We start from the raw sequence: 71,439 nt of genomic DNA on the forward strand, positions 1-71,439 counted from the left end.
CTGCTGAAGCTGCGCCCACAGCCACCCCTTCGCCTAGGTGTTTTGTCCCAGAGAGATGGGAGTTTTATCTATAAGCCCCTGAGTGGGGCTGCTGCCTTTCTTTCAAAGATGCCTTGCCCAGAGAGGAGGAATCTAGAGAGGAAGTCTAGCTACACTGGCTTTGCCATGCTGCAGTGGACTCCGCCCAGTTCGAACTTCCTAGAGGCTTTGTTTACACTGTGAGGGGAAAACATGCCTACTCAAGCCTCAGTAATGGTGGATGCCCCTCCCCCCACCAGGCTTGAGCATCCCAGGTCCACTTCAGGCTGCTGTGCTGGCAGCAAGAATTTCAAGCCAGAGAATCTTAGCTTGCTGGGCTCCTTGAGGTGGGATCCGCTGAGCTAGACCACTTGGCTCCCTGGCCACAGCCCGCTTTCCAGAGGAGTGAATGGTTCTGTCTCACTGGTGTTCCAGGTGCCACTGGGGTATGAAAAAAACTCCTGCAGCTAGCTTTTTGTGTGCCTAGATGGTAGCCCAGTTTTGTGCTTGAAAAACCCAGGGCCCTGGTGATGTAGGCACCTGAGGGAATCTCCTGGTCTGCAGGTCGCGAAGACTGTGGGAAAAGCATAGTATCTGGGCTGGAATGCACCATTCCTTACGGTACAGTCCATCACAGCTTCCCTTGGCTAGGGGAGGGAGTTCCCTGACCTCTTGCACTTCCTGGGTGAGGCGACACCCCACCCTGCTTCAGCTTGCCTTGCATAGGCTGCATCCACTGTCTAACCAGTCCCAATGAGATGAGCCAGGTACCTCAGTTGGAAATGCAGAAATCACCCATCTTCTGTGTTGATCTCACTGGGAGCTGCAGGCTAGAGCTCTTCCTATTCGGCCATCTTGCCAACCATCTCTGATCTCATTCTTTTTTACGGCTGCATAAAATTCCATGGTATGTATGTACCACATTTACTTTATTCAGTCTACCATTGATGGGCATTTAGGTTGATTCCATGACTTTGCTCTTATTTATAATACTGAAGTGAATGTATAAGTACATGTGTCTTTACGATAAAATGATTTGTATTCCTTTGGGGATATACCAAATAATGGGATTGCTGGGTCAAATGGTATTTATATTTTAAGTTTTTTGAGAAATCGCCACACCACTTTCCACAATGGTTGAACTAATTTACATTCCCAGTGGTATATAAGCATTCCCTTTCTCTGCAACCTCACCAGCAGCTGTTATTTTTTGACTTTTTAGTAATAGCCATTCTGACTGTTGTGAGGTGGTATCTCATTGTGGTTTTGATTTGCATTTCTCTAATGATCAGTGATGTTGAGCTTTCTTTCATATGCTCATTGGCTGCATGTATGTCTTTTGAAAAGTGTCTGTTCATGTCCTTTGCCCACCTGTTAATGGGGCTGTTTGTTTTTTTCTTGTAAATTTATTTAAGTTCCTTATAGATGCTGGATATTAGATCTTTGTCAGATGCTTAGTTTGCAAAAATTTTCTCCCATTCTGTAGGTTGTCTGTTTACACTGTTTATAGTTTCTTTTGCTGTGCTCTTTAGTTTAATTAGATCCTATTTGTCAATTTTTGCTTTTGTTGTAGTTGCTTTTGTCGTCTTTGTTATGAAATCCTTGCTTATTCCTTATTCCTATGTCCAGAATGGTGTTGCCTAGGTTGTCTTCCAGGGTTTTATAGTTTTGGGTTTAATATTTAAGTCTTTAATCCATCTTGACTTAATTTTTGTAAGAAACTTCTTTTTCTTAAGGTTTTAGATCTAATGTGGTTTTAGACCACATTTTCTTTATCTACTCATTGATTGATGGACATTTGAATTGGTTCCATGATTTTGCAATTGTGAATTGTGCTGCTATAAACATGCGTGTGCAAGTGTCTTTTTCAAATAATGACTTCTTTTCCTCAGGGTAGATACTCAGTAGTGGGATTGCTGGATCAAATGGTAGTTCTACTCTTGGTTCTTTAAGGAATCTCCACACTGTTTTCCATAGTGGCTATATTAGTTTACATTACTACCAGCAGTGTAGAAGTGTACCTTTTTCACTGCATCCATGCCAACATCTACTATTTTTTGATTATGGCCATCCTTGCATGAGTAAGATGGTATCACATTGTGGTTTTGATTTGCATTTCCCTTATTAGTGATGTTGAGCATTTTTTCATATGATTATTGGCCATTTGTATACCTTATTTTGAGAATTGTCTATTCATGTCCTTAGCCCACTTTTTGATGAGATTGTTTGTTTTTTTTCTTACTGATTTGTTTGAGTTCGTTGTAGGAAAAACCCTTCTAGACATTGGCTTAGGCAAGGATTTCTTGACCAAGAACCCAAAAGCAAATGCAATAAAAACAAAGATAAATAGCTTGGACCTAATTAAACTAAAGAGCTTTTGCACAGCAAAAGGAACAGTCAGCAGAGTAAACAGACAACCCACAGAGTGGGACAAAATCTTCACAATATACACATCTGACAAAGAACTAATATCCAGAATCTAGACAACAAGTGCCCTATTCCTGAGTGGTAGAATTATATCTGAGATGGTTTTAGATCTAAACCTTAACTTGTAGGTGTGAATTGGGTAATACATATGTTATTTGGTCTTTCCTGTTATGTTTCTCTTTTTACCTACAGTATTCCCCCAGGCCCCCTGACACTTATCTGTAATACCTTGTAGTTTAATATTTAGGTAGTTGCTAGGCCTAGCTGTCTCCATCTTGAGTTAATTTTTGTAAGAAACTTCTTGGTAATAAAGAGAAAACATGTATCACTAACGTTTTTCAACAGATGGATAAACCAACACCCAAAGAATGCATGGGCATTCTCAAAAGCACCTTGATAATTAGGATTCGACACTATTTTGTCGCTGACACAACAAGGGTAGGTTTGTGAGTGTGCTAGTTATTGCAAGTAACTAACTGCAGCAGTTTATCCAGTATTTCTTTCTTTCCTTTTTTTCTTTTTTACAGTTCAGAAGTCTTGAAAAAGCCTACTGTACTGTGACTTGCATAGAATTCACTGTGTAGGATACCTTCTTTCTTGAATTTAGTTTACTTTGTCATTGGAAGAGTGAAGTTTGCTTATAGAAGTTATGGCTTCTTGCCTGGAAATAGTCTCTTGGTAAAATGAAAAATTTACAGGCGGGAGGTTTCCAAGCTTCACTACCTAGCCCCTCCAAGCTACCTCAAGAATATGTTTAGTGGAACAATGGCAGATGAGAAATGTGCTTGACTAAGAATGGCCCCAGTGTGGGAGGCACTCCAGAGCCTGAAGTCTTTCCCTCATTAGTGTAAAGCAATGGACTGAAGGCATAGTCCCCCATGGGTTCTCCATCTAGCTGAGCTTATCCCGGCCAGGAGAAAGTGGCCTACTTATTATGGTAGTTGACAGAATCAAAGCAAGAGAGAGAGAGAATGTAGGACAATTTCTCTCCATAACAAATCTCTCTGAAAGTGGAAAATGGACAGCAGGTGATGCCATCAAAACAGGCTTTGGCTTTCAAAGCTAGCCCTTCATCTCCTGGCCCAGTATCTCCTTTTTTCCCTTCTGTCATGCTTCCCTTGATATTTTCACTAGGAGCAGAACAAGGTATGCCTCTGTAGGATCCCAATTACCCTTGCCTGTAGCTTGAATATAGGCAGGCTGAGTTTGGGACAGGGAAGTTCAAGGGTCTGAGAGCTTTGATAAAAATTTTTAATAGAGTCAAAGCTCTAATATTAATCCTAGTAATTTCAAATTTGCCATAATTCAGAGGGCTGACCTAAAAGTTACCTTTGTTCAGAAAAGGTCTTCAAAAAGAACTATTAGAGAAACAGTTAAACATACACAGAAATAGAATAGTATAATGAACCTCCATACACCCATCATCCAGCTTCAACATTTATTACCATTTTGCCAATATTAGCAAAGCTTTTCTTCATTGGAATTTTAATCTTGGTCTCCCATAGGATTGTTTGGTGCCTTTACATTTTTAAACTATTTTAGTTTAGAAGCTCCCCTTCAATTTGTAATTGACTTACCAATTACAAATAATTCCAATTATTCATTAAATAGGTCTCTTAGGGACATTCTGGGACAATACTTCCTTAAAGCATTTTGAGTCCAGTTTGAGTTATTTTTATTTGAGAGTAATAAAACTTGTTTCTTTTAAATTGTCTTATGATTTGGATTTTTCCTTGGTTGACACTGACCTCATCTTTACCATCTTCTCTAGGTAATATCAATTATCAAAGAGAGCTGATAAATTCAGGAAGAAAAGGTGTGTAGGCCTGAGTTTTGCATAATAGCTGAATTCTTCCCACTGAGGCACAATTACTTAAGGCCAGTATTTCAGGCTGCATCCCAGGAAACCATTGGCCTGTTTTGTTCATGCAGAATCAGAGAAGAGTATGAATGGGGCCTAAATGAGATGGTGATTGTCTATTAGCCCTCCAAGAAAGAACTGAGTCGTACTGTCCAAAGGGCATTAAATCAATCTGGATTGTCGGAGTAGATGATTCACCTCTAAGCTGCTTGGATTAACAACATTATTATTTCTCTACCATCAACCAGGCTTATTATGCTTTGTGTAAAGCAGAACAAATGTGCTTGAAAGCACTTGAGAGTGCTTATAGCTTTCCAGGCTCCTAAAAATGGATACACAACCTTGTGTAAGTGGTCTATCTGAGCCTATCCCTGGTGCTTCAAAGTCATTAACTTCTAGCCTGTAGAAAAGAAAATATGACCTCCCATCTTTTGTTTCATTAGCATACTGGCATAAATAAGCTCAAACAGTAAAGCATTTTATCAAGTCATTTGACTTTTCTAGAATTCCACTCACTTTCGTGTAAGTAAGGCTGTGGTATCACATTTCTAATAGCCTTTAAGCCTGAATAAGGATGAGAGTATTGTGATGTCCTTCATCTGTATTGAAAAAAGAATTTTGGGTTAATCATAACACTTGACTGTGAAGCCCATCTACCAATCTCAGGGGAAAGTTTGCTTCCTGCGGGCCCTGGGTATCATGGAATATATAATTGGAGTCTTTGGGGGTCTGAGTTGATGTGGCTGCAAATCAATTAAGCTTAGCACTTTCAAAATAATTTCTCTCATCTAGGTGAAAAAGAATCCCAAGTGCAATTTGAGTTTCAAGGCAAAAGCATCTGTGTAAATTGTGTCCTAAAGGGTCCTATAAGACCTTGGTTTTGTGGAGACAAATTATTCTCTCATTGCTCCCTACCCTCTCATCTTTTCCCTTGTTTGATACTAGCTGAATTTGGAAGTAGAACAGGGGTATCAATAAGAGACCTGTAATTCTTCTGGTTGAATGGATAACTCTTGAGATAAGAGCAATACTCAACTGGGATTCTTGCAAAGTTTTTTTAGAAGAGTTTGGCTAGTGATAACTGTTGGTTTTAAAGCCATGTTTGACAGAATTTATCTGTTTAGATTTCTCTGGGGCTCCATCATTTCAATGTGGCAATTGTTCCGTGTCTTAGAAATATAATTCTAGGTATCTAGGCCTAGGCATTTTTTATTTCAGGGACTGAAAAGGGAAAGAGGAGAAATATTGATGCAATGGTCGTGCACTTTCATTTTTCAGGTCTGAAATTGTCCTCTGGTTTCTTCTCTCCATTTTCTGACAACTTCCAAAGAGTGGCTGGGGCTGACAGGAGGAGGATCAGGCTATTCCTCATCACTGCACTATTTTGTTTGCCCACTGCAAGAGCTGTCTGTTGCCCACAGGGTGCCGTCTACTTCTCTCCCACTGCTGTCCCTGATGAGTCAACATTTCCCTATTCATTCCATTGTGAGATACTGCCTCTCTGAAGTAAGAGAAGCACTTGGGAATTGTATTTGTTAATTCCTCTGGAGGAACTCAGTGCATCAGTGTGCATTTGCTGCTGTATGGGCAATACAGCCAGGAGGATATTCCTAAAAGAAAGACTGCTTCTCTTAACTTTAGGGCCGCTCTCATTCCTTATATGCCATGCTATAGTGTAAGTAAATAGGGTTACTCTCAAAGAGAGCAATCCAATGTCGTTGTTTTGTTTTTCCTCCAAGCTGGAGGTATTGGTGGTTGTTAATTTGAGAGGGAGTGGGAGTGGGGTGGAAGGGAAAAGATGAAGGAGGAATGTAAGGAAATCTGAAAGTTCCTTTAATGAAATCTAACCCATTTATTTTTCAGAGTTAGCAATGGAGGGAGGATTTCCATGTGGGGTGGGAGAGCCAGCTTTGATCTTAGAGCTCTCAATTTTCTTTCTCTTAGTATATCTTTTATGCTCTTAATGGGCCTGCTACTCCTATACTGGCGTGATTACTATGTTTTCAAAAGTAGTTGAGAAGCCTGTAATACAGTTCCAATCCTCTCACTGAGAACCTGTCGGGTCTTGAGCGGTTCCCTGTTCTTTACTTTGCTCATCTGTAAAATTAAGGAGTTGGCATAAATTATAGATTTCTAAGACTCCTTCAAGCTCTCTGGCTCTCCGGCTTTCTGGATCTAAATTCATGAGTCTTCTTCATGTCCAGTGGAAGGCATCATTGAGTCCCCCAGAGACTAGTCCAACAGGTATTTGGTACCTGTATTGACACAAACAATGAGTCTTTTTGAGCTTTTTTTTGCCTATGAGCTGTAAGATACAGTAAACAGAACTAATTATTTTAGACCCCTAACCATAAACTTGGTTTGCTAAATGAAGAACAGATAACCCAGTTTTGAAGGAAAAGGAAAAAGCATTTGGAGCTTAATGGTGTGGATTAGATTCCTTAGGGAATGGCATTCCAAGGGGAATGTCTAAGTCCAGCACCATTGAGATGAACAGGAACTCAGAAGTCACTGCGGTTTCCTTCTGAGACTGAATAACATCATCTCTAGGAAGTCTTGGGAAGAGGGAGCCCTCATCCTGGGCATGTTGAGGCATTGCCACGTGATGCTGCTTGTTCTGTTGTAGTTGTAGTGTAAATGGAGTCGAGTTAGGAGAGATAGGCTGGGCGACATTCAGAGACAGCAGCTTCCTTTGTGCTCCTATAGCACATATTCTGTTTAGCACATTTCCCACTGCCTTAGGGTTATTGGGTGGATGTGTGTCTCTCTCGTGTCCTCCATAAGCTCTTAGAGAGTTTCTAGAATAGGAGCAAGTGTCTCAGGCATCTCTGTTAACTCCAGCATCTAGCACAGGGCCTGACAAACAGTGGGTGTTCAATGAATCTCTTCAAAAAACCTATTCTGAGTTTCCAAACTGGGTTGGGGTCTTTCTTCTCTACTCCCATAGCACCCAACATTTCCTTTCATCAATCACAGTACAGAGTACTGATTACACTGTATTCTACCTGCCAAGTGACTTGTATCTCTGCTGTAACACCCTTAAGGGTAGGGACTGTATGGATGTTTTCTGATGCAGTGACCACACAAAGGAAGTACAAAATAAATATTTGCTTGATGGATGTATGGAAGACTTTATTGTTGCAAAGATTCAAATATTATGTCACAATCTCCTACCTACGGCCTTGTGGGGCACCTTAGAAATGTACTTCCCCCAGCATTTGGATAAATATTTTGTCTTTGTCATACTTTCCATCTCTATTATTTGAGAACCTAATATATGCCTACACTATACAGAGATAAATTGGACAGATCCTTCCTTGTCAGAAAAGCTTTTGTTGATGAGGAACCTTCAGAACTAAAACAATGTCACTATGAAACGAGAGCAAAATCTTAGAGCATATATGGGAACTTCAATTCTAAATCAGATAGTTTAATGCTACACACTTGAGATTTTCCTCTTCTCCATTCTTTTTTCCATGTACCCCATTCCTGACTGTTTTTATATATCTGGCTATCTTCTGTGTGTCTTCAGCCTTCATATTAAAGGCTACAGTGTTGCAGCCTCTAGGTACTTTAAAAAAATTTATATTTCCGTAGGTTATTGGGGAGCAGGTGGCGTTTGATTACATGAGTAAGTTCTTTAGTGGTGATTTGTGAGATTTTGGTGCACCCATCACCTGAGCAGTATACACTGCACCCTATTTGCAGTCTTTTATTCCCCACTCCCTTCCCGTCATTTCTGCCTGAGTCCCCAAAGTCCATTGTGTCATTCTTATGCCTTTGCATCCTCATAGCTTAGCTCCCACTTACGAGTGAGAACATACAATGTTTGGTTTTCCATTCCAGAGTTACTGCACTTAAAATAATAACTCCAATCTTATCTAGGTTGCTGCGAATGCCATTAACTCATTCCTTTTTATGGATGAGTAGTATTCTGTTGTACATAGCACAGTTTCTTCTTTTTTTTTTTTATGGTGTTAGACAGCAACTTTTATGAAGTAGCAGTGTACAGCAGCAGCAGAGGTACTGCTCCTCGCAGAGCAGGGCTAACCCATAGGTAGTGTGCCCAGATTAGCAACTCGGGGGCAGTTCTGCATTCATATTTATACCCACTTTTATTTTATTTATTATTTATTTATTTTAAGACGGGGTTTCACCATGTTGGCCAGGCTGGTATCAAACTCCTGACCTCAAGTGATCTGCCCACCTCAGCCTCCCACAGTGCTGAGATTATAGATGTGAGACATTGCACCTTCCCCTTGACTTTTAATTACATGCAAGTTAAGGGGCATGTAATTTCTAATTCTCTAACTTCTAAATTTCTAATTTTCTAGAAATTTAGAAATTTCTAGAAAAGGGGTGGTAACTTCTGGGTGTTGCCACAGCGATGGTAAAGTGTCATGGCATTGGTGGGCATGTCTGTTGTCTGTGTTTTTTTATTATTATACTTTAAGTTCTGGGATACATGTGCAGAAAGATCACAGCTTTTTTATCCATTTGTTGATTGATGGGCATTTGGGTTGGTTCCACTTTTTGCAATTGTGAATTGTGCTGCTATAAACATGCGTGTGCAAGTGTCTTCTTCACGTAATGACTCCTTTTCCTTTGGGTAGATACCCAGTAGCGGCATTGCTGGATCAAATGGTAGTTCTAATTTTAGTTCTCTAAGGAATCTCCACATTGTTTTCCATAGTGGTTGTACTAGTTTACATTTCTACCAGCAGTGTAGAAGTGTTCCCTGTTCACCACATCCACAGCAACATCTACTGTTTTTTGATTTTTTGATTTTTTGATTATGGGCATTCTTGCAGGAGTAAGGTGGTATCACACTGTGGTTTTGATTTGCATTTCCCTGATCATTAGTGATGTTGAGCATTTTTTCATATGATTATTGGTCATTTGCATATCTTCTTCTGAGAATTGTCTATTCATGTCCTTAGCCTACTTTTTGATGGGATTGTTTGTTTTTTTTCCTGCTAATTTATTTGAGTTCCTTGTAGATTCTGGATATTAGTCCTTTGTCAGATGTATAGATTGTGTACATTGTCTCCCACTCAGTGGGTTGTCTGTTTACTCTGCTGATTGTTCCTTTTGCTGTGCAAAAGTTCTTTAGTTTAATTAAGTCCTAGCAATTTATCTTTGTTTTTATTGCATTTGCTTTTGGGTTCTTGGCCATGAAATCCTAACCTAAGCCAATGTCTAGAAAGGTTTTTCCAATGTTATCTTCCAGAATTTTTAGTTTCAGGTCTCAGATTTAAGTCCTTGATCCATCTTGAGTTGATTTTTTTTTTCTTTTTTGTGACAGACTCTCGGTTTGTCACCCAGACTGGACTGCAGTGGCACATTCTTGGCTCAATGCAACCTCCTCCCAGGCTCAAGCAATCCTCCTGCCTCAGCCTCCCAAGTAGCTGGGATTACAGGTGTCTGCCACTGCACCTGGCTAATTTTTGTATTTTTAGTAGAGACAGGGTTTCACCATGTTGGCCAGTCTGGTCTTGAACTCCTGACCTCAGGTGATCCACCCCCCTTGGCCTCCCAAAGTGCTGGGATTACAGGCGTGAGACACCAGAGTTGATTTTTGTGTAAGGTGAGAGATGAGGAATTATCCCAGCACCATTTGTTGAAAAGCGTGTCCTTTCCCCTCTTTATGTTTTTGTTTGCTTTGCTGAAGATCAGTTGGCTGTAAGTATTTGGGTTTATTTCTGGGTTCTCTATTCTGTTCCATTGGTCTATGCGCCTTTTTTTTTTTTTTTTTTTTTAATAGCAGTACCATGCTGTTTTGGTGACTATGGCCTTATAGTATAGTTTGAAATCAGGTAATGTGATGCCTCCAGATTTGTTCTTTTTGCTTAGTCTTGCTTTGGCTATACAGGCTCTTTTTTGGTTCCATATGAATTTTAGAATTGTTTTTTCTAATTCTTTGAAGAATGATAGTGGTATTTTGATGAGAATTGCATTGAATTTGTAGATTGCTTTTGACACTATGGTCATTTTTCACAATGTCGATTCTACCTATGCATGAGCATGGGATGTGTTTCCATTTGTTTGTGTCATCTATGATTTCTTTCAGCAGTATTTTGTAGTTTTCCTTGGAGAGGTCTTTCACCTCCTTGATTAGGTATATTGCTAAGTATTTTATTTTATTTTTTGCAGCTATTGTAGAAGGGGTTGCGTTCTTGATGTGATTCTTAGCTTGGTCTCTGTTGGTGTATGGAAGAGCTACTGATTTGTGTACATTAATTTTGTGTCTGGAAACTTTGCTGAATTCTTTTTATCAGTTCTGGGAGCTTTCTGCAGGAGTCTTTAGGGTTTTCTTGGGAAATGATCATACCATCAGCAAACAGTGACAGTATGACTTGCTCTTTACCAATTTGGATGCCCTTTATTTCTTTCTCTTGTCTGATTGGTCTGACTAGGACTTCCAGTACTATGTTGAAGAGGAGTGGTGAGAGTGGGAATCCTTGTCTTTTTCCAGTTGTCAGAAGAAATCCTTTCAGTTTTTCCCCATTCAGTATTATGTTGGCTGTGAGTTTGTCATAGATGGCTTTTATTATTTTGAGGTATGTCCCTCGTATGCTGATTTTGTTGAGAGTTTTAATCATAATGGGATGGGGATTTTGTTGAATGCTTTTTCTGCATCTATTGGGATCATCATGTGATTTTTGTTTTTAATTCTGTTTATGTGGTATATCACATTTATTGATTTGTGTATGTTAAACCATCCCTGCATCCCTGGTATGAAACCCACTTGATCATGTTGTATTGTCTTTTTGATATGTTGTTGGATTCAGTTAGCTAGTATTTTGTTAAGGATTTTAGCATCTATGTTCATCAGGGTTATTGGTCTGTAGTTTTCTTTTTTGGTTATGTCCTTCCCTGGTTTTAATATTAGCATTATACTGGCTTCACAGAATGATTTAGGTAGGGTTCACTCTTTCTCTATCTTTTGAAATAGTGTCAGTAGGATTGGTTCCAATTCTTATTTGAATGTCTAGTAGAATTCTGCTGTGAATCTGTCTGGCCCGGACTTTTTAAATGATAATTTTTAATTTACCATTTCAATCTTGCTGCTTGTTATTGGTCTGTTCATGGTATCTAATTCTTCCTGATTTAATCTAGGAGGGTTGTATATTTCCAGGAATGTATCCATCTCTTTGAGGTTTTCTAGTTTATGTATGTAAAGGTGTTCATAGTCACCTTGAATGATCTTTTGTATTTCTGTGGTGTCAGTTGTATATCTTCCATGTTGTTTCTTATTTGGATTTTCTCTCTTCTTTTCTTGGTTAATCTTGCTCATGGTCTATCAATTTTATTTATCTTTCCTAAGAACCAGCTTTTTGTTTCATTTATCTTTTGTATTTTTTTGTTTTAATTTCGTTTAGTTCTGCTTGATCTTTGTTGTTTCCTTTATTCTGCTGGGTTTGGGTTTGCTTTGTTCTTGTTTCTCTAGTTCCTTGAGATGTGACCTTAGATTGTCTGTTTGTGCTCTTTCAGACTTTTTGATGTAGGCATTTCGGGTTATGAACTTTCCATTTAGCACCAGCTTTGCTATATCCCAGAGGTTTAGATAGGTTGTGTCACTATTATTGTTCAGTTCCAAAAAATTCTTAATTTTCATCTTGATTTCATTTTTTTTTTGTTTTACTTTCTTTTTTTTATTATTATACTTTAAGTTCTAGGGTACACGTACACAATATGCAGGTTTGTTACATAGGTATGCATATACCGTATTGGTGTGCTGCACCCATCAACTCCTCATTTACATTAGGTATTTCTCCTAATGCTATCCCTCCCCCAGTGTGTGATGTTCCCCGCCCCGTGTCCATGTGTTCTCATTGTTCAACTCCCACCTATGAGTGAGAACATGTGGTGTTTGGCTTTTGGTCCTTGTGATAGTTTGCATAGAATGATGGTTTCCAGCTTCAATAGCAAAGACTTGGAACCAAACTAAATCTCCATCAACGATAGACTGGATTAAGAAAATGTGGCACATATACACCGTGTAATACTATGCAACCATAAAAAAGGATGAATTCATGTACTTGGCAGGGACATGGATGAAGTTGATTTCATTTTTTACCCAATTATTCAGGAGCAGGTTATTTAATTTCCAGGTTATATGAATTTGCATGGTTTTGAAGGTTCCTTTTGGAGTTTGATTTCTAGTTATATTCCACTGTGGTCTGAGAGATTGCTTGATCTAATTTCGATTTTCTTAAATTTATTGAGGGTTGTTTTGTGGCCTATCATATATTCTTTCTTGGAGAAAGCTCCATGCACTGTTGAATAGAATGTATATTCTGCAGTTGTTGGATGGAATGTTCTGTATGTATCTGTTAAGTCCATTTGTTCCAGGGTATAGTTTAAATCCATTGTTTCTTTATTGACGTTCTCTCTTGATTATCTGTCTAGTGCTGTCAGTGGAGTATTGAAATCCCCCACTATTATTGTGTTGCTGTCTGTCTCATTTTTTAGGTCTATTAGTAATTGTTTTATAAATTTGGGAGCTCCAGTGTTAGGTGCACATATATTTAGAATTGTGATATTTTCCTGATGAAATAGTCCTTTTATCATTATATAATGTCCCTCTTTGTTTTGTGTTTTAACTGCTGTTGCTTTAAAGTTTGTTTTGTCTGATATAAGAATGGCTACTTCTGCTTGCTTTTGGTATCTATTTGCCTGAAATGCCTTTTTCCACCCCTGTACCTTAAGTTTGTGTGAGTCCTTATGTGTTAGGTGAGTCTCTTGAAGGAAGCAGATAGTTGGTTGGTGAATTCTTATCCATTCTGCAATTCTGTATCCTTTTTCTTTTGAGATGGAGTCTCGCTCTCTTGCCCAGGCTGGAGTGCACTGGCACGATCTTGGCTCACTGCAACCTCCGCCTCCCAGGTTCAAGCAATTCTCCTGCCTCAGCCTCCTGAGTAGCTGGGACTACAGGTGCATGCTGCCATGCCTGGCTAATTTTTGTATTTTTAGTAGAGAGGGGATTTCACCACGTTGGCAAGGATGGTCTTGATTTCCTGACCTAGTGATCCGCCTGCCTCGGCCTCCCAAAGTGCTGAGATTACAGGAGTGAGCCACCATGCCCAGCCATTTCTGCATCTTTTGAGTGGAGCATTTAGGCCATTTACCTTTAATGTTAGCGTTGAGATGTGAGGTACCATTCCATTCATCGTGCAATTTGTTGCCTGTATACCTTGTTTTTTTTGTTTCAGGTTTTTGTTCTTTGAATTGCATTTTTGTTTTATAGGTCCTATGATATTTATGCTTTAAAGAGGTTCTGTTTTGATGTATTTCCAGAATTTCTTTCAAGATTTAGATCTCCTTTTAGCAGTTCTTGCAGTGGTAACTTGGTAGTGGCAAATTCTCTTGGCATTTGTATGTCTGAAAAAGACTTTCCTTTGTATATGAAGCTTAGTTTCACTGGATACAAAATTCTTGGCTGATAATTGTTTCATTTGAGGAGGCTGAAGATATCCCTTCTAGCTTGTAGGGTTTCTGCTGATAAATCTGCTGTAAATCTGATAGGTTTTCCTTTATAGGTTGCCCAGTGCTTTTGTCTCACAGCTCTTAAGATTCTTTCCTTCATCATAATTTTAGGTAACCTGATGACAATGTTCATAGGAGATGATCTTTTTGCAATGAATTTCCCAGGTGTTGGTGTTCTTTGTGCTTTTTGTATTTGGATGTCTAGGTCTCTAGCAAGGCCAGGAACGTTTCCTCAATTATTCCCCCCAAATATGTTTTCCAGACTTTTAGATTTCTCTTCTTCCTCAGGAACACTGATTATTCTTAGGTTTGATCATTTAACATAATCCCAGATTTCTCAGAAGCTTTGTTCCTATTTTCTTATTCTTTTTCCTTTGTCTTCATCGGGTTCAGTTAATTTGAAGACCTTGTCTTCGAGCTCTGGATTTCTTTCTTCTACTTGTTCAATTCTATTGCTGAGACTTTCCAGAGCATTTTGCCTTTCTATAAGTGTGCCCATTGTTTCCTGAAATTTTGATGGTTTTTTATTTATGCTTTCTATTTCCTTGAATATTTCTCCCTTCATTTCTTGTATCATTTTTTGGATTTCCTTACATTGGGCTCTGCCTTTCTCTGGTGCCTCCCTGATTAGCTTAATAACTAACCCCTGAATTCTTTTTCAGGTAAATCAGGGATTTCTTCTTGGTTTGGGTCCATTGCTGGTGAGCCAGTATGATTTTTTGGGAGTGTTAAAGAGCCTTGTTTTGTCATATTACCAGAGTTGGTTTTCTGGTTCCTTCTCATTTGGGGAGGCTCGGTCAGAGGAAAGGTCTAGGGCTAAAGGCTGTTATTCAGATTCTTTTGTCCCATGGGGTGTTCCCTTAATGTTGTAATCTCCCCCTTTTCCTATGGTTGTGGCTTTCTGAGAGCTGAGCTGTAGTGATTATTATCTCTCTTCTGGATTTAGCCACCCAGCAAGTCTACCAGGCTCCAGGCTGGTACTAAGGGTTGTCTGCACAGAGTCCTGTGGTCTCTCAGCCATGGATACCAGCACCTGTTTCGGTGGAGGTGGCAGGGGTGTGAAATGGACTCTGTGAGGATTCTTAGCTTTGGTGATTTAATGCACTATTTTTGTGCTGGTTGACCTCCTGCCAAGAGGTGGTGCTTTCCAGAGAGCATGAGCTGTGGTAGTATGGGAAGGAACAGGTGGTAGGCCCTATAACTCCCAAGAGTATATGTCTTTTTTCTTCAGTTACCAGGGTGGGTAGGGAAGGACCACTGGGTTGGGGCAGTGCTAGGTGTTGTCTGAGCTCAGACTCTCCTTGGGCGGATCTTGCTGTGGCTGCTGTGGGGGATGAGAGTGAGGTTCTCAGGTCAATGGAATTATGTTTCTAGGAGGATTATGACTGTCTCTACTGTGTCATGCAGGTTGTCAGGGAAGTGGGGGAAAGCTGGCAGTCACAGGCCTCACTCAGCTCCCACACAATCCGAAGGGCTGGTCTCACTTCCACCGTGCCTGCCCCCCGCCCAACAGCACCAAGTCTGTTTCCAGGCAGTGGGCAAGCAGGGCTGAGAACTTGCCCCAGGCTACCGTCCTCCCAGCTGTGAAAGCAAATATGTCTTTCCTTCTTCCTTGTCTGTGAAGTCTGTACACTGGATTCATGCCCTCCCTTGAGTTCTGGCCAGGAGGTTTCTCAAACAGTTCAAATTGTTACAAAGTTTAGCTGGGGATTTTCTTCTCCCTGTGGCCTTTTTCCTGTGCCTCTGGCAACCCTCTTGAAGGGCCTCTGTGAGGCCAGACAAAAACGGCTTGCTAGGGAATCCAGTGAGCTCCCAGGGTTTTTCCTGCTGCTTCCTCTACCTCTGTATTTCGCTCGGCTCCCTAAATTGACTCAGTTACAGGTAAGATCAAAATCTTTTCTAGGTCAAAATCTAGGCCTTCCGTTTCCCCAGTTGGGGTATGTGTTCAGGGGTGGACAATCTCCCTTTCCCACCTCTTCAGTTTGAGCACTCACAGTATTTGGGTTGTCTCCCAGGTCCTGCAGGAGCAATCTGCTTCTTTCAGGGGGTCTGTAGCTCCTCTCAAGCTTCCCAATTTGTTCCTGCAATTGTTCTGGAGCAAAAACTCATGATGTGAGCCTCTGCATGCTGCTCTGTCCATCCGAATTGGAGCTGCAATCTAGTCCTGCATCCCATATGCCATGATCCCCTGAGAGTCTCTAGGTACTTCAGTAGCCTGAAGGCTTTCTGCTGAGAAATGCAGTGTAGGCTCTCATTGAGTACTGTTCACTTATGACACTATCAAACTAAATTCTTGCCTACCGGTTGTACTGGAGACTTGCTAATAGTGTCTTCCTCTTTCATTTATTTTAACCTGACTAGGCACCAGGGCTGATTAGATCAGTTTTTATTTTCCCTACAAGAATGATGCTTATTTCGGCCCTGAAATCTTTTGGTAATTTAAAAATGGTTGTTGTATAGCATTTGCACTGGTAGAGATAACAATTGTGCTTTGTTGTTTTCCATGTTGTAAAACTAGCTAAGAATTACCCTAACGGTGACATTGCCAGTTCTATCTCTTGTCCCAAAAGAATATGAACTACCCTTACTTGGAGATAGTAAATGCTGGATTATTCGTGTTTCTGAAAAGATTTGCCAGTCTAGTGATATTACTGTGTTAGTTAGAGTAAATGCTAGGCATATCACTTCTTCAAATAATGATTCAGGGACTGAAACTCCTTTCATCTTATGGCAATGCCATCTTTATCATGGCATTCTAGGCTCTGTTTCCATTCCAGTAAACTAGAAGGAAAAAAAGAACATGGAGAATATTATATAGGAGAGCAGGATTGGAGATGATACATATCACTTTGGTTCATAATCCATTGGGCAAAAATTGATCACATGAATATAGCTAACTATAGGGGATACTGGCAAATATGGTTCAGATATATGGCCATTCCAAGGAAAAGGAAACAGGTTTTCATGAACAGATAGTATCTATAATAATTAACTTTGGAGCAACCACTAGAAAGCTAAACCATTCCTTCTAACTGTTTCCCTTTCACTGGCGCAACAGAGCCACTGCTTCCCACTCCTGTTGTCTTTTCTGATGTGTCTTTAACTTCTAGGTGGAAGGAGCTAGACACTAACCTGACTGATTGTGAAAGATGATTGATCCAGAGATCAAGAATCATTTAGTGGATGCCATGTTAGGTAACATATTCGTCCATTTACGTTGCTATAAAGGAATACCCGAGACTGGGTAATTTATAAAGAAAAGAGGTTTATTTTGGTTCCCAGTTCTGTAGGCTGTACAGGAAGCATGGTGATGGCATTCATTTCTGCTGAGGGCCTCAGGAAGCTTACAATCATGGCAGAAGGTAAAGAAGGAGTAGATATATCACATGGCAAGTGAGGGAGCAAGAGAGAAAGGGGGTGGGTCACAGATTATTTTAAACAACCAGACCTTGTGTTAAATACCTGTGAAAGAACTCACTCATCACCAAGAAGATGGTACTAAGCCATTCATGAGAGACCTGTCCCTATGACCCAAACACCTCCCACCAGGCCCACCAACAACATTGGAGGTCACATATCAACATCAGATTTGGAGGGGACAAAACATTCAAACCATATCAGCTAATGATAAACTGCTAAAGAAAGTTGTATCACCTACATTTTTTCATGTTATCTTTTCCTCACAGGTTTGCTTAGAAGTAAGGAAACTGGGATCTCCCTCTGGTTCTTGCTGAAAGGAGACACTTAGTTGTGTTCTGAAGTATCAGCAGACCAGAGCTGGTACCCACATGTGACATTATCAAAAGTAGAGATGAGCAAATATTTACCAAGCAATCAACATGTGCCAAATACTTGCTAGGAGCTGAGGACACAGAAGTTAATCAAATGGTTAAAAACAGTAATGAAATAACTCTTTTCTGTGATAATATTGACAAATTTAAAAGGCTGACAACAGCAAGTGTTGGTAAGGAGATAGGGAAACGACAACTCTCAAACAATGCTGATGAGAGTAAAAGTCAGTACAGCCACATTGTAGGACAATTTGTCAGTGTCTCTTTAAAATATGCACATACCCTATAATCCAGCAGTTTCACTTCTAAGTCTTTTTTACTAGAGTAACACACATGTAGACACATAGGAACGTAGTAAAGCACTTCATCATAAATTTCATGATAAATTTTTTGTAATAGCAAGATCTTGGAAATGATCTAAATGTCCATCAATATGGACAAAAATGGTTACAATGGGGATACATCCATATGATGGAAAGCAATTAAAATGAATTACCTAGCTATATCTATCATCATGGATATATTTCATAAATACTTTTGAGTGAAAGAAGCAAGTGGCAGAATGATGTACACAGCCACATGATATTTGGGAAAATGTGCAAATCAATACTGTATATTTTATATGGATACAGGTTATGTCTGTAGATGTATACAAAAAGATTGGAAGGCTAACCATCAAACTCATATTACTGTTTGGTTACCTTTGGAAAAGCAGTGAAGGGATAGAGCATGGGGGTGGAGATCAAGGGTGCTTTTGGCTTTATCTATAATATTCTATTCTGGAATAATGAACAGTGTTTTTATAAGTTATTTTTAAATGAAATAAATTGGAAAAACTGGAAGTAAAAGTGCCAAAAGGTTAATAGTAGTTACTTGTGAAAGTTAGAAAAATGGGTGATTGTTTTATTATTCTCTGTACTTTTCTGGATGTGTTAAAATTAATGGCAACAAAAAGAACATCTAGAGAAACAACTGAAAATACCCATCGTCCATGACTTTAAAGAGCTTCCTCTCTAATAGGGGAAAGATGGGCATAAAGAGGTAAAGAGTCCTGAGAGAACAAGGAAGAGAGTCTCCTAACTTAGGCTTAGGGGTCTAATAAATGCTTCCCAGAGAATATGCCAATGATTTAGGCCTTGAAGATCAAGTATGAGCTTTCTAAGTCAAGGAGCTGCATCCAGGCTAAAGAAGGAGCATAAGCAACAGTGTGGAGATAAAAAGTAGCATATTGTGGCTGGGCACGGTGGCTCATGCCTGTAATCCCAGCATTTTGGGAGGCCGAGGTGGGCAGATAACGAGGTCAGGAGATGGAGACCATCCTGGCTAACACAGTGAAAACCCGTCTCTACTAAAAATACAAAAAAAAATTAGCCGGGTGTGGTGGCGGGTGCTTGTATTCCCAGCTACTTGGGAGACTGAGGCAGGAGAATGGTGTGAACCCGGGAGGCAGACGTTGCAGTGAGCCGAGATCACAACACTGCACTCCAACCTGGGTGACAGAATGAGACTCCATCTCAGAAAAAAAAAAAAAAAAAAGGTAGCATAGTGTATGAGGAAACTCCAGTTGGTTTTGTTTGTCTGGAGTATAAATTCTTAGGTAGGAGATTGTGGCAGGAAATGAAATAATGTGGGTACATACAAACTGGAAAGGTTTCACTAAGGAACTTGAATATTTTCTTATTAGAATTACTAAGATGTATTGAATGATTTATCATGTGCTAGGCAGTGTGTGAAGCTTTGTACATGTACATCATTTAATTTTCTCCACAGCCTGTAAGAGGTATGTGCTATTATTATCTTTGTTTTAGAGAAAGGAAATTGAGGTTCACTGAGAGAATCATGTATGTATTTGGGCAGTGAAATACTTTTTAGTTCATTGATTGAGATCTGGAGGTCCCGCTGAGGAGATTCCATGCTAGAATGCTGTGCGCACTTACAAGTTGTTTCCTAGCTGTGGGGATGAGTTTGCACTAAGCTAGTGATTCTTGAATGTTGGTGAGTGTCAAAATCACTTGGTGGAGTTTATTGTCATTCAGATACCTGGACTCCAATCTGTAGATTCTGATTCAGCAGGTCTGGGGTGGAATCCAGGAATCTGTAGGTTTAATATTCACCTCTGATTGTGATTGTGATGCAGGTGGGCCTGAGATCACACTGTGAACAATTCCAACACTATTGCCTTTTCTTTCTTAACGTCTTTGGACCACTGGTGTCCATTTTAAGCATGGCACCCAGGAGCAGGGCAAAACTCTTAACTATATATTACAAAAATTAGCTCTACTACCTTGGAACTCCATTTTACTTAGATAACCAGTCACAGACCCAAATAGAGAAAGCCCATTGGCAAAAACTGTAGAGTGAACCAGGGGCCTTCAGTTTCTCACCTGAGCTCTTCTAGCTCCTAGAGCTCATTAGGTCCAGGGCGAAGCGCTTGGTAAATGTATAGTATACACTGCTGGGTGGTCAGTTGATTAGGCTGAACATGACCATAAAGAAGAGTGATAAATTGTAGGTAAGTCATCAATGTTGAATTTTACAAGCAAACACATTACACATGTAAATTACTTAGAAATCAACTAGATTTGTGGGCAAGAAATTTTACAAACGGGATGCAGAGGACACGGCCTAATATTGCCATTCACACATCACAGAAAACAGAGGCTCAGGGACTATCCAATAACCTTGATTCAGAGATATCTCACATTCATATGCCTGACGCGGTGTAAACTCAACCTTTCCCCACTCCTATTCTATTGGCGTGGGGAGTTTCTTCTGGGTCTTCTGGAAGAATGTTTATTTCTGTCTCCTGGGTCACTGGGAGCAATAGGTAGGAGCAGAAAATTTGTGTTCAAAACTCTTCATTTCCTTCTCCTTAACGCCTAGATAGATGGTTAGGAGATTAATGGAGCCTTCTGAATTTGGAGATGAAAGTCCTATTGAATCACAGCAGCATGGTCTCTGTGATTCCCGTGATAGTCCTGTATTCTTGTCTCTTTCTTTTGAAGTGATATCAATTTGACAAATTGGTCGAGGTTGTCCTGTTTTACAATGATGTGGCTCCACCTGTTTGCCTTTTTAGGGCCACATTCAAGATTATGTTAATATAGTACAGCTTTAAGAAAGGAAATGGTTATTTTTTGGTTTAAAGATGTCCAGAATGTGGGCAAAGGATAAAATAATTCAGAAGGTCAATTTTTAAGCTAATCAAGGAGGCACCAGAGAAAGGCGAATTCCAACTTAAAGAAATCAAAAACATGTGTGATGTTCCCCTTCCTGAGTCCAAGTGATCTCATTGTTCAGTTCCCACCTATGAGTGAGAACATGCGGTGTTTGGTTTTCTGTTCTTGTGATAGTTTGCTAAGAATGATGGTTTCCAGCTGCATCCATGTCCCTACAAAGGACACAAACTCATCCTTTTTTATGGCTGCATAGTATTCCATGGTGTATATGTGCCACATTTTCTTAATCCAATCTGTCACTGATGGACATTTGGGGCCTATCATGGGGAGGGGGGAGGGGGGAGGGATTGCATTGGGAGTTATACCTGATGTAAATGACGAGTTGATGGGTGCAGCACACCAACATGGCACAAGTATACATATGTAACAAACCTGCACGTTATGCACATGTACCCTACAACTTAAAGTATAATAATAATAAATAAATTTAAAAAAAAAAGAAATCAAAAACATGATACAGGATATGAAAGGAAAATTCTTCAGTGAAATAGAGAGCATAAATAAAAAACAGTCACAACTTCTGGAAATGAAGGACACATTTAGAGAAATGCATTGTTTTTTAATGTGCTCATTCACCTTTGTACTTAGCATTGAAAATTCTGACTAAAAAGTATTCTTTCCCCACAACTCCTGTAATAATTATTTGTTAAAATTTTATCTTCCTCCTGATACTATGGTTATATCTCTTCACACTTTCTGGTCTTTTATAAGTTCTGTGTCCTTTTCTGACCAAAACACATTTATATGCTGCACTCACATAATGTTCACGTGACCAAAAGTGAAAGATCCAGTTAAACAACCTGATTTTTGTAGTGTGTGTGTGTTTCTTCCCTGTGGATTCAACTATTTTTCCCCAGATTTTCTGTGTTATATACACACCCCATGTGCATTAGGAGGAAACTATTAAAATGGGCATTAGAAATAATGGAGTCATGAGGCTGATGGAATCTGAAGATATCTTCTGACACAGCTCCTGCATACAGGCAGGTAAATATTTAGTCTATTTAAGATAAGTAGTCATCTTATCTCTTCTTCAACGGCTTTACAGAGTATTTTGATCATTTAGTCCAGTGTTTTGTCTCCACAGTCAAGATAGTCTTCCTCATGATTAGTGATGTTAAGCATTTCTTTCATATATTTGTTGGCTATTTATGTCTTTTGAGGAATTTCTATTCAGATCCTTTGCCCATTTTTAATTGGGTTATTTGTTTTCTTGCTATTGAGTTGTTTTGAGTTTGTTATATATCCTTATCAGATGTATGGCTTTGAAATATTTCTTGTTCAGTCTTTAGGTTACCTCTTCATTCTGTTAATTGTTTCCTTTGTTGTGCAGAAGCTTTTTAAATTTGATGTAATCCTATTTATTTACTTTTGGTTTTCATTGCAAATTAAACTACAATGAGATAACACTTCACACTGATCAGAATAGCAATTATCAAAAAGATAAAAGATAACTGTTGGATTAACATGGCAGACAGGAGGCAGGACTAGCTTGCAGCTCCTGCTTGGACAGAGAGAGCAGCATGTGGAGACTCACATCGTGAACTTTTGCTCCAAGAACTACCACAGGAACATACCAGGAGAGGTGAGAGAATCCACAGACCCTTTGACGGAACTGGATCAAAGCTACAAGCTCCCTGAGATGCTGAAAAACTATAAGTCTGCTTGCCTTCTCAATGAGGAGGCTCGTGGTCCTGGGAAAGTACTCAGTCCTGGTCATCGGCTGCCTGAAAATAGGCTCAGTGTTGTTGGCGAGGCACAGTGGGAGTGAGACTCGCCTTTAGGACTGCAGGCTGTGAGGGAGTGGGGTGAGGCCTGTGACTGCTGACTTTCCTCCACTTCCTTGGTGACCTATATGACTCAGCAGAGGCAGCCATAATTCCCCTGGGAATATAACTCCATTGGACTGGGAACTAAACTTCCATCCCCCACAGCAGCCTCAGCAAGCCCTGCCCAAGGAGAGGCTGAGCTCAGACACATCAATCCCCAACCCCACCTGGTGGTCATTCTTTACCTGTCCTGGTAGCCAAAGACGAAAGTCATAATCTCTTGGGAGCTCTATGGCCCTGCCCACCACCTGAGAAACCTGAACACTTAACCAGTTGTTGCTAGGGCAAGTTTGCGTCCTTATAGGACTGCAACTGATGCACTGTTGAAAGCGCCACCTCCTGGCTAAAGGCCAGCCAATACAAAACCAGTGCATGAAACAAAAACACAACCAAAGAACCTCACAGAGTCTACTTCACTCCCCTGCTCCCTCCACTGGAGCAGGTGATGGTATCCATGGCTGCAAGACCTGAAGATGGATCACATCACAGGATACTTCTTAGACACTCCCCAGTACCAGCCAAGAGCCTGGTAGGTCCACTGGGTGACTAGACCCAGAAAAAGAAAGACAATCACTACAGTTGAGCTCTCAGGAATCCCCATTCCTATGGGAAGAGTGAGACCACCACATCAAGGGAGCATCCTGTGGGATAAAAGAATTTGAACAGCAGCCCTTGAATACCAGATCTTCCATCTGACACAGTCTACCCAAATGAGAAGGAACCAGAAAAACAATTCTGGTAATATGACAAAACAAGGTTCTTTAACTCCCTGAAAAGATCATACCAGCTCACTAGCAATGGATCCAACCCAAGATGAAATCTCTGAATTGCCAGGAAAACAATAATTCAGAAGGTCAATTTTTAAGCTAATCAAGGAGGCACCAGAGAAACGCAAATTCCAACTTAAAGAAATCAAAAACATGATACAGGATATGAAAGGAAAATTCTTCAGTGAAATAGAAAGCATAAATAAAAAACAGTCACAACTTCTGGAAATGAAGGACACACTTAGAGAAATGCAAAATGCACTGGAAGGTCTCAGCAGTAGAATCAAACAAGCAGAAGAAAGGACTTCAGAACTTGAAGACAAGGCTTTTGAATTAACCCAAACTGTCAAAGACAAAGAAAAAAGAATTTAAGAAAATGAACAAAGCCTCCAAGAACTTTGGGACTATGTTAAACGTCCAAATCTAAGAATAATTGGTATTTCTGAGGAAGAAGAAAAATCCAAATGTTTGGAAAACATATTTGAGGATATAATTGAGGAAAACTTCCCTGGCTGATATGGTTCAGCTATGTCCCCATCAAAATCTCATCTTGAATTCCCAGGTGTTGTGGGAGAGACCAAGTGAGAGGTAACTGAATCATGGGGGCAAGTCTTTCTTATGCTGTTCTTGTGATAGTGAATGAGGCTCATGAGATCTGATGGTTTTATAAAGAAGAGTTACCCTGCACAAGTTCTCTATGCCTACTGCCATCCATGTAAGACATGACTTGCTCCACCTAGCCTTCCACCATGATTGTGAAGCTTCACCAGCCACATGGAACTGTAAGTCCATTTTTTAATTGCCCTGTCTCGGGTATGTCTTTATCAGCAGCATGAAAATGGACTAACACTGGCCTTGCTAGAGATCTAGACATCCAAATACAAGAAGCTCAAAGCACACCTGGGGGATTCATGGTAAAAATATCATTGCCTGGGCACATAGTAATCACGTTACCTAAAGTCAAGATGAAGGAAAGAAACTTAAAAGCTGTGAGGCAAAAGCATCAGGTAACATATAAAGGAAGGCCTATCAGATTAACAGCAGATTTCTCAGCAGAAACCCTATAACCTAGAAGGGATTGGGGTCTTATATTTAGCTGCCTTAAACAAAACAATTATCAGTGAAGAATTTTGTATTCAGTGAAAGTAAGCCTCATAAATGAAGGAAAGATACAGTCTTTTCCAGACAAACAAATGATGAGAGAATTCACCACTACCAAGCCAACACTACAAGAACTGCGAAAAGGGGCTCTAAATCTTGAAACAAATCTTCAAGATACACCGAAATAGAACCTCCTTAAAGCATAAATCTCACAAGACTTATATAACAAAAACACAATTTAAAAAAACAATGTGTTCAAGCAACAAATAGCATGATGAATAGAATAGTACGTCACATCTCAATACTAACATTGAATGTAAATGGACTAAATGCTCCACTTTAAAGATACAGAATAACGGAATAGATAAGAATTCAACCAACAATTCTCCTGCCTTCTTCAGGAGACTCACCTAACATATAAGGACTCACATAAACTTAAGGTGGGAAAAGATATTCCATGCAAATGGATATCGAAAGAGAGCAGGAATAGCTATTCTTATATCAGACACAACAAACATTAAAGCAACAGCAGTTAAAAAGAAACAAAGAGGGACATTACATAATGATAAATGGACTAGTCAACAGGAAAATATCACAGTTCTAAATATATATGCACCTAACACTGGAGCTCCCAAATTTATAAAACAATTACTACTAGACCTAAGAAATGAGACAGTGATGCAATAATACTATGGGACTTCAGTATTCCAACGATAGCACTAGACAGGTTATCAAGACAGAAAGTCAACAAAGAAACAGTGGACTAACACTATACTCTACAGCAAATGGGCTTAACAGCTATCTATAGAACATTATGCCCAACAACTGCAGAATACACATTTTGTTCATCAGCACATGGAACATTCTCCAAGATAGACCATATGATAGCCTACAAAACAAGTCTCAGTAAATTTAAGAAAATCAAAATCACATCAAGTACTTTCTCAGACCACAGTGGAATAAAACTGGAAATCAACTCCACAAGAAACGCTTTAGTAGAGATGGGTTTCACCATGTTAGCCAGGATGGTCTCGATCTCCTGTCCTTGTGATTTGCCTGCCTTGGCCTCCCAAAGTGCTGGGATTACATGCGTGAGCCACTGTGCCCGGCCAGAAAGGGGTCTAGTTTCAATCTTCTGCATATGGCTAGCCAGTTCTCCCAGCACTACTTATTGAATAGGAAATGCTTTCCCCATTGCTTATTTTTTGTCAGCTTTGTCAAAAATCTGATAGTTGTAGATGTGCAGCCTTATTTCTGGGCTCTCTATTCTGTTCCATTGGTCTACATGTCTGTTTTTGTATCAGTACCATGCTGTTTTGGTTACCATAGCCCTGTAGTATAGATTGAAGTTGGAGAGCATGATGCCTCCAGCTGTGTTCTTTTTGCTTAGGATTGCCTTGGCTATTTAGGCTTTTTTGGTTCCAAATGAATTTTAAAATAGTTTTTTCTAGTTCTGTGAAGAATGTCACTGGTAGTTTGATAGAAATAGCATTGACTCTATAATTTGCTTTGGGCAGTATGACTGACCATTTTAACAATATTGATTTTTCCTATCCATAAGCATGGCATGTTTTTCCGTTTATGTAATCTCTGATTTCTGTGAGCAGTGTTTTGTAGTTCTCCTTGTAGAGATTTCACCTTCCTGGTTAACTGTATTCCTAGGTATAATATTTTATTCTTTTTGTGTCAATTGTGAATGGGATTGCATTCCTGATTTGACTCTCAGCTTGACTGCTGTTGGTGTATAGGAATTCTAGTGATTTTTGTACATTAATTTTGTATCCTGAGACTTTGCTAAAGTTTTTATCAGCTGAAGGGGCTTTTGGGCTGAGACTGTGGGGTTTCCTAGATATAAGATCATATTGTCTGAAAACAGGGATAGTTTCACTTTCTCTCTTCCCATTTTGGATGCCCCTTCTTTCTTTCTCTTGCTTGATTGCTATGGCCAGAACTTCTAATACTATGTTGAAGGGAGGGCATCCTTTTCTTGTGCCGATTTTCAAGGGGAATGCACCAGCTTTTGCCCATTCAGTCTGATATTGGCTGTGGATTTGAGGTATATGGCTCGTATTATTTTGATGTATCTTCCTTCAAGATCTATTTTATTGAGAGTTTTTAACATGGAGGGGTATTGAATTTGATTGAAAGCCATTTCTGCATCTATTGAGATAATAACGTGGTTCTTCTCTTTAGTTCTGTTTATGTGATGAATCACATTTATTGATTTGTGTATGTAAACCAAGCTTGCATCCAGGGATAAAGCCTACTCAATCATGGTGGATATGGTTTTTGATGTGCTGCTGAGTTCAGTTTGCCATTATTTTGTTGATGTTCATCAAGAATACTGGTCTGAAGTTTTCTTTTTTTGTTGTATCTGCTAGGTTTTGGTATCAGAATGATGCTGGTCTCATAGAATGAGTTAGGGAGGAGTCTCTTCTCAAATTTTGGAAATAGTTTCAGTAGGAATCACACCAGCTCTTCTTTGTACATCTGTTAGAATTCAGTTGTGAATCAGTCTGGTCCTGGGTTTTTTTGGGGTTGGTAGGCTACTTATTACTGATTCAATGTTGGAGCTCATTATTGTTCTATTCAAGGATTCAGTTTCTTCCTGGTTCAGTCTGTGGAGGGTGTATGTGTCCAATAATTTATCCATTTCTTCTAGATTTTCTAGTTTGTGTGTATAGAGGTGTTCATAATATTCTCTGATGGTTGTATTTCTTTGGGGCCAGTGGTAGTATACCCTTTGTCATTTCTAATTGTGTTTCATTGGATCTATTTTCTTCTTTATTAGTCTAGATGGTGGCCTATGTATTTTATTAATTTTTTCAAAAAACCAACTCTCAGATTTGTTGATCTTTTGAATGTTTTTTTTCATCTCAGTCCCCTTCAGTTCATCTTTGATTTTGGTTATTTCTTGTCTTCTGCTAGCTTTGGGATTGGTTTGCTCTTGGTTCTCTATTTCTTTTAGTTGTATATTCACTACTTTAAACATTTATTATTTCTTTTTGGTGATGACACTAAAAATCTCTTCTAGCAATATTGAAATATGCACTACATTGTTATTTGTTCTAGTTACTTTACTGTGCATTAAAATAGCAGAACTTATTCTTCCTGTGATATGGTTAGGCTTTGTGTTCTCACCCAAATCTCAACTTGAATTGTAATCCCCATAATCGCCATATGTCAAGGGGAGACAAGGTGAAGGTAATTGAATCATGGGGGTGGTTTCCCCCATGCTGTTCTGGTGATAGTGAGTTATCATGAGATTTAATGGTTTTATATGGGGCTCTTCCCCCTTCACTCAGTACTTCTCCTTCCTGCACCTTGTGAAGAAGGTGCTTTGCTTCCCCTTCACCTTCCACCATGATTGTAAGTTTCCTGAGGCCTCCCCAGCCGTGCTGAACTGTGATTCAATTAAACCTCTTCCTTTATGAATTATAAATAACCCAGTATCAGGCAGTTCTTTAAGCAGTATAAAAATGGACTAATACATCCTAACTGTAATTTTGTACTTGTAGTTTTTTCCTTGAGTTGTTAGTAGTTTTCTTATTGCTGAGTTTTAAGAGTTTTTTGCATATTTTGAATAACAGTCTTTTATCAGTTATCTTTTGCATATTTTGAATAACAGTCTTTTATCAGTTATCTTTTGCAAACATTTTTTCCCAGTCTGAGGCTTGTCTTTTAGTTCTCTGACAGTTTCTTACACAAAGCAGGAATTTTTAATTTTAATGAAGTCCAGCTTATCAATTATTTCTTTCATAGATTATGCCTTTGGTGTTGTATCTAAAAAGCCATGTCCAAACTCAAGGTCATCTAGATTTTCTCCTGAGTTATCTTCTAGTATTTGTATAGTTTTGTGTTTCACATTTAAGTCTATGACCCTTTTTAAATTAATTTCTGTGAAGGGTGTAAGGTCTGTGGCTAAATTCACTTCTTTTACATGGGAATATTGTCCATTCATTTTTGTTCCGCTGCTTGCAACTGGACCATTACTATTCATTTTAGATGACCTAGGATATTACGACACACACACACACGCACACACACACACACACTCCACCCCCACCACACCAGACAAGTGTCTTCTCAGGTTGTGAAGAGCTGAGCTGTCTACTTGAAGCTGCAGGAGAGACACTTCAGACCCTGGTCATTCAGTCATTTACTCAGCATGTATTGAGCACCAACTATATGTTTGTTGTTATGTTAGAAGCTGGATACTCATGGTGCCTTGATCTATCTAGTTCATGGTCTAGAGGGGAAGATAGATGTTTGTACAAGGATGACATAAGATGTCAAGTTCCAAAACGGGGATAAGCAAAAGGTGCTATGGATATCAGGAGAAAGAGTGGTAAGTTAGGAGGAAGAAAGGAGGAAGGTTTGTTGGTACTTGGGGAGGTGCTCAAGAGGAAGCATTTCACTTCCTGAAAGATCACTAGGAGTAAAGGGGTGGGGAAAGCAGAGAGATCACTGCAAGTAAAGGAAACAGTATGAACGGTGGTAGAGGTGTGTGTGTGCGTGTGTGTGTGTGTGTGTGTGTGTGTGTGTTTAAGGAAAGGGCTCGATTACTGGGCAGAGTAGCAAATGGGTCTGAAAATCATATTGGGGTCATGAATACAATACAATGCTAGGGAGTTTGTTCTTTACCCTGTAAACTAGATCTGACTCCCAGGACAAACAGATACTACTTTCTGCCACCATTCTCTTCCTCTTTCCTAATCAGTGCCCTCCTTTGTCTTTACTTTTTATGTAAACTTGTTCACTTCATTTATTAAGTCATGGATTTATGTTTACCACATTTATTGGGTATTTTCTAATGTACCAATGCTGAGTCTTTTGGAACTGTCATTTGTAGCTGGTGATTGTTTGACATGCGGAACCCAAAGAGAGCAGAACTCTCCATGGTCCCCATCCTAGTGCCTCCCTGCCATCATTCCTGTGCCCCTCTAGGGGATTTGGCCAAGACTTCTGGAAGCCAATGCCTTCCAGCTATATATAGTGTTGATATTCTGATATATTTGCCAAGACTGTAGTTTATATGCAATCATTTCTTCTCCAGTTGCCTCCTGGACTTATCAGTGGGACTGAAACACAACATAAAGACTACTGCCAATATTAAAGTTTTTGGCAAAGAAGTGTGCACCTGAATCTTCTTCTTTGTGCAGGGAGGTAGGATTGGGCACTGGACTTGTCATAGAGCAAGCTGTTGTAAAGAAGTGAAGTGGATCCTGGAGATGGTTCTGTTGTAGTGGCAGCACACTATCTCACCAGGTGCTTGGAACTGGCTCCAAGTCTCTGGGAGGGGAACTGGTTGGCATCAGCAAACAAAGGAGGAAAAAAAATCTGAGCAGGTGTATTTTCAAGAAATACCTGAAGTAAAACTGAGAAAGAGTCTCCTCCTAGCTCCCACATTGGGGCTCTCTTCATGGCAAGTACATGATTCAGAATTCTATGGAATAGTAGTCTCCATATCCTTGGTTATCTGCCTGAGCCTGCTGCCTGTAGATGCAAACCCAACCAGGATATCACATTCTCTATCTCTGGTGTATAGTTGGTGCCTATATTTATCCCTAGCTATCCCACCTGTGATATCTGATCTTCTCCAAACAAGGAAGTTGGCACAATCCAGAATTTCAGATTTGCTTGGGGAAATGTGTTTTCTTTCTCCACCAGACTTCCTCTGTCAGTCAAGAAAAGTGGCCAAGTCCTTTCTCTTTGCAAACTCATCACTAGGGACAGGGTGGGATGGGGGAGGGACCCAAGGCCATACAACCTGAAGAGATTACCATTTAATTTTGGAAGTAGCAGAGAACACCCCTGAAAAAAATGTCTAAAATTCTCCTTTACAGTCTGGCTCAAAATTCATCACCTCCAAGAAGCCTTCTTTTCTATATCTCCCCACATCACTACGTTCACTAGAGGCTATCTTAAATTTACAGTGATATGTGTAGACATTGTTTAGCTCCACCGAAAGCATAGGCCCCTTAAGGGGAATGTCTAGGCCTTCCTCTAGTTTCTAACACCCATGGTGTCTGTCACAAGGCAGGTGTTTGGTAAATGTTTGTTAAATAAATCCCATGGGTTTTGGAATAACTGTTACCATTAATGTTATTTTTTTTCCTACATGCCTAGGTCTTGACTGTCTATATAGGGCCTTCACATCCCTTTTTCCTTGAATCCTCATCATGGCCTATGAAGTTTCTGCTCTCATTTAAGGGCCATCCATGATGCTGGATACACTGCTGTAGACAAAAAACCTTTATGTTTGTACAATGTACTTTTTTTTTTTTTTTTTTTTTTTTTTTTTGAGATGGAGTCTCACTCGGTCACCCAGGCTGGAGTGCAGTGGGGTGATCTGGGCTCACTATAACCTTTGCCTCCCAGGTTCAAGCGATTCTCCTGCCTCAGCCTTCTGAGTAGCTGGGATTACAGCTGTGCCTCATCATGCCCAGCTAATTAAATTTTTTGTTGTTGTTGTTGTTGTAGAGACAGGGGTCTCACAAGTCCATGATAAATGGACTAGTCAACAGGAAAATATCACAGTTCTAAATATATATGCACCTAACACTGGAGCTCCCAAATTTATAAAACAATTACTACTAGACCTAAGAAATGAGACAGTGATGCAATAATACTATAGGACTTCAGTATTCCAACGATAGCACTAGACAGGTCATCAAGACAGAAAGTCAACAAAGAAACAGTGGACTAACACTATACTCTACTCTACTAACACTACACTATACTCTATACTCAAGGACTCAAGAGATCTTCCCTCATTGGCCTCCCAAAGTGCTGAGATTACAGGTGTGAGCCACTGCACCCAGCCGTAAAACATCTTTTTTTTTTTTTTTTTTTTCTGATAATGGTATCTGCCTTGTTGATAATGCTAGGTTTTCAATTGACTGGATTTGATTTGTTTTGCATTCCCAAAGCAAACAGTTCATGTAGGTAGATGCCCCTTATCCAGGTAATCCTCATAGCTATTTCACTCCTTCCTCCCTTTTCTCACAGTGGATCTCTATTAGGTAATTATCAGTCTTATAAATCTCCATTAAGAATTTCTTTTCCACAGTTAACAACAAAGCTCTGTTTTTTGTTTTTTGTTTTTTTACTTTTTTTTTTATTATTATTATACTTTGAGTTCTAGGGTACATGTGCATAACGTGCAGGTTTGTTACATATGTATACTTGTGCCATGTTGGTGTGCTGCAACCATCAACTCGTCAGCACCCATCAACTTGTCATTTACATCAGGTATAATTCCCAATGCAATCCCTCCCCCCTCCCCCCTCCCCATGATAGGCCCCGGTGTGTGATGTTCCCCTTCCCGAGTCCAAGTGATCTCATTGTTCAGTTCCCACCTATGAGTGAGAACATGCGGTGTTTGGTTTTCTGTTCTTGTGATAGTTTGCTAAGAATGATGGTTTCCAGCTGCATCCGTGTCCCTACAAAGGACACAAACTCATCCTTTTTTATGGCTGCATAGTATTGCATGGTGTATATGTGCCACATTTTATGGCTGCATAGTATTCCATGGTGTATATGTGCCACATTTTCTTAATCCAGTCTGTCACTGATGGACATTTGGGTTCAAGGAGAACTACAAACCAATGCTCAGTGAAATAAAAGAGGACACAAACAAATGGAAGAACATACCATGCTCATGGATAGGAAGAATCAATATCTTGAAAATGGCCATACTGCCCAAGGTTATTTATAGATTCAATGCCATCCCCATCAAGCTACCAATGAGTTTCTTCACAGAATTGGAAAAAACTGCTTTAAAGTTCATATGGAACCAAAAAAGAGCCCGCATCTCCAAGACAATCCTAAGTCAAAAGAACAAAGCTGGAGGCATCACACTACCTGACTTCAAACTATACTACAAGGCTACAGTAACCAAAACAGCATGGTACTGGTACCAAAACAGAGATATAGACCAATGGAACAGAACAGAGTCCTCAGAAATAATACCACACATCTACAGCCATCTGATCTTTGACAAACCTGAGAGAAACAAGAAATGGGGAAAGGATTCCCTATTTAATAAATGGTGCTGGGAAAATTGGCTAGCCATAAGTAGAAAGCTGAAACTGGATCCTTTCCTTACTCCTTATACGAAAATTAATTCAAGATGGATTAGAGACTTAAATGTTAGACCTAATACCATAAAAACCCTAGAGGAAAACCTAGGTAGTACCATTCAGGACATAGGCATGGGCAAAGACTTCATGTCTAAAACACCAAAAGCAACGGCAGGAAAAGCCAAAATTGACAAATGGGATCTAATTAAACTAAAGAGCTTCTGCACAGCAAAAGAAACTACCATCAGAGTGAACAGGCAACCTACGGAATGGGAGAAAATTTTTGCAATCTACTCATCTGACAAAGGGCTAATATCCAGAACCTACAAAGAACTCAAATTTACAAGAAAAAACAAACAACCCCATCAAAAAGTGGGCAAAGGATATGAACAGACATTTCTCAAAAGAAGACATTCATACAGCCAACAGACACATGAAAAAATGCTCATCATCACTGGCCATCAGAGAAATGCAAATCAAAACCACAATGAGATACCATCTCACACCAGTTAGAATGGCATTCATTAAAAAGTCAGGAAACAACAGGTGCTGGAGAGGATGTGGAGAAATAGGAACACTTTTACACTGTTGGTGGGATTGTAAACTAGTTCAACCATTATGGAAAACAGTATGGCGATTCCTCAAGGATCTAGAACTAGATGTACCATATGACCCAGCCATCTCATTACTGGGTATATACCCAAAGGATTATAAATCATGCTGCTATAAAGACACATGCACACGTAAGTTTATTGCGGCACTATTCACGATAGCAAAGACTTGGAATCAAAGCTCTGTTTTTATTTTATTTTTTGACTCCTGATTTTATTATTCAATTTCTTTTTTTTTTCATTTAGTCTTCTGTGGTTGGGAAGCCACGCCTCCTAAGACCATTCAGTTGGAGCTGGTTGTTGGAAGGGAGTGGGTTGGGGAAATGGGACGGGGGCAGGGAGACCCCTGCTCTGCTGGTGGTCCTAGGTGGAGAAGAAGAACTATACTTCACAGAGCCTGGGGTGTGGTGGGAAGGGGATGAGGTAGGAGCAACAAGCTGGGGAGATGGGACCCACCTAGTCCCCAGCTTCATTTTCTTCTAATGTTTCCCCACTGGTGGCTTTCTCTGCAGTCTTGCAGGCCTTTTTTTTTTCTTTTTCTTTTTCTGGGTTTTTTGACTTGCAGAACTCTGGAGGAGAGCCTTTAGCTCTGCATCCTGGACCTCCATCTCAGACTTGTAGAGGTCAGGCTCAAAGGGACCACTGGTTATCTGCATAAGGCCAATGGGCATGAGCAGAACTGTACATTTTAACTGGGCAAGAAATTCGCCTTCCTTCTTATAGAGAACATTAAATAGTTGCAGCAGTTCATGCTTGGTGCACTGTGCCACACCCATCTGAGCCTTCTTCTCATCTTCAAATGTTCTTAAAGTAAATGGCATAGCATCAAAACGCCTTTCCACCTCACTGAAGAAGGCACGTGAAGTTTTCATTTTCAGTCCGTGCTGATTAGAGGGGTCTCATTTGTAACTAATGGTTCTCTGTCCTGCATCCTTGGCCTTGCCCTCTTCTGAGCTGATGAGAACATCCACAGCATATACTTCATGTACCGCCAATTCTGCTTTTTCATGGTCCTTCTTCTGCTGGTCTGTGGGATTCTGGATAATGGTTTTTTCTCCATTGACGACATGCTCCTTCAACTGATGTGACAGCATGCCTTCTATTGGCATGCAGGTAAGTGAGTGGGCAGCTTTGTTCAGGGTTTCTGTCACTTGTGTGTTCTGGTTTCCAGGTTTGACCAGGCATAGGACAGCTGCATCACAAAAGTGAATTGCCTTAATAACATCTGCTTTCCTCCCTGTTACTTGGGTCCCTGAGCTACATCAACTACAAAACTATGAGCTACATTAGCGATGAAGCCATCCACATGGACCCCGAGGTCAAGTTTTACCAAGTCACCTTCCTTGAGAATATAATCCTGGTTGCTCTTCAAAGGGGAGAAGTGACATACACAGTTATTTACTGAAATGCTGGTGGGAAAAGCAATACCTTTTTTCATTTCTATTTTTTTCTTGAAGATTTTCCCTATTTCTTCCATAATCATGGCATCATCTTTCTCACACAGGCTCAGTACCGATACGCCTGAGCTAGATGCTTCTACCAAGGACTGAAGTACCTGGTTGGCTATGTCGTTCCCCCATCTTATACTTGGTCACGACCAGGTCCTTGGTGATAGTTTGCTCCTGCTGCTTGTCCTTGCCGGACATCTTCCTACCACCATCACTGCAGCCTCGTTTTCCCTGAGCCACCGCCTGTCTCCCTTCCCAGCCACAGGCTGTGGTCAGAGCCCCCTTTATCCTCGAGGAGAGGGCGAGCAAAATCGTGAGCAAGAAAGAGAGAGGGTAGGCAGGCGAGAGCAAAGCTCTGTTTTTAAATGAAGAGGTTTTCTTATTTCATTTTTAAATACCCAGAGGCTCATTCTGACAAGTTTTCAGCTCCTTTGTAGCTTCCTTGATCTTCCCTACATGACAAATACAATGGAACCTGTTCTGTAGTCCTTCCCTGTCTGTAACGGGGAAGGAAATCAAATAGGAGAGACAACTCAGAGCTGAAGGTTGTCAGAGAAATAAACTGTTCTTAAGAGGTGGGGCTGCGAATAAAGGGCGTCCACGCAGGTGTGCCTGACCAAAGTGATGGCTTTCAGGTGTGCATTGATATTTGGTATGTGGGAGAAGGGCCATTGCAGAGGTTTTGCATTTGAACACCTAGAGAGCAAAGAGGGGTGTGGTTGGGGGCGAGCAGAAGAGACAAGGTGGTTGGTGGTTGCACTCTAGCCTGGGTCAGGGACGAAGTCCAAGTCCTATAGGAAGATGGGCTACTGGAACAAGCGCTTTTCAGAAGCAAGGGGCCCCACTATGCTCAGGTAACAAAGTGGCATGGAGGGAGGAAGGAAAAGGGGTTACAGGCCAGATATTGAGCCTGGCTCACCTGTAACATTTTCGGGGTTTAGAACAAGAGTTCAACTTGGGATCCACATACCATATGCCTAAATATTTGAAATGTTTAGCTCAACGAATACAGCATGTTTTATTTAATGGTTTATCTCCTTCCATGACAAATGTACCTTCATAATGACCTCAAAGGCCAGGTTGGGTTCTAGAATTCTCAGACTCCTCTAAGTCCTGCCCAGTGGTGTGGGAAGAACTGCTATGCTTCCCCCTCCCGCTTTAGAAATATTTCAGACCTACATAAAATTGTAGAAAACATTACTATAAACACCCATGTGTCTACTATTCAGCTTAAGAAATATTACAAATACAGTTGATGTCTGCTGTGGAGCCTTCTCTACTAGAATGCCCCTCCCTTTCTTTCCCTGAGAGGTAACCATCATCTCAAATGTTCTTCTTTTGTTTTTGTTTTTATGAGATGCGGTTTTGCTCTTGTTGCCCAGGCTGGAGTGCAGTGGCGCGATCTTGGCTCACTGCTGCCTCCGCCTCCCAGGTTCAAGCGATTCTCCTGCCTCAGCCTCCTGAGCAGCTGGGATTATAGGTGTGCACCACCACGCCTGGCTAATTTTTGTATTTTTAGTAGAGACGAGGTTTCACCATGTTGGCCAGGCTTGTCTCAAGCTCCTGACCTCAGATGATCTGCCCGCCTTGGACTCCCAGAGTGCTGGGATTACAGGGGTGAGCCACTGCGCCCAGCCACAAATATGCTTGTCTTTCGAATGCACACCTCTCTGTATTCTGTATGCTACATTTGTATGCATGGGATTACAGGGGTGAGCCACTGCGCCCAGCCACAAATATGCTTGTCTTTCGAATGCACACCTCTCTGTATTCTGTATGCTACATTTGTATGCATCTCTTACATGCACATGACTTACCCACAATCAATTTATGGTGGTCATTTGTATGTTTTCCTAGAAGTCATATACATGGTATCATGTTTGCATCCTTTTGGACCCGACTTTTTCCTTTATGCATTTTTCCCCTCTAGGCCTCAGCCCCTGTGAGTTCTACTCTCCTCCCCAGCCCAGCCCTTGCTGTCCCTTTCAGTTTACCTGAAACAAACCCAAGCTAGTGAATTAAGGCTGGTGTGACAGGAGGTGAAGCTCAGCTTCTTCCTCTGTTGCTTGAAACCAGTGGTTCTCAAACCTTAGTGTTCATCAAAAGCTCTTAGGGGTCGTGTTAAAACACAGATTGCTGCCCCTACCCCCAGAGTTCCGATTCTGTAGTTCCTGGGTATAGTCTGAGAATTCCCAGGTAATGCTGATGATGCTGTTTGGGGACCAAACTTTGAGAACCACTGCTTCAGATCAAAAGCTGGGCCCAAGCTCAGTAATAACATGTGGCTTCAAGGCAACCTGGGCCATTCATGAAGTTTCCTTCAGAACCATGCTCTACAGCAGTATTGTCCAACAGACATATAAGTGATCTACATGGGTAATTCTAAATGTTCTAGTAACCTCATTAAAAAAAAAAAAGAAACCAACAAAAACTTTAATATTTTAATTCAAGTATTATTTCAATGTGTAATCAGTATAAAAAACATTAGTAAGGCTGGGCGCGGTGGCTCACACCTGAAATCCCAGCACTTTGGGAGGCTGAGATGGGCAGATCACGAGATCAGGAGATCGAGACCATCCTGGCTAACACGGCGAAACCCTGTCTCTACTAAAAATACAAAAAATTAGCTGGGTGTGGTGGCAGGCACCTGTAGTCCCACATACTTGGGAGGGTGAGGCAGAATTGCTGGAACCCGGGAGGCGGAGGTTGCAGTGAGCTGAGACCGCGCCACTGCACTCCAGCCTGGGTAACACAGCGAGACTCAGTCTCGAAAAAAAAAAAAAAGTAAAATATACAATATTATTTCATACTTACAGTACATATTAAATCAGACTAGCCACATTAAAAGTGCTCGGTAGCCACAACACACAGATCTAAAGATGTGCCCCATCTCTCTCTTTCCAAAAATTGTTTTAAACTTGACATTTTACTTGATTTTTGGCTGCAGTAAAAGAATTTCAAACAATCTTACCAAATGGTGGAAAGTAATACCTTTCAATGAAGGTATGGTGGGCCAAAACAAAGAGGTAAAGGAGAGATTTGAGTTAGCATTATTTATTGAGAAATCTTCCCATGTTTCGGTTTATTCATTTAAAACAAACTTTTATTTTTAACTTGAACAAACACTGTCAAATACATGCATGAAAGTTAGATGTCACTGGATATCACTTTAGATGTAACCAACTTTGCAATGACGTGTGTTAAAATTCCCACAGGCATCTGCAAAAAAAATAAAAACAATGAACAACAGAGACTTCTTTCTATTCTTCCCAACTGCAGGATGAAATGAGAGAAAATAAACAATAGCACAACATTAACCAGCACCAGTGACTTTCTAAATAGAAGAAAATGGCCAGCTCTGTGTATATCTGCAAGATTTGTGTGCTATATGCTAAACAAGTAGAGAAAACTACCTTTTCCTTTTGTAACTCACAAGCTTGGATATCAGGGTGCTTGTGGAACTGGAGGTTTCAGTCAAAGGGTCACACCAACCTTGTGTGCCTAGCACTACAAAAGCGTGTTGCTTTTCTTTCTACATGAGGGGCCATTCTGAGATTTAAATAAATCTCTCAAGCTTCAACAGCCTGTGCTCGTTCCATAAATGATACTCCCTTACCCTCCCAGACCCTTGGTTTCCATATCTACCATGCGGGAAAGAAGCTATTATGAAATACATGGCTGTGAAAATGCAAATAAATAAATAAATAAGAAAGAAAAATGTTAAACATTTAAATATACTCAAAGACAGATATACTTTAAGACTTAATTACCAATTCAGTGATAAACACACATTCTTTTCATCTGACTGTGACATAAAATACAAAAATATATAGCTAAGTAAATATTTATGTATTAGTCATTAAATGTGTTCCTACTTGAAATTCTTAGCTTTTTGCTAGTTGTAAGTAGTCACTTTGTAAAATGCATTGTCTCCTAGTTACTATGGGAGCCTGCATTTCTGTGGTCAAGTAATGACAGCCCAACTAATGCGTGTGGCCCAGCCAAGTTAGTGGCTGTGTCTGGCGACTGTTTTCTACACAAATATTGGTCTTGGTAGTAGGTCTGATACATTTACCACTTGTTAGTAGTCTTGCAGCTAGAAGACAAAACACCTCAAACATGAACAAATGAGTAGCCATGAAGTATATTTCAGAACACACTGCAGTTCATATTACTAGATACATGAATATTCTAGTAATATTTTACATAAGCTAAATTGAATTTTTAAACTACTTTTAAACATTTTCTTAATTAATTTACTGGGAATCTTTTTTGTTGTTAAATAAAACTGTCAGCAACAGGTAAATGCCAGGAATAGTCGAGTGATTCTCAAAGCTATACACAGATACCTGGATTTTCTCGGCTTCCCCTCTGCTGCATCTAGGTCCCCTTGGAGTTCTTCGCCTTGTTTTCCGCATCCTTCTCATTTTCTTGTTCTTTCTCTTCCTCGCCTGCAGCATCTTGGGCCTCTTCATCCCACTTTTCAGGCTGAGATTTAGTGACTTCTTTAGTGAAGAAAAATACACACTTGGGACCAGACATTCACAGAAAATACAGCCCAATTTACAACTAGCAGCGGCATCCCGTACCCCACCCTCAGGAGAAGCAGGATAGAGTTAACTAAGGAAGGAACAGCTGGGCACCTTCCTACTGGTTTTCACAACAGTTCCATGGCCCTGGCGTTGCTCCCGCTTGATCATTTCCACAGGGACACTATCTCCCTTTTTTCTAGTAAATCTCCCACCCAAAGCTGCTGATTATTTCTCGTTTTTGGAGAAGAGATCTGAATCATCAGGTCTGGTCTCATTCTACGGTGTTTTGGTCAGAACTTTGTTGGGAAAATATTTGTTTGCCTCAAAAAACAAATTTTATGGTGAAGCTCATTGGTTCCTCACCCCTCTGTATGTGTCAGTTTTACCAAGGGCTCCTGTATCACTTCATCATTTGAGGGATCATCTTTCTATGAATCTTTGCACTTTGAAAAGCCATGAATCCAAAAGGATGCCTGCCATTTGCCTGTTCTCTTCGTGCAGGTATCCCTTCTGTTTCCTGCGGAGCTCCCTCCTGAACCCCTATCTACCAGGCCATTCATCTGCGCGCTCACAAATGGCATCGATGATCTCAGATCTCCTATCAAATACAGGTTGGTAGAGGGCGGCAAGTTTTCTCAAAACCATAGAGGTCGTTAGAGAATTGGGTTTCGACTCATTGGGAAACATTCGGCCTTAAGTTTCAGGAGGGCCCCGACTGCTGCTTCATCACCCGAGGCCCCGACGACCCCTTCACCACCCGCTTCACCAGCTGTGTCCACACCACGGCCCTGCGCAGAGCCCTTGGACACACGGGTCCCCGCCTCCCCACTGCTGCCGCTAGCCCGTTCCTCACCCTCAGGGGCCGTGGCCTCCTCTGCGGCCGGTTCCTCTGTGGCCTCCTCTGCGGGCTTCTCCTCTGTGGCCTCCTCCTCTGTGGCCTCCTCTGCAGCCTCCTCCTCTGTGGCCTCCTCCACCGGCTCCTCTGCGGCCTCCTCTGTGGGCTCCCTGGCCATCTCGGCCAGGTATCCTGGCACTGCAGGCTCTGGGACCGACGCGGCCTCCTGGATCAGGCCCAGGCCCTGGCCTTCCAGGGCTGCGGCCCCCGCGCCCAGCCTCTGGAGCAGCAGCAGCAGGGAGGGCTCGACCCTGCGGTTGGGTGCAGCAGCGCGGGGCCCCACCATCAGGCGGCTGTGGTGACGGGTCGCTATCAGGATGTGGTCGTTGTGATAGAGGCGGCGGAGAAGGGAGTGGACCAGATCCAGGAACACAAAGCGAATGCCCGCCGCAGGGAAGCGACGGGTGACCTCCGCCAGGTCGAGGTTGCCTGCCACGTTCCTCTCTTCTTCTTCCTCCTCCTCCTCCTCCTCCTCTTCCTCCGCCGCGGGCCCGATGTCCGGGTCCTCCTCAGCGCTCCCGCCCCCGGCGACTGTGGCCAGGCCTGCCGCCTGCTCACCCTCCTCCTCCCCGAGGCCTTCCATGGGCCCTGCGACTCCGACCACCTCGGTCGCAGGCACCATGTCGCTACTGTGGGGGCCGGAGTCGCCGCCCTCCGGGTTACCAGCTCCGGCCGCCTCGGCCTGCGCTCCCTCCTGGCTTACCGGGGCCTCCTGGTCCCCTTCGGTCGGGTGTCGGTCCCCTGTGGCAGACATGACACCAGTCAGTACCTCAACTGGGGTGGCAAGCAGGCTGTGGTGACCGCGGTGAAGACGGTGGCCACTGAGGTGGCTACGGCTGAGGGGAGGCGAGGGTTTGGCTGCTGAGGGAGTAAGAGTCTGTCTCCTTATTGAGGGAATAAGAGTCTGTCTCAGAGGACACCCTACGGTGGGAAGGGCAAGGAGCGAATCCCAGGAGCCTCCCACCAAGGCTGGCCTGAGAGGACTTAGACAAGGCGGGAAAGATTCCGGTTGGCAAGCGACAGGGGGCGGGACCGGAAACGTCAATGAAGGGCTCTCAGTGAGCTCTAAGCCCATTTGCTGAAAACTTCAGATTGACATGTTCTGTGTCCAATGAATGAACAAGGCCCTTTAGCTCTAGGATAACTCAGAATCCAGGGTTTTTTTTTGTTTGTTTGTTTGTTTTTTGGGACCGGAGTCTTGATCCGTCACCCAGGCTGGAGTGCAGTGCCACGATCTCGGCTCACTGCAGTCCCCACCTCCTGGGTTGCAGTGATTCTCCTGCCTCAGCCTCCTTAGTAGCTGGGACTACAGGCACAGGCTACCACGCCCAGCTAGTTTTTCTAGTTTTAGTAGAGACAGCGTTTCACCACATTGGCCAGGATGGTCTCGATCTCATGACCTTGTGATCCACCTGCCTTGGCCTCCCAAAGTGCTGGGGTTATAGGCCTGAGCCACCGTCCACGGCCGAACTCTACCTTTTCTTTGAGGCCTTAGTGTCCAGGGCTACCCTTTTGGTCCACACAAGTCTTGTGCTTTTAATTTTAGGATTAGCAACACTATAGTAGTGCAATGTGGAGGCACCCTGGAGTATGGGAACTGCAAGATGTTCACAGAGTCCACTTATTTCCACCTAGTAATGGCTCATGCCAGTAGAGATAGTGTCATAAAAATGTTACCTAGTTCAGACCTAAGCAGTTGTGAAAACCTCCCAAGAAGAGACGTAGAATTTCAATGATTTAATGTAGTCAATGCTACTTAGAAAAGAATGTGCAGAGTTGAAATGGATGCAGTCATTACCGAGTGCTGATGTGGTAAATGACAGACACTGGAAGGTGTTTAATGAATCCTGCCATATTCACTTTAAACCTCCAAATAATGAAAAAAAATAGATACTGTTTTAAAGGGACTCAAAAGAACTAAGCAGTAAAAACACCAAAAGGGCCTGGGAGTAGTGGCTCATGCCTGTAATCCAGCACTTTGGGAGGCCGAGGCAGGCAGATCACCTGAGGTCAGTAGTTTGAGACCAACCTGACCAACATGGTAAAACCCTGTCTCTACTAAAAACACAAAAAATTAGCTGGGTGTGGTGGTGCACGCCTGTAGTCCCAGCTACTCAGGAGGGTGAGGCAGCAGAATTGCTGGAACCCGGGAGGTGGAGGTTGCAGTGAACCGAGATGGTGCCACAGCACTCCAGCCTGGGTGACAGAGCGAGACTCAGTCTCAAAAATAATAATAATAATAATAATAATAATAAATGCAATAATTTTTTCGCACTTACAGCACGTATTAAATCAGGCTAGCCATATGACAAGTGCTCAGTGGCCACAACACACAGATCTAAAGATGAGCCCCATCTCTCTCTTTCCAAAAATTGTTTTAAACTTGACATTTTACTTGATTTTTGGCTGCAGTAAAAGAATTTCAAACAATCTTACCAAATGGTGGAAAGTAATACCTTTCAATGAAGGTATGGTGGGCCAAAACAAAGAGGTAAAGGAGAGATTTGAGTTAGCATTATTTATTGAGAAATCTTCCCATGTTTCGGTTTATTCATTTAAAACAAACTTTTATTTTTAACTTGAACAAACACTGTCAAATACATGCATGAAAGTTAGATGTCACTGGATATCACTTTAGATGTAACCAACTTTGCAATGACGTGTGTTAAAATTCCCACAGGCATCTGCAAAAAAAATAAAAACAATGAACAACAGAGACTTCTTTCTATTCTTCCCAACTGCAGGATGAAATGAGAGAAAATAAACAATAGCACAACATTAACCAGCACCAGTGACTTTCTAAATAGAAGAAAATGGCCAGCTCTGTGTATATCTGCAAGATTTGTGTGCTATATGCTAAACAAGTAGAGAAAACTACCTTTTCCTTTTGTAACTCACAAGCTTGGATATCAGGGTGCTTGTGGAACTGGAGGTTTCAGTCAAAGGGTCACACCAACCTTGTGTGCCTAGCACTACAAAAGTTTGTTGCTTTTCTTTCTACATGAGGGGCCATTCTGAGATTTAAATAAATCTCTCAAGCTTCAACAGCCTGTGCTCGTTCCATAAATGATACTCCCTTACCCTCCCAGACCCTTGGTTTCCATATCTACCATGCGGGAAAGAAGCTATTATGAAACACACGGCTGTGAAAAGGCAAATAAATAAATAAATAAGAAAGAAAAATGTTAAACATTTAAATATACTCAAAGACAGATATACCTTAAGACTTATTTACCAGTTCAGTGATAAACACACATTCTTTTCATCTGACTGTGACATAAAATACAAAAATATATAGCTAAGTAAATATTTAGGTATTAGTCATTAAATGTGTTCCTACTTGAAATTCTTGGCTTTTTGCTAGTTGTCACTTTGTAAAAGGCATTGAGTTGTCTCCTAGTTACTATGGGATCCTGCATTTCTGTGGTCAAGTAATGACGGCCCCACTAATGTGTGTGGCCCAGCCAAGTTAGTGGCTGTGTCTGGCGACTGTTTTCTACACAAATATTGGTCTTGGTAGTAGGTCTGATACATTTACCACTTGTTAGTAGTCTTGCAGCTAGAAGACAAAACACCTCAAACATGAACAAATGAGTAGCCATGAAGTATATTTCAGAGCACACTGCAGTTCATATTACTAGATACATGAATATTCTAGTAATATTTTACATAAGCTAAATTGAATTTTTAAACTACTTTTAAACATTTTCTTAATTAATTTACTGGGAATCTTTTTTGTTGTTAAATAAAACTGTCAGCAACAGGTAAATGCCAGGAATAGTCGAGTGATTCTCAAAGCTATACACAGATACCTGGATTTTCTCGGCTTCCCCTCTGCTGCATCTAGGTCCCCTTGGAGTTCTTCACCTTGTTTTCTGCATCCTTCTCTTTTTCTTGTTCTTTCTCTTCCTCGCCTGCAGCATCTTGGGCCTCTTCATCCCACTTTTCAGGCTGAGATTTAGTGACTTCTTTAGTGAAGAAAAATACACACTTGGGACCAGACATTCACAGAAAATACAGCCCAATTTACAACTAGCAGCGGCATCCCGTACCCCACCCTCAGGAGAAGCAAGATAGAGTTAACTAAGGAAGGAACAGCTGGGCACCTTCCTACTGGTTTTCACAACAGTTCCATGGCCCTGGCGTTGCTCCCGCTTGATCATTTCCACAGGGACACTATCTCCCTTTTTTCTAGTAAATCTCCCACCCAAAGCTGCTGATTATTTCTCGTTTTTGGAGAAGAGATCTGAATCATCAGGTCTGGTCTCATTCTACGGTGTTTTGGTCAGAACTTTGTTGGGAAAATATTTGTTTGCCTCAAAAAACAAATTTTATGGTGAAGCTCATTGGTACCTCACCTCCCTAAATTGTGTCAGTTTTACCAAGGGCTCCTGTATCACTTCATCATTTGAGGGATCATCTTTCTATGAATCTTTGCACTTTGAAAAGCCATGAATCCAAAAGGATGCCTGCCATTTGCCTCTTCTCTTCGTGCCGGTATCCCTTCTGTTTCCTGCGGAACTCCCTCCTGAACCCCTGTCTGCCCGGCCATTCATCTGTGGCCTCACAAATGGCATCGATGATCTCAGATCTCCTATCAAATACAGGTTGGTAGAGGGCGGCAAGTTTTCTCAAAACTATAGCGGTCGTTAGAGAATTGGGTTTCGACTCATTGGGAAACATTCGGCCTTAAGTTTCAGGAGGGCCCCGACTGCTGCTTCATCACCCGAGGCCCCGACGACCCCTTCACCACCCGCTTCACCAGCTGTGTCCACACCACGGCCCTGCCCAGAGCCCTTGGACACACGGGTCCCCGCCTCCCCACTGCTGCCACTAGCCCGTTACTCACCTTCAGGGGCCGTGGCTTCCTCTGCGGCCGGTTCCTCTGTGGCCTCCTCTGCGGGCTTCTCCTCTGTGGCCTCCTCCTCTGTGGCCTCCTCTGCAGCCTCCTCCTCTGTGGCCTCCTCCACCGGCTCCTCTGCGGCCTCCTCTGTGGGCTCCCTGGCCATCTCGGCCAGGTATCCTGGCACTGCAGGCTCTGGGACCGACGCGGCCTCCTGGATCAGGCCCAGGCCCTGGCCTTCCAGGGCTGCGGCCCCCGCGCCCAGCCTCTGGAGCAGCAGCAGCAGGGAGGGCTCGACCCTGCGGTTGGGTGCAGCAGCGCGGGGCCCCACCATCAGGCGGCTGTGGTGACGGGTCGCTATCAGGATGTGGTCGTTGTGATAGAGGCGGCGGAGAAGGGAGTGGACCAGATCCAGGAACACAAAGCGAATGCCCGCCGCAGGGAAGCGACGGGTGACCTCCGCCAGGTCGAGGTTGCCCGCCACGTTCCTCTCTTCTTCCTCCTCCTCCTCCTCCTCCTCTTCCTCCGCCGCGGGCCCGATGTCCGGGTCCTCCTCGGTGCTCCCGCCCCCGGGGACTGTGGCCAGGCCTGCCGCCTGCTCACCCTCCTCCTCCCTGAGGCCTTCCATGGGCCCTGCGACTCCGACCACCTCGGTCGCAGGCACCATGTCGCTACTGTGGGGGCCGGAGTCGCCGCCCTCCGGGTTACCAGCTCCGGCCACCTCGGCCTGCGCTCCCTCCTGGCTTACCGGGGCCTCCTGGTCCCCTTCGGTCGGGTGTCGGTCCCCTGTGGCAGACATGACACCAGTCAGTACCTCAACTGGGGTGGCGAGCAGGCTGGTGACCGCGGTGAAGATGGTGGCCACTGAGGTGGCTACGGCTGAGGGGAGGCAAGGGTTTGGCCGCTGAGGGAGTAAGAGTCTGTCTCCTTATTGAGGGAATAAGAGTCTGTCTCAGAGGACACCCTACGGTGGGAAGGGCAAGGAGCGAATCCCAGGAGCCTCCCACCAAGGCTGTCCTGAGAGGACTTAGACAAGGCGGGAAAGATTCCGGTTGGCAGGCGACAGGGGGCGGGACCGGAAGCATCAATGAGGGGCTCTCAGCGAGCTGCAAGCCCATTTGCCGAAAACTTCAGATTGACATGTTCTGTGTCCAATGAATGATCAAGGCCCTTTAGCTCTAGGGCATCTCAGAATCCAGGGTTTTTTTTTTTTTTTGGGACCGGATTCTTGCTCGGTCACCCAGGCTGGAGTGCAGTGCCACGATCTCGGCTCACTGCAGTCCCCGCCTCCTGGGTTGCAGTGATTCTCCTGCCTCAGCCTCCTCAGTAGCTGGGACTACAGGTACAGGCTACCACCCTCCGCTAGTTTTTCTAGTTTTAGTAGAGACAGCGTTTCACCACATTGGCCAGGATGGTCTCGATCTCATGACCTTGTGATCCACCTGCCTTGGCCTCCCAAAGTGCTGGGGTTATAGGCCTGAGCCACCGTCCACGGCCGAACTCTACCTTTTCTTTGAGGCCTTAGTGTCCAGGGCTACCCTTTTGGTCCACACAAGTCTTGTGCTTTTAATTTTAGGATTAGCAACACTATAGTAGTCCAATGTGGAGGCACCCTGGAGTATGGGAACTGCAAGATGTTCACAGAGTCCACTTATTTCCACCTAGTAATGGCTCATGCCAGTAGAGATAGTGTCATAAAAATGTTACCTAGTTCAGACCTAAGCAGTTGTGAAAACCTCCCAAGAAGAGACATAGAATTTCAATGATTTAATGTAGTCAATGCTACTTAGAAAAGAATGTGCAGAATTGAAATGGATGCAGTCATCACCGAGTGCTGATGTGGTAAATGACAGACACTGGAAGGTGTTTAATGAATCCTGCCAAATTCACTTCAAACCTCCAATTAATGAAAGAAAATAGATACTGTTTTAAAGGGACTCAAAAGAGCTAAGCAGAAAAAACACCAAAAGGGCCTGGGCGTGGTGGCTCATGCCTGTAATCCAGCACTTTGGGAGGCCGAGGCAGGCAGATCACCTGAGGTCAGTAGTTTGAGACCAGCCTGACCAACATGGTAAAACCCTGTCTCTACTAAAAACACAAAAAATTAGCTGGGTGTGGTGGTGCACGCCTGTAGTCCCAGCTACTCAGGAGGGTGAGGCAGCAGAATTGCTGGAACCCGGGAGGTGGAGGTTGCAGTGAACCGAGATGGTGCCACAGCACTCCAGCCTGGGTGACAGAGCGAGACTCAGTCTCATTTAAAAAAAAAAAAATAGTAATAATAATAGTAAGACATGGAATATTTTTTTCACACATACAGCCCGTATTAAATCAGGCTAGCCATATGACAAGTGCTCAGTGGCCACAACACACAGATCTAAAGAGGAGCCCCATCTCTCTCTTTCCAAAAATGGTTTTAAACTTGACATTTTACTTGATTTTTGGCTGCAGTAAATGAATTTCAAACAATCTTACCAAATGGTGGAAAGTAATACCTTTCAATGAAGGTATGGTGGGCCAAAACAAAGAGGTAAAGGAGAGATTTGAGTTAGCATTATTTATTGAGAAATCTTCCCATGTTTCGGTTTATTCATTTAAAACAAACTTTTATTTTTAACTTGAACAAACACTGTCAAATACATGCATGAAAGTTAGATGTCACTGGATATCACTTTTGATGTAACCAACTTTGCAATGACGTGTGTTAAAATTCCCACAGGCATCTGCAAAAGAAAATAAAAACAATGAACAACAGAGACTTCTTTCTATTCTTCCCAACTGCAGGATGAAATGAGAGAAAATAAACAATAGCACAACATTAACCAGCACCAGTGACTTTCTAAATAGAAGAAAATGGCCAGCTCTGTGTATATCTGCAAGATTTGTGTGCTATATGCTAAACAAGTAGAGAAAACTACCTTTTCCTTTTGTAACTCACAAGCTTGGATATCAGAGTCCTTGTGGAACTGAAGGTTTCAGTCAAAGGGTCACACCAACCTTGTGTGCCTAGCACTACAAAAGCTTGTTGCTTTTCTTTCTACATGAGGGGCCATTCTGAGATTTAAATAAATCTCTCAAGCTTCAACAGCCTGTGCTGGTTCCACAAATGAACCTCCCTTACCCTCCCAGACCCTTGGTTTCCTATCTACCATGTGGGAAAGAAGCTATTAAGAAATGCACGGCTGTGAAAATGCAAATAAATAAATAAATTAGAAAGAAAAATTTTAACCATTTAAATATACTCAAAGACAGATATACCTTAAGACTTAATTACCAATTCAGTGATAAACACACATTCTTTTCATCTGACTGTGACATAAAATACAAAAATATATAGCTAAGTAAATATTTATGTATTAGTCATTAAATGTGTTCCTACTTGAAATTCTTAGCTTTTTGCTAGTTGTCACTTTGTAAAAGGCATTAAGTTGTCTCCTAGTTACTATGGGATCCTGCATTTCTGTGGTCAAGTAATGACGGCCCCACTAATGTGTGTGGCCCAGCCAAGTTAGTGGCTGTGTCTGGCGACTGTTTTCTACACAAATATTGGTCTTGGTAGTAGGTCTGATACATTTACCACTTGTTAGTAGTCTTGCAGCTAGAAGACAAAACACCTCAAACATGAACAAATGAGTAGCCATGAAGTATATTTCAGAGCACACTGCAGTTCATATTACTAGATACATGAATATTCTAGTAATATTTTACATAAGCTAAATTGAATTTTTAAACTACTTTTAAACATTTTCTTAATTAATTTACTGGGAATCTTTTTTGTTGTTAAATAAAACTGTCAGCAACAGGTAAATGCCAGGAATAGTCGAGTGATTCTCAAAGCTATACACAGATACCTGGATTTTCTCGGCTTCCCCTCTGCTGCATCTAGGTCCCCTTGGAGTTCTTCACCTTGTTTTCTGCATCCTTCTCTTTTTCTTGTTCTTTCTCTTCCTCGCCTGCAGCATCTTGGGCCTCTTCATCCCACTTTTCAGGCTGAGATTTAGTGACTTCTTTAGTGAAGAAAAATACACACTTGGGACCAGACATTCACAGAAAATACAGCCCAATTTACAACTAGCAGCGGCATCCCGTACCCCACCCTCAGGAGAAGCAGGATAGAGTTAACTAAGGAAGGAACAGCTGGGCACCTTCCTACTGGTTTTCACAACAGTTCCATGGCCCTGGCGTTGCTCCCGCTTGATCATTTCCACAGGGACACTATCTCCCTTTTTTCTAGTAAATCTCCCACCCAAAGCTGCTGATTATTTCTCGTTTTTGGAGAAGAGATCTGAATCATCAGGTCTGGTCTCATTCTACGGTGTTTTGGTCAGAACTTTGTTGGGAAAATATTTGTTTGCCTCAAAAAACAAATTTTATGGTGAAGCTCATTGGTACCTCACCTCCCTAAATTGTGTCAGTTTTACCAAGGGCTCCTGTATCACTTCATCATTTGAGGGATCATCTTTCTATGAATCTTTGCACTTTGAAAAGCCATGAATCCAAAAGGATGCCTGCCATTTGCCTGTTCTCTTCGTGCCGGTATCCCTTCTGTTTCCTGCGGAGCTTCCTCCTGAACCCCTATCTACCAGGCCATTCATCTCCGCGCTCACAAATGGCATCGATGATCTCAGATCTCCTATCAAATACAGGTTGGTAGAGGGCGGCAAGTTTTCTCAAAACCATAGAGGTCGTTAGAGAATTGGGTTTCGACTCATTGGGAAACATTAGGCCTTAAGTTTCAGGAGGTCCCCGACTGCTGCTTCATCACCCGAGGCCCCGACTATCCCTTCGCCACCCACTTCACCAGCTGTGTCCGCACCACGGCCCTGCGCAGAGCCCTTGGACACACGGGTCCCCGCCTCCCCACTGCTGCCGCTAGCCCGTTCCTCACCCTCAGGGGCCGTGGCCTCCTCTGCGGCCGGTTTCTCTGTGGCTGGTTCCTCTGTGGCCTCCGCTGTGGGCTTCTCCTCTGTGGTCTCCTCTGCAGCCTCCTCCTCTGTGGTCTCCTCTGCAGCCTTCTCCTCTGTGGCCTCCTCTGCAGCCTCCTCCTCTGTGGTCTCCTCTGCGGCCAGTTTCTCTGTGGCCGGTTCCTCTGTGGCCTCCTCCGCAGCCTCCTCCTCTGTGGCCTCCTCCACCAGCTCCTCTGCCGCCTCCTCTGTGGGCTCCCTGGCCATCTCGGCCAGGTAGCCTGGCACTGCAGGCTCTGGGACCGACGCGGCCTCCTGGATCAGGCCCAGGCCCTGGCCTTCCAGGGCTGCGGCCCCCGCGCCCAGCCTCTGGAGCAGCAGCAGCAGGGAGGGCTCGACCCTGCGGTTGGGTGCAGCAGCGCGGGGCCCCACCATCAGGCGGCTGTGGTGACGGGTCGCTATCAGGATGTGGTCGTTGTGATAGAGGCGGCGGAGAAGGGAGTGGACCAGATCCAGGAACACAAAGCGAATGCCCGCCGCAGGGAAGCGACGGGTGACCTCCGCCAGGTCGAGGTTGCCCGCCACGTTCCTCTCTTCCTCCTCCTCCTCCTCCTCTTCCTCTGCCGTGGACCCGACGTCCGGGTCCTCTTCTGCGCTCCCGCCCCCGGCGACTGTGGCCAGGCCTGCTGCCTGCTCACCTTCCTCCTCCCTGAGGCCTTCCATGGGCCCTGCGACTCCGACCACCTCGGTCGCAGGCACCATGTCGCTACTGTGGGGGCCGGAGTCGCCGCCCTCCGGGTTACCAGCTCCGGCCGCCTCGGCCTGCGCTCCCTCCTGGCTTACCGGGGCCTCCTGGTCCCCTTCGGTCGGGTGTCGGTCCCCTGTGGCAGACATGACACCGGTCAGTACCTCAACTGCGGTTGCGAGGAGGCTGAGGTGACTGCGGTGAAGACGGTGGCCACTGAGGTGGCTACGGCTGAGGGGAGGCGAGGGTTTGGCTGCTGAGGGAGTAAGAGTCTGTCTCCTTATTGAGGGAATAAGAGTCTGTCTCAGAGGACACCCTACGGTGGGAAGGGCAAGGAGCGAATCCCAGGAGCCTCCCACCAAGGCTGTCCTGAGAGGACTTAGACAAGGCGGGAAAGATTCCGGTTGGCAGGCGACAGGGGGCGGGACCGGAAGCATCAATGAGTGGCTCTCAGTGAGCTCTAAGCCCATTTGCTGAAAACTTCAGATTGACATGTTCTGTGTCCAATGAATGATCAAGGCCCTTTAGCTCTAGGACAACTCAAGAATCCAGAGTTTTTTTTTTTTTTTTTTTTTTTTTTTTTTTTTTTGGGACCGGAGTCTTGATCGGTCACCCAGGCTGGAGTGCAGTGGCATGACCTCGGCTCACTGCAATCCCCACCTCCTGGGTTCCAGTGATTCTCCTGCCTCAGCCTCCTCAGTAGCTGGGACTGCAGGCATGGGCTACCACGCCCAGCTAGTTTTTCTATTTTTAGTAGAGACAGGGTTTCACCACTTTGGTCAGGATGGTCTTGATCTCATGACCTTGTGATCCACCTGCCTCGCCTCCCAAAGTGCTGCATTTACAGTCCTGAACTCCTGTGCCCCTCTGAGCTCTAACTTTTCTTTGAGGCCTTAGTGTCCAGGGCTACCCTTTATGTCCGAACAAGTCCTGGCCTTTAATTTTAGGATTATTAGCAACACTATAGTAGTCCAATGTGGAGGCATTCTGTAGCATGGGAAATGCAATATGTTCACAGAGTTCACTTATTTCCACCTAGTAATGGCTCATGCCAGTAGAGATAGTGTCATGAAACTGTTACCTAGTTCAGACCTTAGCAGTTGTGAAAACCTCCCAACAAGAGACATAAGAATTTCAATCATTTAATGTAGTTAAACCTACTTAGAAAAGAACGTGCAGAGTTGACATGGATGCAGTCATCACTGAATGCTGAGGTGGTAAATGACAGACACTGTCACGGTGTTTAATGAATCCTGCCAAATTCACTTCAAACCTCCAAATATTGAAACAAAAAAAGATCCTTTTTTAAAAGGACCACTTTATCTCATATGATCTAAGCATAAAGAACACCAAATGGGCCTGGGCGCGGTGGCTCACGCCTGTAATCCAGCACTTTGGGAGCCCGAGGCAGGCAGATCACCTGAGGTCAGTAGTTTGAGACCAGCCTGACCAACATGGTAAAACCCTGTCTCTACTAAAATAACAAAAAATTAGCTGGGTGTGGTGGTGTACGCCTGTAGTCCCAGCTACTCGGGAGGGTGAGGCAGGAGAATTGCTGGAACCCGGGAGGCGGAGTTTGCAGGGAACTGAGATGTTACCACAGCACTCTAGCGTGGGTGACAGAGCGAGACTCAGTCTCAAAAAAAAAAGATAAAGAAATAAAAACACCCAACGGACAGGCTTCCTAGGCTATTTCAAGCAATAACCCAGGACTTTTTGTTGATTTCAAGACCTACTTAATGAAGGTTCAAGTAGTAATTATTTCTGAACATTTTGGAGAAATCAATTGTTATTTTATATTCATTGTATGAATTTTTTGGGTCACATTACAACTACTCTTTGAAAAAAGTTGTAGGTAGCATATTTCATGTATTAAATTCAAGAATACTAATACCATTCAATCTTTTCAAGGCGAGTAGGTAGTTTTTGTAGCTTTCATCACCTCATCAAATTTCCGTGCTTCTGTTTTTCTCTAGTTTCACCTAAAAAAGGGGCATCGTGCTGTCATAAGTCATTGGTTTAAATCTGGAAGGCAATGTGGAAAATTTCTAATACAAAATACTTACTATTAAAACAACAAAACCTAGGCAGAATCCCAATGTGAGGTCTAGAGTTGGTTTTAATATTTGCTTCCTGATGTGAAGTTGTGAAAGTTACTTATTTCTATGCCTCAGTTTTATCATTTGTGAAATTAGGATAATGATTCTCTAGCTACCTCCCAAGGTTAATCTGAGAATCAAATAAAATAATGGGATGAAAACCCTTTTCATACTGTAAAGTACTATACATGTATATGATTACATCAAAAATAATTTTTCACTGTTCTTAAGTTATTGGAGTGAAGCTATCAGGTATATTTGGCCCTCTGTATCCATGGATTCTGCATGTGTGGATTCAACTAACTGTGGATCAAAAATATTCAGAAATTGCATGTGCACTGAACATATACAGACTTTCTTCACGTCATTATTCCCTAAACAATATAGTATTACAACTATTTAGATAGCATTTACATTGTATTAGGTATTACAAATAATCTAGAGATGATTTAAAATATACATGATAATGTACATAGGTTATATGCAAATACTATGCCATTTTATATCTGGAACTTGGGCATCTGCAGATTTTGGTATCTGCAGGAGGTCTTGGAATAAGTTCCCCATGGGTAACTAGGGGTGACTGTAGTCTCTCAGGCCTTCAGAGAACCCTCTAATTTGGATTTAGAGGAATTAGTTTTTTCCTAGCTACATGGTGTTATATACTCCCCTGGCTAATACCCTGACTTCAGTCAAGATTTGAGTGAGATAGGTAGATGGAATGAGATGGGATTATATTTACAATATTAACTATTTGTTGAAAATATTTCCCAGATTGATTTTACCTTCTAAGTTGATTAATGTTTCCAAGTATTTAGTTTTTCATTTATGTGTTCCAAAAGTCTAACAATATTTTATTTTTAATCATTTTGACTTCATTGTAAATTTGTAAGCCTTCTTGTATGGAGAATTTTATTTTATATTTTCTTTTTGGGGATCTTCTTAATGTTTACCTTTAGCTCCTTAATGCATAGTGTGAGATTAAAGTCTCAGATGATTTTTATTTTGAACAGCTCACCTATACCACCACTTATTGAGTAACTCTTCCCCTGTATACTGATGTGTGGCCATGTACTCTTTAGCACTTTCTCTAAAGGTAGAAAAAATGCAAGAGAAAAAACTCATTTTCCCTAAATCTCAGAGCATGAAATGGTCTTTAGCTATTGAGTCCAAGTTTATTCTTTTTCAAGTGGAAAAATTAAGGCCTGGAGTAGTTAACTGGCTTTCCAAAGTCATACTACTCAATGGAGGAGCCAGGAGTAGAACCAACATCCTCTGACATTTAATCTGAAATTGAGACAGGCATGCTTATTGTACATACAGCTTCAGGGGTAATTTGACAGCACAAGGTTAATTACCCAAATAAATAAATGGTTATGAGTTGAGGGTCTCTGAAATTCAGGCAAGCCTGTCCTCCTGACTCTGAATCAATCAGCAAATATTTACTGAACACCTACATTAAATGCCTTGTGTAAGACCTTGCCGGGGACAGAGAAGCAGGTGCCACCACCTCTGGCCACAAGAATCTCACAGTCTATTTGGGAGAAAGGATTGTATACTGAGAATGGAGGTAAAAAAGCAGCACCTGACATTCAGAACTGGCCTGGCACTCACAGCTAAGCCATCTTATTCTCCTACTGGATATAAACAATAGCATAGAACACCAACATCAGACAGGATCACTCTGTGTCCATGATAAATAGAGACAAAGCAAGGCTACTTTATAATTTCATTCAAGCAGAGAAAAATGAAGTCACGAAATACCAAACAAAATATTAAACTTAGCTTCTCTTGATTAAAATGAGTACCACTTCTTTACCAATTACAGCTTTATCCTGGCTCTAATATCCCCTCTCTATAAATAAGATTTATTGAAATACTAATCAGAACTGCACCGACTTTCCGATAGCATGTAATCTAGAGCAAATCCCCACTTTGTTCAAAACTTCCACATATTCTAAGCTTTGGATTTGGGGAAGGAAGTGATATTGCCTCTGGCAAGAAAATAGACATAGGGAATTTGATGGAAGTCTTGTGGTGAGGAAGGTGCCCAGTGGGGCACCCCTGTTCTTGCTACAATGCTATCACCAGGACTGGCTCCACTCTTTCTTAGTGAAAACAAATACAGTCAGGTAGATGGTTTTTGTACACTTATAGTATTCCTACTTTTTTTCTTTTCCCTTCTTTCTGTCGATGTCCATCCATTTTTGCTTCACAACTTTCAATAGGACCATTACTAGTCACTTTAGAGGAGCATGTTAACAAAAAACCAAAACCAAAAACCACAGAAGTGTCTTCCTAGGTCATGAAGAGCTGGGCTGTCCACTTGAAGCTGTAGGACAAATACTTCAGACCCTAGTCATTCAATCATCCGGTGAGCATATGTTGAGCACCTACTATAGGTCTGGAGTTATATCAAGGGCTGGGGACGCATTGGTGCTTAAGGTCCATGGCTTGATCTATCTAGTTCATGGTCTAGAGGGGAAGACGAACATTTGGATGATGATGACACAAGGTGTCAAGAACTATAACAGGGATGAACACAAGGTACTATGGGATCTCAGGAGAGAGAACGATTAGCTAAAGTTGAGGGGATGGAGGGGAAAGTGGGTTGGTGCCTGGGAAGGTGCTCAAGAAGAGGTATTTCAGCTGAGTCCTGAAACTAGGAGTTCAACCAGCAATAAAGATTGGGGGGAAGTCATTGCAAGTAAAGGAAGCTGCATGGATAATGGCAGGGGTGTGTGCGTATTGGTCCAAGGCAATGAAATGGGTGGAGCATTGGGCAGAGTGGCAGATGGGCCTTTAAAGCAGATGGGGCAGGGGATGGATACCCCATTCTCCATGACGTGCTTATTTCACATTGCATATGTGTACCAAAACATCTCATGTATCCCATAAATAAATACACCTACTATGTACCTAAAAAATTAAGAATAAAAGAAATAGAAAAATAAAGCAGATGGGGCAATTAATAATTAATGCTTCTCTAAAGAGTTTGCCCTTTGGCCTGAAAGGGCCGGGCTGTCCACTAGAAGCTGCAGGGCAAATACTCCAGAATCTAGTAATTGAATCATTCACTGAGTTTGCCCTTTGTCCTGAAACCCCTTTGCCTGCTTTCCCTTTGTATAGAAGACATTTCCAGAAGTATTACTGCAAGTTTTCACCCTCATTTTTATGTTCTTAGTTATTTTCATAGGTCTTCCTCCCAGGTTGTCCAATGGCTGCCTCCTTGGCATTCAGGTTTTAGTCAAAGGGCTCTCATGGGGTTTGTCCCTGACCACCTTGACTAAAACTGTCACCTACCTCCACCCCAATCACTATTATGTCACTACCCTGTTTTATTTCCTTTCTAGCCCTTGTACTAATTTAACTAATTTTATCTTTGTTTTTATCCTGTATCCCTACTACCACCACTCTAGATGCCATAAGGAAAGGAATTACTGTCTGTTTCCACTGATACTGACCCAAACACCTAGAATAGTGCCTGGAACATAGTAAATAAACACTTATTAGATGACTGTTTTCTCTACGTTGGTTAACTGTTCAAGGTGTACAAGGTGCAAAACCAAATGTTAAGTTGCAAGATCATGTTTATGAATTGGATGAGCCTCCAATGGGTTAGTAAGATTAAGGTTGTTTTGAATTTCTGTAAAGTATTGGTAATTTCCTTAGACATCTCTGTTTTTAGATTGATAAAGTAACTTCAGAGGAAATAAATTGTTTTCATTTGACAACAATTAAAATGGGCCAGTATATATAAGAATAGAGGGGTTTATACTAGCATTAAATGTGTTTGTTTTGTTTTGTGATTACCTCATGCCAAATTGCAACTTTTGGAGGTCAGATAATTCACATGTAAGCCAACTTCCTGTCTTCTTACATCGTGTGAGTTAAAGTCTTCACTTTAGATTCACGTAGATTTGGTCTTTTCACCTAGTCCCATATTTCTTGGAGGTTTTGTTCGTTCCTTTTCGTTCTTTTTTCTCTAATCTTGTCTTCATGCTTTATTTCATTAAGTTAATCTTTAATCTCTGATATCCTTTCTTCCACTTGATTGATTCGGCTATTGATAACTTGTGTATGCTTCACAAAGTTCTTGTGCTGTGTTTTTCAGGTCCATCAGGTCATTTATGTTCTTCTCTAAACTAGTTATTCTAGTTAGCAATTCCTCTAGCCTTTTATCAAGGTTCTTAGCTTCCTTGCATTGGGTTAGAACATGCTCCTTTAGCTCGGAGGAGTTTGTTATTACCCACCTTCTGAAGCCTACTTCTGTCAATTCGTCACACTCACTCTCTGTCCAGTTTGTTCCCTTGTTGGCGAGGAGTTGTGATCCTTTGTAGGAGAAGAGGTGTTTTGGTTTTTGGAGTTTTCAGCCTTTTTGGACTGGTTTTTCCTCATCTTCATAGATTTATCTACCTTTGGTCTTTGATGTTGGTAACCTTCAGATGGGGTTTTGGCGTGGACGTCCTTTTGTTGATATTGATGCTATTCCTTTCTGTTTGTTAGTTTTCCTTCTAACAGTCAGGTCCCTCTTCTCCAGGTCTGCTGGAGTTTGCTGGAGGTCCACTCCCGACCCTGTTTGCCTGGGTATCATAAGCAGAGGCTGCAGACCAGCAAAGATTGCTGCCTGTTACTTTCTCTGGAAGCAGGTGTCCCAGAGCGGCACCTGCCACATGCCAGCCCGAGCTCTACTGTATGAGGTGTCTGTCGACCCTTGCTGGGAGGTGTCTCTCAGTCAGGAGGCACAGGGGTCAGGGACCCACTTGAGGAGGCAGTCTGTCCCTTAGCAGAGCTTGAGCGCTGTGCTGGGAGATTCACTGCTGTCTTCAGAGGCAGCAGGCAGGAACATGTAAGTCTGCTGAAGCTGTGCCTACAGCCACCCCTTCCCCCAGGTGCTCTGTCCCAGAGAGATGGGAGTTTTATCTATAAGTCCCTGACTGGGGCTGCTGCCTTTCTTTCAGAGATGCCCTGTCCAGAAAGGAGGAATCTAGAGGGGCAGTCTGGCTACAGCAGCTTTACTGAGCTGCAGTGGACTCTGTCTAGATCAAACTTCAAGGCAGCTTTGTTTACACTGTGAGGTAAAACTGCCTACTCAAGCCTCAGTAATGGTGGATGTCCCTCCTCCCACCACGCTCGAGCATCCCAGGTCCACTTCAGACTGCTGTGCTGGCAGCAAGAATTTTAAGCCAGTGGATCTTAGCTTGCTGTCCTCCATAGGGGTGAGATCCTCTGAGCTAGACCACTTGACTCCCTGGCCACAACACCCTTTCCAGGGGAGTGAATGGTTCTGTCCCGCTGGTGTTCCAGTCGCCACTGGAGTCTGAAAAAATACTCGTGCAGCCAGCTCGGTTTCTGCCCAAACAGCCACCCAGTTTTGTGTTTGAAACCCAGGGCCCTGGTGATGTAGGCACCCGAGGGAATCTCCTGGTCTGTGGGTTGCATAGACCATGGGAAAAGTGTAGTATCTGGGCTGGAATGCACCATTCCTCACAGCACAGTCCCTCACTGCTTCCCTTGGCTACGGGAGGGAGTTTCCCAACCTCCTGTGCTTCCTGAGTGAGGTGACACCCCACCCTGCTTCAGCTCACCCTCTGTGGGTTGCACTCACTGTCTAACCAGTCCCAGTGAGATGAGCCGGGTACCTCAGTTGGAAATGCAGAAATTACCCGCTTTCTGCGTTGATCTCTCTGGGAACTGCAGACTGGAGCTGTTTTTATTTGGCCATCTTGCCAGCCACACCCAAGATTATTCTTTAAAGCATACAGTATTTATCATTGAGTAGATAATGACTATTTACTACACCAGCACAATGAATGGTATACTGCCTCATTACTGTTAGTTGTGAATGAAAGTTCCATCCCTATTTCCCACTAGGTCTCCTTTGACATCTTAGAAAGGGGAGACCCTCATTACTTCCGGGCAAGGATGGAATTTCAAGTCCCCAGTAGTACTCTGCAGATACTGGCTGGGAGGGAAAAGGGTGCTTTGCTATGCTTTTTCATGTGGCCTCCACTATCACCCTTGAAGAGGGCCTCCTTACCACTAGGCCAGGTTAAAATGAAAGTTCTGGCTACCCATTCAGCCTTCTTTGTCACCACCCTGGCAGTGGAGAGGGAGAGGGGAAGAGGTGCCTTGTTACAACTTTGTGAAGGTAGGAGTCTAGGTTTACCACTTGGCCTGTGCTGTCATGGGTTGGGATGAGACCATAGGTTTTTATTTTTTTTCCATGGTGTTTGACTGAATGCTATGGTTTAAATGTTTGTCCCTTTCAAAACTCATGTTGAAATTTAATTTCGATTGTGATCACATTGGGAAATGGGACCCTTTTTTTCTTTTGAGATGGTGTCTCTTTCTGTCACCCAGGCTGGAGTGCAGTTGTGTGATCATAGCTCACCATAGCCTCGAACTCCCAGGTTCAAATGATCCTCCTGCCTCAGCTTCCTAAGTAGCTTGGACTGCAGGTGCATGCCACCACACCCAGCTAATTATTTTAATTTTTGTAGAGACAGAGTCTCTCTTTGTTGCCCAGACTGGTCTCGAACTTCTGGGCTCAAGTGATCCACTCACCTTGGCCTTCCCAAATTCTGAGATTACAGGCATGAGGGGAAGTGGGACCTTTAAAAGGTGTTTAGGTCATGGGGGTTCCACTCTCATGAATGGAGTAATGCCATTATCATGGGAACGGGTTTGCCCCCTCTTGCTCACTCTCTTGCTCAGTCTTGCTCACTCTGTCATCTTCTCTTTGCCCTTCCACTATGTGATGCCTTCTGCCATATTATTATGCAAGAAGAAGGCCCTCACCAGATGGCAGCACCTTGATCTCAGACTTCTCAGCTTCCAGAACGGTGAGTCAATAAATTTCTGTTTATTATAAATTACCCAGTATGTGGTATTCTGTTGTAGTAGCAAACATAAACTAAGACACTGAAGTAGGGTGATTATTTTCTAAAAGTTTTCTGTCTCAGGCTGCCATTTTCCTGGTCCTTTGGCTCGACAGAGCAGGTTTTTCTTGAAACATTTTAAGTCTGCACTCATTGGTGTTTCCTGGTTACAGGCTTCTATATAACCCAATTAAAAAATATATGAGGCAAGAATAAAACCACAGAATTTAATACCATGACATTCCTTAGGTCCCAAGTCCCCTAGTTGCTCATTCCCCTTTTTTCCCACCTTTTAGAATCTTCACATGTTTTTTTTGTATATAATGTCCAGAGTTGTTAATTGTAGTTGGGAGAAATGTAAAGCAGTGCATCTACTCCTCCCTCTTTTAAATATTACCATTTTAGGCACTGGAGACATTTTGATGCAGCTATTTTGGAATAACTTCAGAACAGTTATGTTAAAACATGGGAATACTTTTATTACTAGGTAGTGAACACAAGATCATTTTTACCTCTTACTTCATGCTATCCCTGACCTCCTTGGAAGTGGAAGTTCTTTTATCTCTCTGAAGTAAAGCAGAACTGCTTAAGATAAACGGGGTTCCCTTATACTTGCAGAAGAGACCTTCCGTTGAATCTTTCTCTGGTTCCTCCTTAGATAGTGCCCATTAATGGCTCATCTGATTATCTGAGGAGAAAAGAGATGGCATTTACACCAAGGTGGAAATAGAAACAGAAGTTGGGAGCCTGTAGCATCTGATTTATTCTTGCAACAAATGAATCCTTAGCTCTTATACTTACCCTGAAGTGGCTTTCATTAGAGTGGAGACAGAGATAGTGATTAGCCATGAAGTCAATAGATAGTAAATTTTAGTCTAAGGCAACAAAAGTTACTGAAATAATGTCTTCAGTGGCAGAATTTATGATTACATCAAGGTAACCTATGGGTAAATGACTTGCCACTTTTCTGGAAAAGTAATCACTATTGTTTGTGGAATTTTCCTCCCTTCTCTTTCAACATGAAGTGATAGCTTTTGCCACCAGCTCTTAACTTCTGTTGCTCAGGACTCTCAGTTGGAAATGGGACAGAAGACTCAGGTCAGAAGACTAGAGACAGAGGAAGCCTACCTAGAGTTATGCAAATTAACTGAGCCTATTGAGTAAATGTTAATTGTGTACGATATACAGTACACATATCCTTTAGTTAATACTGTCAAAGTCCATGGAGAGAACTCTCAGATTTAAATGGCAACGAATGAGGAGAGTCTAATATTTGGCTTAATAAACTGACTTATAAATTATGTGATTTAAAACAGATAAATGAGTTTGCGATGGTATTCCTCAATACATTTTTTTTCACTTAATTGTTTCCCTTGAGCATTATAACTGTTAAGAACTGTAATCTTGGAATCAGACTGCATGACTTCAATTTCTAGCTTTGTCATTTAACTATTTGTGAGACTTGGGGCAAATTATCTAATTTTTCAGAGGCTTGGTTTCTTCAGTGGTAAATTGAGCATCTTGGCAGCACCTGTCTCATAGAGTTATTGTGAGATTTAGCTGCAATAAAAATTATGAATCCCTAGAAAAAGCTGACCTGTTATGGGCATTCAATACACGTTAGCTAAAATAACAAACATTTTTTCAGGAGAACACATGTAGTTATGTGGATGGATCTCAGCTGCTGACAGTATTTATTGGCCCTTGTTTTCTCCCCTTCTGACCTCTGAATAAGTATATAGTTGGATAGTGTCTCAGTTTTCAGGTGCTTCATTGCAGTACAAGTGCCTCAACAAAATTTTGGGCTCATTTTTATCATGAAAACTTGTGGGATTGTGAGGAACTTATTTGTCCAGAAAGTCTGGCCATTGGTAGGTAATAATTTTAGGGATTTAACCTGGTGTAAAAAAAAATCAGGCAAACCAAATAGAAAATGTGGTTGAGATGAAGGTGTCACCCTTCCCTCTCATCTCATTCTGATATGGGTCTCTTGTGAGACTGTAGACTGAGAATATATATCTGGAGCTGATATGCCTGTACTTATGTATATCAGTATCTTACTATTCAGAATCTCCCTTAAGGGAATACTGATTCCTATTTACTGCTACTTATTAATACCATCTGGAATGACTTTTGCTTATCATTGTAACTTAACATCCAAAAATACATTGCATATTTATCATTTTTTAGCCTTCTTAAAGGGGATATGATGGTTATCTGAAAAATAATGCCAGAGGATAGTACAGTCATGCATCACTTAATGATGTGGATATGTTTTGAGAAATGCATCATTAGGCATTTGTCATTATTGTGTGAACATCAGAGTGTACTTACACATAGATTGTATAGCCTACTACATACCTAGGCTATGTGGTACAAGTCTATTTTTCCTAGGCTACAAACGTGTACAGCTTGCTAATGTACTGACTTCTTTATAGGCAATTGTAACACAATGGTATTTGTGTATCTAAATAGATACTTGTGTGTCTAGATAGGTAAGGTACAGTAAAAATGCAGTATAAAAAATTTTAAAAATGGTATTTCTATATGGGATATTTACTATGGATGGAGCTTGCAGGACTAGACATTGCTTTGGGTGGGTCAGTGAGTAGTGAGTGAATGTGAAGGCCTAGGACATTACTACACCCTACTATAAACTTTATAAACACTGTACACTTAGGCTACACTAAATTTGTTATTTTAATTTTTTACAGTAAATGTACAATATTTTTCTTTCTTCAATAATAAACTTAGCTTACTATAACTTTTTTATTTTATTAACTTAAATTTTTTTTTTTGAAACAGTGTCTCACTCTGTCACCCAGGCTGGAGTACAGTGGCACAATCTTGGCTCACTGCAACTTCCATTTGCCGGGTTTAAGAGATTCTCCTGCCTTAGCCTTGCGAGTATCTGGGATTACAGGTGTGCACCATCATGCCCAGCTAATTTTTGTATTTTAGTAGAGACAGGTTTTCACTATGTTGGCCAGGCTGGCCTCAAACTCCTTGCCTCAAGTGATCTGCCTGCCATGGCCACCCAAAGTGCTGGGATTACAGGTGTGAGTCACCATGCTCAGCCACCAGCCAACTTTTTAATTTTTAAACTTTTGACTCTTTTGTAACAACAGCTTAAAACACAAACACATTTTACAGCTGCACACAAATATTTTATTTCTTTATATCCTTATTTTATAATCTTTTTAAAAATACTTTTCAAACTTTTTTGTTAACTAAGAGACAAATACCCATATTAGCCTAGGCCTACACAGGGTCAGGCTCATAGATATCATTGTCTTTTACCTCTACATCTCGTCCCATTGGAAGGCCTTCATGGGCAATATAATGCATGGAGCTGTCATCTGTAACAATACCGTCTTCAGGAATACCTCCTGAAAGACCTACTTGAGGCTTTTTTTACAGTTAAATTTTATTTTTTATATGTATAAGGAGTACACTGTAATATAATAATGAAAAGTATACTATGGTAAATCCATAAAGAACCTAGCTTTTTATTATAATTATCAGGTACTACATACTGTACATAATTGTGTGTGCTATACTTTTATATAACTGGCAGCACAATAGGTTTAGTTACATCAATATCACCAAAAACACATGAGTAATGCATTGTACTATGACATTATAATGGCTACAAGTCACTAGGCAATAGGAAGTTTTCAGCTCTATTCTAATCTTATTACAATGGAGTTATGTATGTGGCCTGCTGTTGACCAAAACATCATTATGCATCACATGACTGTATGTAGCCATAGTTTAAAAAAATATTCTTTGTCTTAAGTTTTTAGGAAAATATTTAAAGATAAATATTTTTAAAAGATTGCAGTAGGGAAAGATGGAAGAGATCAGATAAGTATATTTTAGTTTGCCAAAATAGCAACATGAAACCTAGTTATTTTCTGTGCCAAATTTTCAGTCACTGAATTAGATATAAGGCTCTATAAAGTGTTTTTTTCCATTATTTATTAATTCACTAAGTGTATTTAGTGCCTACTCTGTGTCAGGTACCTTGCTGGGCTGTGGTTATATTACTGAAAACTAGATGAACAAGAACTCTTCATTCATGGGATTTCAATCTAGTGGGTGTGGAAGGTGGAGACAGAGGATCAAAAAGGTAAAGAAATAAGGTTAATTTCAGGATAAGCATTCTGAAATAAATACCATCCTATGATAAAAAATAGAGGGAAATTACTAGGTAGCATGATTTAGGGAGGCCTCTATGAAGGAAAAACAGTTAAGTTGAAGTTTGAGGATAAGAATGAGATGCAAGATATTTAAATAAGATATAAATAAGATATTGAAAAATCTGAGAAGAGAATTCTAGGAATTGGAATGAATGACAGAGAAGAACTTTGAGCATTCTTACAACTGAAGGAAGATCAATAATATTTGAGTAAAGAGCATACTGATACAGTTAATTCTTTAAATGTTTGGCAGCATTTACCAGTGAAGCTATTGATTCTGAGCTTTTCTTCACTGAGAGGTTTTTGATTAACAGTTCTATTTCCTTACTTGTTATAGATCTATTCAGATTTTCTGTTTCTTTTTGGTCATTTTATTACTTTGACAATTTATAGAGATAAAATTGTTCATAATCTTTTATAATCCTTTTGATTTCTGCAAGTTTTGGAGTAATACCACACTTCCATTTCTGATTTTAGTTATTTGCATCTTCTCTTTTTTCCGTAATCTAGGTACAGGTTTACCAGTTTTGTTGATCTTTTTTCAATGAACCAACTTTTTGGTTTCGGTGATTCTGTTTTGTTTTCTGTTCTCTACTTCATTTATTTCTTCTCCAAACTTTATTTCCTTTATTCTACTAGCTTTAGGTTTAGTTTACTTTTACTTTTCTAGTCTTTAATATGTAACGTTAGGTAACTGATTTTGAGATACAGCTTCTATTGTAATGTATTCTATTGTAACATTTAGAGCTATATATAGCACTGCTTTTACTTCCTTCTACAAGTTTTTGGTGTGCTGTGTTTTCATTTTCATTTCTATAAAAGTATTCTCTGATTTCCCTTGTGGTTCCTTACTTGACCCATTGGTTGTGTCACAGTCAAATAAAATATAGAGAAATTAAAACATTTTATTTGGGAGAAATAATTGCAATTTGGGGCACACTCACAAATTGGATGGTCTTTGGTATATCTGAAGAACAAAGAGAAGGTTAGAGGTTTTATAAAAAGGATCAATGTTATATATTGCTCTTCAAGAAAGTTCATTGCAATTGGTAAGGTTTGGGGGAGCTGACAAGCTGTGATTGGGAGTGATGGCAATGAGCAAACCAAGTCTTATGTTGCAGAAGGTTTTTCAGCAGCCGTTAGATAAAACTGGTTTCAAGTTACAGCAGGCAGTTTCAACAGCCAACTTGCAGATAATTATGTTTTTCAAACAATGTTATGTGCCCTGAGTGCTTTCTTCCCCAGACTTCTCAACTCTGTTTTAGTTGGGCATGATAAGAATGACCCAATTTGTATAATTGACTTTCACATTTCCCCCTTTTGATCAAGATCTTTCTGTGAAAACATTGATGATCAACAATTTTGCAGTTAGTTTTAATCGTCCCTTGGCTCTGGGATGGGCCTATCCTGATTGTCTCTATCCCATGTCAGGGGGAAGGTATGGGAGGTGTATGTCAGGGATCTTGGACGTATTTAAGTAACAAAGAAGCCAGAAGAAAAAGTCTCAGGGTAGGTTTGTTTGGAGTCCAGCACTGAATTCCATCTTATCAGTTTCTATAGGCATCAGCAAACATCTTGAAGTGTTGAGCTAACATTATCCTGTTAGGAGAATTGGCTTTACACAGATTAGTCAGGCAATGAGAATGAAGTTTAAAAATCGTAATGTAAACAATTAACAATATAAAAAATTTAGTTTGTACAGTGATTTTGAACTAAGCATCAAGTCCGAGGACAACAAACTAAAAAATCAGTAGACCACTGGGGAAACTGGGTGAGACCCATTGAGACCTGTGGTATTTTATGATTGGGTTGAATTAAAGCAGAGAATGCAAGCTTTGCAAAAGGAGTCACCAGTACAATTTGAACAAAAAGTTGTGTTAGCGATATTGTCAGTTACCCACTAGGTGGACTCAAAAGATTTCTTAGATTGGATTTTGTCAAGTTACCTATATTGGTTACTGACTGTGAAATCTTAACTACAGAATTATTCTGCCAAGTCAAATAGGCATCATTAAGAGGGGTAAGAGTCTCATTATGATACGGAGTCTTGTTCTGATGTCTTAAGAAAAGTTGTTTACAGCATGGAAAATATCAACCTCTTATCCTTGTTTTCAGTTTGAATGTCTCTTGATATGGCTTCTGGCAGCTTGGTGAACCTTTTGTGTGGCCTATAAATCAGGCACAAGACAAGCACCTTAAAATTTATCTAATTTCAGCTTATAGGGCTTTAGAAACAGAACAGTTTACGTTTCAGTAATGCTTTGGAAGAATGTTGGATTGGAGTAACCCAGAAAAATTTAGGATGTAGTCTAATCTATAGATATATAACAAAAACTCAAAAACAATGTACAGTGTTTTAATCTAATAATAAGTATATTATAGTTTTTCTTTGGAAACATAACTTTTTCCTATATTAATCATATAGGAATCTCAGATTTACAAGCGTCTGGAGGCTAAGAAGCCAAACCAATGCAGATTTTAGATTTTGTTTACAGTCTTAAGGTCCCCAAGCATTCCAGGAAGTGACAATATTTATTTATTTATTATAGGGCTGGGGATACTTGAAGTCAGGCATTTTATGCATATTTTCAGGCCGGGCGTGGTGGCTCATGCCTGTAATCCCAGCACTGGGAGGTTGAGGCGGGCAGATCATGAGGTCAGGAGATCGAGACCATCCTGGCTAAGTCGGTGAAACCCTGTCTCTACTGAAAATACAAAAAAATTAGCCGGGCATAGTGGCCAGCACCTGTAGTCCCAGCTACTCGGGAGGCTGAGGCAGGAGAATGGCATGAACCTGGGAGGCAGAGCTTGCAGTGAGCGGACGTGCTACTGCACTCCAGCCTGGGAGACAGAGTGAGACTCTGTCTCAAAAAAAAAAAAAAAAAAAAGAAAGACTTTATACATTATCTTAATTATAGCCAACTTGATCACATACAAAATTCTTTTTATAAATTTTCTTTACACAAATCTTACTAGGATGTTACTCAGAACTTTGAAAACATGGTCAGATTGCTCTGTCTCATATTTCCTCTTCCTTAAATAACCAGTCATTTAATTTCCACACAAAAATATTTACCACAAGATTTTTTCTTATACAAAATTTTCTTTCTCTCAATAATAAACATTTTTATTCCTGTCATATTTTTTTCATTTAAAAACATCTCTTTTTGGCACACTTTACATACAGAATTATATATATTAATTAGAATTTTCAACTCTTGGTAACTTTAAATTTTAGTGAAAACCTAGGAAGTAAGAAATTTGGAGTTATCTGTCATACATTTGTATTTTATAGATGAGAACAATTTTATAATTTTTAGAAACATGTTTCATTATAACATAAAATTTCCCTTCTTAATTGTAAATGATCCAGACATTTAATGAGTATTATATTTCAATTTAAAACAACATAACTTTAAGATTTTAAATTACATGAAAAGTCCATTTATAAACATTTATTTCATTTAAAGTTATCTAATTTAACAATTATATATAGATTGCCTATGAAAACTAAGATATTAGATGGAGCTAGGTATTTATTTCAAGTTTTTTTTACTAACCAAGTTTATTGCCTATTACCTGATTTAATAGGCTATAAACTTGGTTATCCATGTATTTAATCAGGTGTTTGCCTGGTTTAATAGGCTATAAACTTTAGAGTTAAATATGTGGATATCTTATTATCTCAGAAGATGCAACTTTTTAGATTAAATCAACAACATTAAATTTAATAATATTTATCAAAAAATTATGCAAAGGTCATTCTGTTTTAGGCTGATTTTATAGCTTTATGACCTTTATGTCAAACCCTGACACTTCAAAATATCTACTCGTGACATTTATAAGACTGTCTGAATTGTAAACCCAGGCAAAAGTATATGCTAACAATTTTGAAGACTATTTTACCAATAATTTTAAATCCAAGCTATTTATTAAAGATTTACTTAAGTCACGTGAACTTTAAAAAATTAGATTAATTACTATATATTTTATGAGTACTCATTTATTTAAACCAATTGGAATAAAATTCTTTTAGGGATTTTGGCTAACTACACCAGATTTTATTATGTAGACACAACATACAGCATAATGCATGTATATATGTATAAACACACCTAAATACATATACATATAAATAAAAATCTCATAGCATTTATTTTAGAATTCTAGTCATGAGATAGTAAAACACGTCGACTCATCAGTTTATGAAAATCTGTTGGATCCAAATTATTTATCTGATGAAATGAGGCAAGGCTAAACTAGGATTTTTTAAAATGGCAATCTTATAAAGGCTGTGAACCAAAATTTGTGTAAAGCAGTTTGAATCAGTTAACAATATACTGGATTGGACAAAGAATAGTTAACTGTGAAAATGTGACTGAATTATGGGAGGAGGCCCCAAAGATAGGAGTTATTCTAACAGAGTCAATGCAGTATTATTTTTTGGTCTCAATTCTTTGTCCTTGAAGATAAGAATGTTGCCATTCCCCTTAGTATAGGATAGGTGTGTCTTCACAGGGGAATTTCTTTTTTTTTTTTTTTTATTGCAAAGGAAACAGCATGAAGGTCATAATGATTTTTTTATACCTGCTGGTTTTCAAGTGTTTTACTTAAATAGTATGTCAGAATAGCTCAGGAGTTTTGGAAAAAGAGAGTTTATCTTAGAGAAGCATAAAGAGGAATTTTAAGAAGGGGAGGGGAAAACTGCAGAGAGGAAAGAGTTCAGTCAGCTTTGAGACAATATTTTGTAGTGAGACAATCTTTGAGTTCTGAATGATTTTCTCTCTTTTATCAGATATCAGTGAGATATGCATATCTTATTTGCAGTATATGCTTTTATAGACATGGTCTTTTGGTTTAGTGTCAAGAACAACAGACTGAATGATTCCTATAATATTGAACATGAGTCCCAGAAAATATCTTGGCATGCCTTTGAATTTTGAGAGCCCATTTTGTGAGTGCTCTGATTTAATGCCAAATACACAAAAGCCAATTAAATGCAAGTGCTGAATACTCAATGGCCAAATAAACTCAAGCACAGATAGAAAAGTATATGCTTACCAAGAATAATGGTAAGTTGCCTTCTCCAACTGAAGGGGAAAGGAAAGATCCCTTTACCAAGGTCTCAACCTGAAGGGGAAAAATCCCTTAGCCCAGATTCCAAAGCCAGAGTCTCCAAGGAGAAGAGTACTCTTGAATAGTAGCTCCCCGCAAGTAGATCAGGCATAAAGGAGAAACAACACTCCCCATCCAAGTCCTAAATAAAACAGAACTCAACCCAAATCAGGAATTCAGTCCAAGAGAGACTTGCCAAGTGGAAAAGAGGCAATCTGCAGAAGTAGGGGGATCATAGGGCCCCAGTGTGGGTTCCTTATGCTGTAGTTCCAAGGGCTGGTGATTTTTCTCCAAGGTTAGACAGCTTTGGACCCCACTTCTGTCAAGTATGTCAAAATCAAATAAAATATGAGATAAATATCTGAAATTAAAACATTTTATTTGGGAAAAAAGAATCACAATTTGGAGCATACATGCTGACCACGTGGTCTCTGGTATGTCTGAAGAATAAAGAGAAGGTTAGAGGTTTTATTAAAAAAAAAAGAGAGAGAAATGTTATGTATTACTTGTCAGGAAAGTTCATTGACAGTATTAAGGTTTTGGGATGCTGGAAAACTGTGATTGGTGAGTGACAGCAGTGGGTAAAACCAGTCCTAGAGTTGCAAAGTGTTCTTTCAATAGCTATTAAATAAAACTGATTTCAAGTCACAGCAGGCTTGCAAAGAATTACATTTTTTGGAGCAATGTTATGTGCCCTTAGTGCTTTTTTTCCCCTTGACCTCTCAACTCTGTTTTAGTTGGGTATGACAAGAATAATCCAATTTATATGATTAACTTGCACAGTTGTTTAAGAGTATGTTGTTTAACTTTCACACATTTATGAATTCTCCAATTTTCTTTCTGTTATTGATTTCTGGTGTCATCTCTTTGCTGCCAGACAAGATACTTTTTATGGTTACAATATTTTAAAATTTACTGGGATTTGTTTTGTATCCTAACATGCAATACATTTTGAAGAATATTTTGCATGCACTAGAGAAGAATATGTATTCTACATTGTTTGGTAGAATGTCTATGTGTCTGTTGGATATTTGGTCTATAGTGTTGTTTAAGTCCTGTATTTTTTAATTGATCTTCTGTCTAGATGTTCTATCCATTGTTGAAAATGGGACATTGAAGCCTCCAAGTATTATTGTAGAACCGTCTGTTTATCTTCTCAATTCTGTCAATAATTGCTTCATATATTTTGGGGCCCTTTTGTTGGTACACTTATATCTATAATTGTTATATCTTCTTAATTGATTCATTTATTGGTATATCATCTCTTTTTTGTCCCTTGTAACAGTTTTTGGCTAAATATCCTTTTTGTCTATTAACATAGCCACTTAAACTCTCTTTTGTTTATTTACTGTTTGCATGGAATATATTTTATTTCATTCTCTCTTTTTTTTTTTTTTTGAGATGGAGTCTTGCTCTGTTACCCAGGCTGGAGTGTAGTAGCACGATCTTGGCTCACTGCAAGTTCTGCCTGCCAGGTTCATGCCATTCTCCTGTCTCAGCCTCCTGAGTAGCTGTCATTCTTTTACTTTCCACTTATTTGTGTCTTTGGGTCTAAACTGAGTCTATTTTAGACAGCATACAAATGAATCATTTCTCTCTTTTGAGAGAGAGTATTTTTTATTTTTTAAATTGATACACAGTAATTGAACATGTTTATGAGGTACATATGATATTTTGATAAAGGCACATAATGTGTAATGATCCATCAGAGTATTTACAATATTCATCACCTGAAACATTCATCATTTCTCTATGTTGGGAATATTCAAATCTCTTCTTCTAGGTATTTTGAAATATACAATAAATTATTGTCAGCTATAGTCACCCTATTGTGCCACTGAACAGCAGAAATTACTCCTTCTATTCAACTGTGTGTTTGTACCTATTAACCAACCCCCTTCATCCCTCCTCTGCTTCCTTGCCTCTGGTAATATTTTACCCTTTACCTCCATGAGATCAACTTTTCTAGCTCCTGTATATGAATGAAAACATGTCATTGAATCATGTTTCTTAATCCACATTGCCAATCTGTGTCTTTTAATTGGTGAGTTTAACTCATTTACATTTAAAGTGATTATTGATATGGAAGGACTCATTTCTGTTATTTTGCTATTTGTTTTCTATATTTCTTATATAACTTTTATTCTGCAATTTCTCTAATTCTGCCTTCTTTTCTGTATTTTTCCTATTATACCATTTGATGCCCTCGTCGTTTCCTTTTGTGTATTATTTTAGTTATTTTTTAATTGGTTACTTTGAGAATTGCAAATAAATAGTCAGTGGAGCATACAGATCTGGGGAAAGGCAGGGCTGGAGAAATAAATTTGAGAATAATTGGTGTATACATGGTATTTATATCTGTGGGGCTAGATGAGGTATTTTGAAGGAGAATATAGCCAGAGAAGAGCAGATGATGCAGTAGCAACCCCTGATAACTTTAAATAACCCTTCCTTTGATGGATAATTTTGAATTTTCCCCTTAAGTCTTGTGAATGGGCAACATAACTTGTGACCTGGGTATCTTCACTGGTCCTCACTGGTTCTCTCAAGTAGTGAGAACT

The 71,439-nt window shown here is 41.1% G+C and overlaps 3 protein-coding genes and 1 pseudogene across 4 annotated transcripts; all 4 read right to left on the reverse strand.

Annotated features, from left to right (window-relative positions):
• Positions 1 to 33,576: 33,576 nt before the first annotated feature.
• On the reverse strand, positions 33,577 to 34,863 carry LOC102122427 (proliferation-associated protein 2G4 pseudogene; annotated as a pseudogene).
• A 2,887-nt stretch (positions 34,864 to 37,750) lies between these two features.
• Positions 37,751 to 41,253, reverse strand: LOC102123145 (cancer/testis antigen family 47 member B1-like). 2 transcript variants are annotated; one of them, XM_045383808.2, is made up of 4 exons: positions 40,172 to 41,253; positions 40,051 to 40,126; positions 39,015 to 39,170; positions 37,751 to 37,884 (listed from the first exon to the last, which is right to left on the reverse strand). In XM_045383808.2, exons 1-3 carry the CDS (start codon positions 41,165 to 41,167, stop codon positions 39,046 to 39,048), a joined length of 1,197 nt encoding a protein of 398 aa, XP_045239743.2. In that variant the 5' UTR covers positions 41,168 to 41,253; the 3' UTR covers positions 37,751 to 37,884; positions 39,015 to 39,045. The 2 variants fall into 2 exon arrangements, with proteins under 2 accessions (XP_045239743.2, XP_065394156.1); XM_065538084.1 differs by lacking the exon at positions 37,751 to 37,884 and having other exon boundaries at positions 39,033 to 39,170; positions 40,051 to 40,846.
• A 2,642-nt stretch (positions 41,254 to 43,895) lies between these two features.
• LOC123571111 (cancer/testis antigen family 47 member B1-like) lies at positions 43,896 to 45,734 on the reverse strand. The gene is made up of 2 exons (XM_045383703.2): positions 44,942 to 45,734; positions 43,896 to 44,060 (listed from the first exon to the last, which is right to left on the reverse strand). The coding sequence occupies exons 1-2, from the start codon at positions 45,732 to 45,734 to the stop codon at positions 43,936 to 43,938; spliced, it is 918 nt and encodes a 305-aa protein (XP_045239638.2). The 3' UTR covers positions 43,896 to 43,935.
• Positions 45,735 to 48,774: 3,040 nt separating this feature from the next.
• On the reverse strand, positions 48,775 to 50,730 carry LOC102122779 (cancer/testis antigen family 47 member B1-like). The gene is made up of 2 exons (XM_015443820.3): positions 49,821 to 50,730; positions 48,775 to 48,939 (listed from the first exon to the last, which is right to left on the reverse strand). Exons 1-2 carry the CDS (start codon positions 50,728 to 50,730, stop codon positions 48,815 to 48,817), a joined length of 1,035 nt encoding a protein of 344 aa, XP_015299306.3. The 3' UTR covers positions 48,775 to 48,814.
• Positions 50,731 to 71,439: the final 20,709 nt, after the last annotated feature.

This window comes from Macaca fascicularis, chromosome X (genome assembly GCF_037993035.2).
Source record: "Macaca fascicularis isolate 582-1 chromosome X, T2T-MFA8v1.1".
Classification (NCBI taxonomy): Eukaryota; Metazoa; Chordata; class Mammalia; order Primates; family Cercopithecidae; genus Macaca; species Macaca fascicularis.

Bases quoted from the DNA above. Each gene is read 5' to 3' on its own strand.
- LOC102122779 (XM_015443820.3), bottom strand. From the start codon at position 50,730: ATGTCTGCCACAGGGGACCGACACCCGACCGAAGGGGACCAGGAGGCC. The intron at 48,940-49,820 runs GTGAGGAACGGG...TCTTCACTAAAG, and splicing joins GGAGGCCACGGCCCCTGAGG to AAGTCACTAAATCTCAGCCT.
- LOC102123145 (XM_045383808.2), bottom strand. From the start codon at position 41,167: ATGGGCTTAGAGCTCACTGAGAGCCCTTCATTGACGTTTCCGGTCCCG. The intron at 40,127-40,171 runs GTGGAGGAGGCC...GAGGCCACAGAG, and splicing joins AGGAGGCCGCAGAGGAGCCG to GAGGAGGCCACAGAGGAGAA. The intron at 39,171-40,050 runs GTGAGGAACGGG...TCTTCACTAAAG, and splicing joins GGAGGCCACGGCCCCTGAGG to AAGTCACTAAATCTCAGCCT.
- LOC123571111 (XM_045383703.2), bottom strand. From the start codon at position 45,734: ATGTCTGCCACAGGGGACCGACACCCGACCGAAGGGGACCAGGAGGCC. The intron at 44,061-44,941 runs GTGAGTAACGGG...TCTTCACTAAAG, and splicing joins GGAAGCCACGGCCCCTGAAG to AAGTCACTAAATCTCAGCCT.